Source organism: Prosopis cineraria, unplaced genomic scaffold, assembly GCF_029017545.1.
Source record: "Prosopis cineraria cultivar Desert tree isolate PC_DT_omini unplaced genomic scaffold, ASM2901754v1 PC3, whole genome shotgun sequence".
Lineage (NCBI taxonomy): Eukaryota > Viridiplantae > Streptophyta > Magnoliopsida > Fabales > Fabaceae > Prosopis > Prosopis cineraria.
This window is the reverse complement of record NW_026555334.1, coordinates 13,442,774-13,514,862: the sequence shown is the minus strand read 5'-3', so window position 1 is coordinate 13,514,862 and position 72,089 is coordinate 13,442,774. Positions and strand designations below refer to the sequence as shown.

The 72,089-nt window shown below is 34.0% G+C and overlaps 5 protein-coding genes and 1 long non-coding RNA gene across 6 annotated transcripts in view; 4 read left to right on the top strand and 2 right to left on the bottom strand.

Moving 5' to 3' along the window:
• Positions 1-18,068: 18,068 nt before the first annotated feature.
• Positions 18,069-31,991, top strand: LOC129306230 (protein FRIGIDA-ESSENTIAL 1). Its single transcript, XM_054946703.1, has 5 exons — positions 18,069-18,654; positions 29,398-29,887; positions 30,047-30,270; positions 30,361-31,736; positions 31,824-31,991. Exons 1-5 carry the CDS (start codon positions 18,261-18,263, stop codon positions 31,851-31,853), a joined length of 2,514 nt encoding a protein of 837 aa, XP_054802678.1. The 5' UTR covers positions 18,069-18,260; the 3' UTR covers positions 31,854-31,991.
• Positions 31,992-38,061: 6,070 nt separating this feature from the next.
• LOC129306231 (uncharacterized) lies at positions 38,062-38,572 on the top strand. The gene is made up of 2 exons (XR_008592177.1): positions 38,062-38,107; positions 38,322-38,572. It is a non-coding gene; the product is annotated as an uncharacterized LOC129306231 (long non-coding RNA).
• Positions 38,573-41,501: 2,929 nt separating this feature from the next.
• On the top strand, positions 41,502-43,023 carry LOC129306880 (dormancy-associated protein 1). Its single transcript, XM_054947658.1, has 3 exons — positions 41,502-41,758; positions 41,847-42,048; positions 42,742-43,023. The coding sequence occupies exons 1-3, from the start codon at positions 41,674-41,676 to the stop codon at positions 42,776-42,778; spliced, it is 324 nt and encodes a 107-aa protein (XP_054803633.1). The 5' UTR covers positions 41,502-41,673; the 3' UTR covers positions 42,779-43,023.
• Positions 43,024-43,179: 156 nt separating this feature from the next.
• Positions 43,180-44,187, bottom strand: LOC129306879 (uncharacterized). The gene has a single exon (XM_054947657.1). The coding sequence runs from the start codon at positions 44,077-44,079 to the stop codon at positions 43,303-43,305; it is 777 nt and encodes a 258-aa protein (XP_054803632.1). The 5' UTR covers positions 44,080-44,187; the 3' UTR covers positions 43,180-43,302.
• Positions 44,188-45,403: 1,216 nt separating this feature from the next.
• LOC129305021 (putative E3 ubiquitin-protein ligase RING1a) lies at positions 45,404-50,188 on the bottom strand. The gene is made up of 10 exons (XM_054944919.1): positions 49,879-50,188; positions 49,698-49,740; positions 48,235-48,293; positions 47,557-47,638; positions 47,312-47,432; positions 47,184-47,225; positions 46,417-46,896; positions 46,046-46,153; positions 45,792-45,974; positions 45,404-45,694 (listed from the first exon to the last, which is right to left on the bottom strand). The coding sequence occupies exons 1-10, from the start codon at positions 49,967-49,969 to the stop codon at positions 45,641-45,643; spliced, it is 1,263 nt and encodes a 420-aa protein (XP_054800894.1). The 5' UTR covers positions 49,970-50,188; the 3' UTR covers positions 45,404-45,640.
• Positions 50,189-69,917: 19,729 nt separating this feature from the next.
• The window catches only part of LOC129304955 (mitochondrial arginine transporter BAC1), a 6,107-nt gene continuing 3,935 nt past the window's right edge, over positions 69,918-72,089 (top strand). Inside the window, exon 1 of the mRNA XM_054944811.1 lies at positions 69,918-70,481. Coding sequence (XP_054800786.1) covers positions 70,383-70,481 — 99 coding nt within the window. The 5' untranslated portion in view covers positions 69,918-70,382. The remainder of the gene's footprint in view (positions 70,482-72,089) is intronic.

Genomic DNA, 72,089 nt, shown 5'->3' with positions numbered 1-72,089 from the left:
CTTGAATTGCTCAAATCGAATGTCGGATGGCAAAATGGTACACTCCGAAAGTTAATTGAAGGAGTTGTCATGACAGTAGAACTATCATGACAGTAGGAGTGAGTTGCAACACAAGACAGGTGCATGGCGACATACTGCACAAAGAGGGACATGGTCCCTTTATGCCATCCACTGTGATGGGTGATACCTGTGCTACGGCGGAGGGGCAATTTCTGAATTTTTCTAGAATGTTTTATTGTTGTCTTTAGGGGCAGTATTTGATTTCTATGCTTCCACTCCATTGTTTAATTTGTTTTAAATTATAATTTGAGCTCAAATGTTTTTTTTAAAAAGAGTTTCTCAGGATTTCAATCTTTTAAACTACATTTCTTAACCCTTGTGTTATAATAACATTATAGAAGGAATTTAATTAATTCTGGTTATCTTAACGGTGTCTTGTATCCTGTGTTCCGTGTGTTAGTAATGTCAAGGAAGACATTACAATTTGGTATCAGTTTCATGCATTCTGAGACTAATATACAATGACTGATGTGTTTGATTGTGTTGTGTATTGCATTCATGTCTAGAAGTTTGTATATATATATATATATATTTGTTAAGGCATGACTTTTGACCTTTCAAAGGTTTAAAGTAACCGAGAGAACCCTACTTTAAGTAGCTATCTAATGTGAAAATGGGTTTACTTGCATGGATGATTGAATTTGTAAATGTGAAAGCATGTCATAAACCATATGTTAGTATATTAATCTTAATTCTACATAAGTGTGAAATTAAATTCAAAATGAATTTTTGAACTATGAATGTGCATTGAAATGATAAATTTATGATGTGATATGTGATGTGATGATGATATGATTGTATTAGCATGTGATTATGACACATGAGGCTAAATGAGAATTTGAGTTGGGTATAAAATTGAGAATGGAAGTAGATAATATTGTGAAAATAATATTGATGCTCACTTAGGTAGTATAATGCTGTAAGCCCAATATGTTGATATTGAATTAATGAAGTTGTGAAATTAGTAAGTATCGTACATTGCATGATCAATTAGCGAGAGTTTGCCTAGAGAGAGGAGTATATAAATCCATATAGTATTTATGGCTACCTTCTTGTATACGAAGGCGTAGCCTTATCCTACTATTTATTAAGGGACCATCCTATAATTTTTTGAGGGACTAGAACCTACCTATCTTCACCTACTTATCGAGGAGATTAGCTTAAGATATATGACACCCTAGAGATTCAAAAGTGGGGGAAGTCGTGGTCTGAAAGTTAGTTTTGTGATTTTTGGTTGGGTCACATCTCACAATTGGTGAGTTTGGTAGTCCAGTCATATGGACGAAGCCCTGTTTAATATTATAGCATGTGGTTTTAGTCAGAATATATAAGGTGGCAAGTCATGATAGTAAATGTGTCATTGTTATGTGGTTGTTTGAATTATGACAATCAGCAAGGAACTAATAAATTAGGTCATTGTCATATATTTGTGTGTCATGTGGCAATGTATTTTTTGATTTTAGATGGGAAATATGAAAATGAATTAAATTGTGAAATTATAACTTTTGTCATATGTAATTTGATATCTTTGAGTAATTAACTTACTCTTGTGTGTTTATATCAATTGATATACAACTGCATATGGTACATATACCTTAGTTATTAAGTGGTTAGGCTCACCTATCTCTTTTAGTATTTTATAGTGCCACACCTTAAAAATAAGCTGTGATCAGCACAAGATATGCATATAAAATCCATATCCTTTAAGCCTTAATATGAGAAACTTCTAATTTAATACTTTAAACTCATTAATAATAGGATTAGAAATTCTTGCCATGGTTTTTCTCATTAAAAAAAATCATACACCCTCTTTTAAAATTCTATAGAACCTCCCAAAATTTTTATAACAACTTATTTTATTTTATTTTTTACAATTCCATAACAAGGAGCTCTACTCCTTAACAACAAACAATTAACATATAAAACAAATTAAGATTTTATTTGTAATCAATGAAGAGCACATGAAGTAGACTATAAAAATAATACTCAAGCTCACATTTAGATCAAATGAGATTTGTCCAAAGAAATTATTTCACTTTAGTTCAACAATAAAGCTTTTAGTGATCAACAACAGATACATATCCAGCTATTATTTGAGGCCAAAATATTTTTTAATGAATAACATCCCAATTATAAAAATAAAAAATAAAGGAAATATGTAAATTATTTAAAGAAGTAATTTAGTACAATGTAAACATTTTGTTTCAAAATAAAATAAAATAAAAATTTCCATAACAATTGGCCATAAGAATGATAATACTGTATATATGTATGTCCATCATTACTCATTTTCAATTTGCATAATCATAAACATAGAACCAACATTCAAATCATGAATCAATGGACTAGTAAAATGAAGATTGTAGTAACCTTGTCATTAAGAATTCAATGAAATGGAATACATAATAAATGAAATTATATTTTATTGGGACTTTACCAGAGCAAATAGCAAACGTGAACACATGATCTGTGAGGGTAAATAATTGAATGTGACTTACACCACGAAGATAAATGTGAATACATAATCCATGATGGTAACTAACTAGATGTGATTAAAGCCATGAAATAGATGTGGATACACAGTCTATGAAGGTAACTAATAAGACATGGACACATAGTCTATGGGGGTAAATAACTAGACGTGAAAACAAAGATCACCAAAATCAAACTAACTAGTCATTGATTAAGGCGCACTAAGGGCTAATGGAGCTACCGTTAGCAACTAGTGTTCTGTATATAGTTCTTTCGAAAACCATTTTCAAACATGCAAGAAAATAATCACTTTTCAAAATATAAATTTATCTTCTCATCATCAAACTTGCATGAAAAATTGAAATAATCAATCTTCTAAATACAAAAATTCATAACTAATATCTCATAAGCTTTTTCACCAATTTACATGATTGTCGATCTTTATAGGATAAAAAATTACTTGATCTTGTAAAAATATTTTCTTGAATCTAAAAAATATTCCTTTTGCAAAATAATGTACATACACATAATATGACTTCATGAGTTCAAGTGATTTAATTAAGAAAAATATTCAATATTTGAAGTAGTACACATGATCTATTTAAGAAAAATAATATTTTAGTAAAAAAATTTGTTAGTAAATTAATTGGGATGCTATCCACTTACCTAAGGCAATCCCAAGTCCCAATAATGTAATTTACTCTCAAAACTTTTAAGATAAGGTTTACTCCCGAAACATTTCAATATAATGATTATTGAACCTCTAAAATTTTGTCAAACTCATAATTGTTCATGCACTTAATTATTATAGTATATTCCTCTTTGCTCTTGAACATTAATCTTTTAGTTCTCAATCTAAATATGTTCATTTCCTCCACATTTCTTTCTAATCCACAAAGTTATAATAATTCACTAACACATACTTTAACTAAACAATACCCTTACTATATGCATCCTTTCAAAAACATCATAATTTGAAGCCATAACATTTTATTTAATATATTATTATATTTAAAGTTTTACATGAATAAAATAAGCTACAGGTCATAAATAAATAAATTAAATGAACTTCACAGATCCCATATTCCTTTCCAATACCTATATATAAGAAATCTTCTCAGTGCCTTATTGCAACATAAAAACTTCATTACCCACGCTTTGTTATTCAATTAAATAAAAAAGTTCCCTCTCCCATGTTTCATCAAACAGCACCTTACATGCATTCCAAAAATTAAGTCACACAAGTACTATAATTTATAAGTTGCAAACATATAACCTTCAAGCATCAACATGTTCTTTGTATGTTTTCCTAAATTCAGTTTCATATAAAAAAATGACTTAGTATAAGGGCAAATCTGAATATTAAATTTAAATTCTGGTCTTTAATATCTTAAACACTAATTACTCTACTTCAACTCTTGCACACATTTTAACAAACACCTTATGGGTACCAATCTTTAAATCTCATCTCAACCATTTTCTAGAAATTTTCTAATATCAATATTAAGTGATAGGGTTTCTCAAAAGAACAATTAAACCCAATTTCATAACACCAAACAATTTAAAGCATAAACATCTACTTAAAGATTTCAAGTCTTCAAATTAGCTTAATTGAATTTCTCTCTTACTATCTCCTATTTGTATAACAATCACAACCAAGGAAGAAAAATTAAAATCTCAATTCAATTTACACCCAGTACATGTGCATAGCCACAAAGAGGAAGGAGATGAATTTGACTTATCAAATCAATTGAGGAATGAAGAGTAGAACTTAAGACTCTGTTTGGTTGAGGGGGAGGGGAGGGGCTCCTCTTCCCTCCCCTCATTTGGTTAAGAGGAGGGGAGCCCCTCCCCTCCCCTCCCCTCCTTTGGTTAGAAGGAGGGGAGGGGAAATTTTTAAAATTTTCCCTCCCCTCCCCTCCAAAGCCTCCCCTCCAAATTGGGGGGGAGCTCCCCTCCCCTCCCCCTCCCCCTCCCTTCCTTCCTCTCCCCTCACCTCCCCTCCCCTTCCCTTCCCTCCTCTCGAACCAAACAGACCTTAAAGCTTCCTTACCCCAAATTGGCAACTATAAACAAGAGGAAGAAGAGGTGCTGTTGCATGAAGGAGGAGGAAAAGGACAAGCTCCACTTACCAATTACTATACAATGTTGAGGAAGGGAGAAGAAGAAGGGATTATCAATAAAGCTAAAATAGGGGAAACGAATTAGAGGACCTACAGTAACATCCTCCACAACAGTGCACAACAAAGGAGGAAGGGAAAATTCAAATACACCCTTGACAACCAACAATTGGAAGGAGAATGAATGATGCATTTAGCTCTCTCTCTCTCTCCCCCCTCCCTCTCTCCTTTTGGACTTCTGGAGAAATCAAAAATTGAAAAGGAGCAGGAAAGAAAAAAAAGCTCATGTAGACATTCTCTTGGGTTTTAGATTTTTCATCTATTTTTTTATTAGTATATTATTATTTTCAAGGCATTTTGGTAATTTTGTAACATTAAAACAAAATAAAATCTCTCTATTGGTATCAAGAGAATTGAACCTATAACCTGAAAACAAGCACTAATAGAAGTTGTCACAATGCTACTAGAATATTTTGATAATTCTATTCCAAAATTAATTAGGAATACACTTAAATTATCTAATTATAAATTTTAACTTACTTTAATTTTCTAAGTCATCACACATAAGCTCTAGCTCTAGTGCAGAAAAGGAAAAGACTCCAGAGGCTTAAGAATTCATGAAATTTCTATTGTAAAGCCCTCTAATTTCATTTATTTTATGCAATGCATTGGATATTGCCAATTAGGTTATATTTTACATGCACTTGTACTTGTTGATGTTTATGATTTTTGGAATGTATTTTAAGCCCTTGAATGTTAGTTGTAAGTTATTTAAGTTTTTAATAGTGCCAAATACTAGTGTAAGTATAGGGTTGTTGATTTGATTTTAATTGTGGATGTTGATTGTAAAATGCAATGCAAAGACCTTTCCCTTCTGTTTTATTGTTAAAGGGATTGAGGAGTGAAAGTTTGATATTGGGATGTTTATATGCATGTGGTGTACAGTATAGGTAGTCCTAAGTCCATTGAATATAGTCTAGGTGTTAGGAATAACTTTTGATATATGTGTAGGGTTTTGGACACACTTGAGTTGTGAAAATGGTTGAAAATGTGCTTAGGTGTCTAACTTCCTTGTGTGACTTAATTTGGAAGCAAAATTCATGCTATTAGCTAGTTTATGGATAGAGCTTCTTGTTAACACCTATATCATCTTATTCGAACATCGGACGGAGATATAGGACACACTAGAAGTTGCTTGAGTTTATTGTCAAATGATAGCATAGTTGCTATCGAAAATGTGTAACTGTGGAATATAGTGCCTAAATCACAACAAGTGGCATAGAGTAGGACAACCACGATGCATAGTTAAATGCTGTGGTGCACATGCTATTTCTCAATTCTTAATATTTTTAAAACTAGTTTTGAGTTTTTTTCACTCCTCTGAAGTATCTCATACTTTTGAAACATTATTTTACTCTAATTGAAAGTTTAATAAATGATTTTGATTCATTTTAGATTATAAACACTTAAGATCTCATTTTTACAAATTACAAACTTGGTAATTTAATTTGGATTAATCTAAAGATTACTTTAGATTTAAGTATTAAATGTGATTAGGTAAGGGAGATATTTCATTTAAGAGGTACTATGAATTATGGTATACTCTATAGTGGATTTCTTGTTGTGTTAGAAGGATACAGTGATTTTAATTGGATCTTGAATTTAAAAGAGACAAAATCTACTAGTAGATTTATATTCACTATCGGTAGTGGTGCAGTAACTTGGAGGTCTGCAAAATAGATGATCATTACAAAATCCTCGAGGGATTTTGAATTTATTGCCATGTAGTTGGTTGGAACTAAGGCTGAGTGATTGAAAAATTTCTTAGTAAGTATCCTAATAGGTGAAAAGCCCACACCATCAATATCCTTACATTGTGATAGCTAGTTTGCAGTAGTGATGGCTAAAAATAAGACATTTAATAGCAAGAGTAGACATATCAGATTGAAGCATAATATAATAAGGTAGCTACTTAAAAATGGGTTATCTCAATCGATTATGTAATATCAAAATTAAATCTAGCGAATATGTTAATTAAGGCCCTTGAGAAGAAATTTATCATTAAAATGTTGAGGGGAATGGGATTTAAGCCTATTTGAAATTAATGGTGATGGAAATCCAACCTTTGTAATTGGAGATCCTATAAAAAAGGTTTAGTGTGTAAAAACAAGTCACTTATTAGTTCTACTAGTACTAATTTTTTTTGTTCCTTCATATAACTTGAAAAGTGCTTGAATGTATTTATGGGATGCTAAACAAAATATCTTAATATTTTTATATTTTCTATGGATGGTATATTCATTGCAGATATACTTGATGAAATACCTATATGAATATGGAGTGGGGCCTCTTCTATGAGATTGTGTGAAATCTCTAGAGTATTTGTTAAAACCAGGCGAGCGCATGGCTAATAACTCGCAAAATCATCATTAACAATGAAAGTTTTAGGGGTATAATCTAACTAATTAGACCTTTAGTATAGACCAAGATCTGTTGGTTTAATAACTAAGTTACATTGACTTTTGTGTGTGTTAAGTTTTATTGGTCTAGATTTAGTTCAAGTCTAAAGACACCAAATTTGATATGGTTATATTAAAGTTGTAACTTAAATGATAATGTGTTATTTTGACACATGTGGAGGACTGTTGTAATGTTATCTATTTGTGTGTTAAAAGAAACATCACATTTCCCAAGATTGAGGAAGCCAAAGTATATAAATGCTAAGATTGGAATTTGAGTAAGTGAGATAAACTAAGAGGAGGGGTAAATGTCCTCATACATTATATGTGTGTGAGATGTAATGTTGGGCTCTTTTATTAAAATATTTTTAAAGGACTGAATTCAATGTTCAAACCTTTATAATTTTGCAATGCATGATGGTGATTAATTATTCAATGTATTAACCTTCAGAACTTGGTAAATTAATGATGACTTATTTAAAACTCTAACCTTTCAAAATCTACATTGTTTATTAATGAGTTTCTTAATCTAGATTCAACATTTAAGTGATTAGAAAGTCTAAAGGTTTTAATGGTGGTGTTTAATAGTGCCCAACATTCATGTACATCTATTGTCTATATAAGGCATGCTTGTGGAATGTTAAGAACAGATTGTTCCTAAGCTTTCGAGCATCCCTCTTCCATCTCTTAAGTTCTCTTTCTCGTGTGTGTATTTCTATTGTTCTGGCACCCTATTGTATACAAGAAGGGTTTGTTTTGTCTTGGGAGTTGCCACATTCAACTTGTGTGGCAGAATAACTCTTAAGGACAGTGTCTTCGGGCACCATTTGAATCAGATTATCTAACATAATTCCCAACACTCTAATGGGTTAATCGAAGTTACTTTTAACTTTGGAATGTATTGTTAAAGGTTCGGCGATTTGTAACCATGGGTTGCTTGACAAAGAAGGAGGAAGCAAATGAGAAATTACAAGCCTATAAAAGTTTAAGAAAGAATCTTACCAAGATACCAAGTATATGTGTGATGGAATTGACAATATGGAAAATACATAAAAGGCGTGCTTCTTAAGATTGGGAGTTGGAAGTTGTATGGTGCCACAAAGACTGAAATGTCATGCTGAAGCCTTAGTAAATGGAGTGGTTGTTTTTCTATAGGCTTTGCACTGGCTAGCTGACATTGTTATGCAAGATGGTACTTTGTAAGAGATAATTATATAGTATCTTTTTGTGCTTTTTCATTTATTAAAAAATATGGAATAAGATGTGACTTGCTAACAATAAGAAAAATATAGAAGAAGGGTACAAATTAGAAAATGATTGTGACTATCATTTATATAAATCTACTTGTATATTGAACAATAAGAAGTTGTTATTTTTTTTAATAATTGTTGTTACTAATACAAATCCCTTTGCTCTCATCTTGTATTGCATGCTTGCATCTTATTTAGTGATGTCAAGTTCTAATATAATTCTCAATTTTGCTAACTCTAACTTGTTAAAATAATATAGCACTATGCAAATAACATGATGAACTTTACAAGTTAAGTTAATAATTTAATAAGTTGTAATGTATTTAATATAGGTTAGATAATTAACAACTACTGCAATGGACTTATCCATTAAAGCAAGGAAATTAACAAGTAATAAAACATTTTTAACAAGTACAAGTTAAAGTAACAATTTAAGGGATTTAACAGGTAATATTATAAATTTAGCAAACAATGTAAGAGATTTAATAAGTGTGTTATGCTATTAACAAGTCATGTTAAACAATGATTCATAGGTTAGATAATTCACAAGTAACATAAGAAAATTAATAAGTAATGTTGTTGGTTTTACAAGTTAAGATAACAATTTAACAAGTTACAAATTTAATTGGGGGCCTGATAAATTTATAAGTAACATTACGGATTTTACAAGTAATGTTATGAATTTAATAAATCATGGTGGGGAGTTTTCCAATAAGAGAAAAAACTAAAAAAAATAATTTTCTATTTCATATTTTCTCCTAAAATATTCTGTCAATTGTCATCACTAAGCAACACAGGTGTATTAAACATTTCACTTGTAAAATTAGTCATTTAACAAGCTATGTTTAACTTTATATAGGTTAGATATATTGCACAAGTAACATTGCAAACTTAACAAGTAACATAAGAAAATTTACAAGTTATATTAGATGTTAATTAGGAAGTTAGTCAATTAACAAGTCATGCATGATTTTATATAAGTTAGATATTTGACAATTAACATTATAGACTTAATAAGCAATATAAGAAGATTTATAAATAGTTCTAGATATTTTACAAGTTATGTTAGTAATTTAACAAATCATATGTAAATTTATACAAGATATATATTATACAAGTAACAAGTGATGTTAGTAATTTAACAAGCCATATTTAACAAATAGTGTAAAATATAATTCATGTGGTCATTATTGCTATGGTAGTTGACAGTTTTGTAACTATTGCTTGTTAAACTCCTACCATTACTTATAGATTTTATAACATGACTTATCAATTATTTAACTTGATCTAAAGTTTTTATGGAGTATTGTAATAGAGTGGTTCAAGAAAAAAAATTATATAATTTAATTAATTTTGCATAATACTTTCTAGATCCACTAAAGCGTTGCTTTGATTTCACAATATAAAGAATATATTCTCTAAAGTTCACTGTAGGCAAGCTACATCATTCCAATGGCTATTTACATGTTTAAATTATAGTAGACACTTCAAAATAAACAATATCTCATCTTAAGTAGTGGCTACAATATATTTTAAACTTGACCTTGCTACTTGAATCTGATCTATTGAGATCCATAGTTGATGTATCTATTTGGTAGTGTCATGGCTTGCCATTACACCAATCCAAAAATCTTTTTTTGAGTTATTAATATCCAAGCACACCATTACATGATAATGTGAATAAAAAAATCAATTAATCTTCAAGAAGCTTTGCTGCTTCCATACAGCTCCAAACAATTGTTCCATATCCCACAAGCACCACTCTATTTCCCTCCTTCATTACCCTCAATTTCCAAACCTACATTCATTTGAATTCTTCATTAGCAATCATTTCAGGTCTCTCCATTAGTTAGTTTAGATTAATTAAGTACCTCTAATGGGTTGCCCTTGTTATTTGGTGGAAGAAGGGTCCTTATGCCATTTCCTCTTAGATACCTAAAATAGCTAAGGTGGTCATCTATGACAACACAATTTGTAGAAGAATAATTCTAAAAATTTCACAAATTTGTATTACCTAATAAAATCCTCTTTGCAAAAAAGAAGACTAAATTGTATAAAAAAGTTTGAGGCCTTTGGCAACAAGGCTAGCAAAAAGATAACAACATGCCACTTAGCTATTCCAAACATCAAAACATCTTTTAGGCAATCTTTATTGGAATAAGTTAAGTCCAATGTTACCTCACATTGTAGTATGGATGGCAAGAATTTAATCACCAACTAAATAAAGCAAGAATAAGGGCCCATTTATTTTAGCTCTTTTAAAAAAAGCACTATTTTTTAAAAAAATAATCACTTTAAATAATATTTAAGGTATTTGTTTAAGATTTTAAAAATAATCAGAATCTAAAAGAAATTAGCTATTTGATTATTTAAAGAAGCTAATCAAAGTAGCTTTTTAAAATGAGGCATGCGATAGATGAAAGAGAAATTAAAAGAAGACATGGTTATTTTTATGCTAATTTTCAAACAACAAAAGAAACCCTTTCACTGTGTGTCTTCTTCCTAGATGCGTCTTCTTCCTTGGTCGTCATTCATTTTCTCCCTCTCTCTAGTCTGCATCGACATAATTAGCCCCTCCTTCCAACTCTGTTAAAGGTTTAATTTGTTGTCTTTGCTACCTACTCAGTTTTATATTATTTCTTCTTCTTCTTCTTTGTGCTTTCCTTCTTATATGGAGATTTTATGAAATATCTAGGAGTCTCATATCTAAAAAACAAGAGGTGGTGATTATTTTGAATATCTTTCCTCCTTGATTCACAGGTTCTACAAGAAGTATTGAAGTATTACTCCATTCCTAAAAATTTATTTGGCAAGGTTTGCATCATCATAGACAAAGTGAGTTATGCCCACATGTTTTTTTTTAAATCTAAGTTGCTTTTTTATAATTTGAGAGTTATACGCACAATTTTTATTTTATTTAAATTTTTTTTCCATATTAAGAGTGCTTTACTCATCCTGGCCTTTGTTCGTTCTTGAGAAAATAGATAATGGACTATGATAGCCCCCTTTTTTCTTCCATTGGTTTCTAATAATCATAACAAGCATTACAGAGTGACATCTATACTTTTAGAACAAAACATCATGTTGCAGCATGAGTTCAAGAGCACAACTAAGGACCTATTGTACAGTCACTGAAGTAAATGTTAAAAAGAAAGCCAAGTGCCAGTGATTTCCCATGGCTAAATCCTATTTATATTGACTAGCCTAATTTATTAACATCCAAGGGATTTATATAAGTTAGGCATATCAACTTGCTGTTATGCTGGGAATCCAAAAAATGGAATACAATAATAAAGATCACAATTAACAGAACTTATTTTGAATTTATTTATCAATAATCAAAAGATTAACCATTTTATTCAATTATAACCTTATTTGTAGGTAATTAGATCCTAATTGGGAAGAAAATAGAAAATTACAAAGGATGACATCCCAGTCATTTATAAATAATGGCTATATTCTCTAATTGCCTCAATAATCTAATCACAAGCATCATAGTTCCCTAATGACACTTAAATTTTTAATAAAAATAAAACTACAATTCTTCTCTCCTGTCTTGCATTGCAAGGTCCTAGTAGGCAAAATGCTTACTAATATTCTATAGTTGAAAGTTTTCAACAGTAGGAATTTAGTTTTAGTTCTATGTTTCATAGAATAACTGACATAATGAAATGCAATGGAATTTGAGGGTATTATGCATGCGTATCATGATCAAATGGTAAGCCAAATTTAAATTTTTGTCAGATGATGGAACAATCACTTTTTGTTAGTTTCTCTTGCTAAATCAAGCTTAGTGCCTTAGTTTAGTGTTGATGGATCTTCTTGTCACTGTGATGTATTGTGGGCACAAGGCTAAAGCCCAAGCAATGGTCCTTAGTGCCATAGTTATTCTTTTATTCTATCATTGTGTAACATGCAAATGTAGAAAACTCTCTAGATTTTTTTAAGTTATAGGTTGAATATGTTTAATATTTCATCTCTCTTTCTTTTTTATCCCGACTAAATTTAATTGATGCATGATTATATTTTTTTAAAAAATATTAGAATGGCACCCAAAAAAGATATGAGAGGTTTCAAGGAGATGGAAGAGATAAGGCAAAATGGAATGATAAAAAAACTAAAATATTTTTAAAAATAAGTTGAAGAGATACTTGTAGGGAATAGGCCAACTGCACATCTTAATAACAAAAAAAAACCTTATTAACAAGTTTTATGAGAAAATAGAATGTGCTTATGATTGCACACAATTAAAAAATAGATGGGATGTCGTGAAAAGAGATTTTGGATCATTTACAAGGTTGGTTAGAAAGGAAACTGGTTTTGGATGGGATCATGAAAAATAGACCATACAAGCTCTTGAAGAATGGTGGGCTGATAAGAGCAAGGCATGATTATGTTTTGATTCAATATATAATTTTTTTCCTTACATAATTTATTTATTTAAAATTTTATTATAGGAGGGTTCAGAGATTTTGAAATGGAAGAACGGGGGACCTAAATTCTTGGAGTTGCAAGATAAGTGTTTTGATGGCACAGTAGCTATTAGATTAACTCTTTTAATTCCATATCAAAATCCACTGTCATAGGAAGGAACTAATCTTCATGACGAGGATGATCATGGTGAGGGCGTTGAACATAATGAATAAAATCTGGCTAGTGAGGATGATGTAGATAGGTGTGAAGATGGTTATAAAACCTGAACAAATGCAATTCCAAATTCTTCAAACAAAAAGAGGAAGAGGACAAGCAAAGGAGATAAAAAACTTGGAGTAGCTAAAAAACTTCAAAATTCTCTTGACCATATTCTTGATGGAATGGCTCAAGTGTCAACTACTATTATTGGAGGATCAAAACTAAATGATCCTTTTAGCTATGACAAGTGTTTATCAATGTTAAATGAGGTTCCAAACTTCATAAAAGGAACACATCAATATTTTTTGGTCATGAGAATTCTAGCCAAAAAAGAAAATAAGGTAGCATTTTGTCACTTCATAGACAATGATCAGTAGATGACTATCAATTGGCTAAACGCTTTCACAAATGAGGGCATCCCACATACCTATTGATTAGACCTATTTTATATGTTATTTTTTATGCGTTGAATTTATAATATTGCACATGCTTTACATTTTATTTGATTTACTTAACTTATGGAACAATTGGTAATATTTATTCAAAACTTATATATATATGTGTGTGTGTGTGTGTGTGTGTGTGTGTGTGTGTGTGTGTGTGTGTGTGTGTATTTTGAATTTGTATTGATTACATTTACTTTTCCAAGATAACTGATAATTCAAATGTAAGTGATGATGATCCTACGTGGAAATTGAAGTCCGCAATATTTATAAGTATAGACTTGAAATTGCAATGAATTTGGCTACCTTTTTAGATACAATATGTGTTGAAATATGCTGTGAAAGAAAAGAAAAACTACTTCAATTCTCTGTGGTCACAAGTGGCTAGTAGAGTTGATAGGGGAAATGAAAATAGGTTTTTGAGCATTTTCGAATGAGAAAACATGTATTTCAATATTTGGTTTCAAAGTTGACCAATAACTATGGACTAACACTTACCAAATACATTGGAGTGGATGAAAGTGTTGCATTATTCTTGTATCTCATAGGTCAAGGAGCCACATATAGACAAGTTCAAGAATGATTTCAACACTCTAGTCAACCTAATCACAATCATTTCAAAAGAGTTTTAGTAGCTACATACAAGTTAAGCAATCGTGTAATTAAGCCTACTGATCTATGCACATTGCTACTTCTCAATATATAAAAGATGATGATCAATATTGGCCTTACTTTAAAGACTGCATAAGGGCAATAGATAGTACTCATATTGGTATACATGTCCCAATAGATAAGTAGATACTTTTTTATAATAGAAAAGCATATACGAGAACAAATGTGATAGCTGTATGTGATTTTAATATGTGCTTTACATTTGCATCATGTGGCTGGGAAGGATTTGTTCATGATACATGAATTTTTATGGACACCCTTAGCAAACCACATTTACGATTCCCTTATCCTCCTGAAGGTTAGTATTATCTAACTTGGAGATATTTAGGTGATTTATAAAAAATTTTGTAATATTGTTTAATATTTTTTATTTATATATGGGTAAATATTATCTCGTTGACTTAGGATACTCATCATTCAAAGGTTTCTTAGGACCATATATGAATACAAGGTATCATCTTGCACATTTTAGGATGGCTCCTGGCTTCAGATCAAGTGATGAAATATTTAATTTTCATCATTCTAGTTTGGGAAGTGTTATTGAGATAACTTTTGGTATTTGCAAGGCAAGATGGAGAATATTGCAAAATATGACTAATTTCAACCTTGCTACTCTAATTTCTATCATATAGGCATGCTTTGCACTCCATAACTATGTTAGAAGGATGGACTGAAATGACTTAGATTTTTTCAAATTTTTGAGAATCTAAATGAATCATAGGATAGAGAACAACATTTTAATGATGGGGATGGTAATAATGTACTTGACCATGATGAATGGCAAGATCCCATACAAGCAGATGTTAGACACATATAAGAAATAAGAAATGCTATTAGAGATTAATTGCCAAGATGAATGTGTCACTAGATTTTTTGGATCTTTTTTTAATTGTTTTTTATGTTAGCAAAAACTTTGATATTTGCTTTGATGGATTGGAGTTTGGAATAATTTATTTTAAATAACATTACTTAAGTATCTACAAAATTATTAAAAGCACTTTTTTAATCGAAACATGTTTTAAAAAAAAGTACTTTTACATGTCCATTATTGTAATTTAACAAAACAAGCACTTGTACATTGTTTTAAAATATTTTTTGATTTTTTTAAATCTTTATAAAGTAAATTATTTTTTTTATAAAATCTCTAAACTATCTAAAAATCACTTATATTAATCTTAAACAAATAGGCACTAAACAACTAGGAGAACATTAGTAGCTTAACAAAGAAATGAAGCAAGAATTAGCACCGTGCATTAAATTCTTACAATGAATGAAACAAATGTAGAACCCTTAACCAAAAATGAAAAACTTAATCATGTGTCAATTTTACATACCCAACTTTTTCTTTATTTTTTTTCCAAAAAAAAACCCTAAATATGTCAATCACGGTAATTTTAATGGATGGAACTTAGATAAAAATAAATAAGTAAGTATCCCTCTCTTCTGAAAAAAATTTCCTCCTCCTCATCAAATTCAAAGGAGACAAATCATATTCTTCGTCCTCTAATCCCCCCAATTCAACTTCCTCAACAACATCTTTCCCAAAGAAGGCATATTGTAATACATTAAATATTGTATCTCCTATATAATATAAAAGTTTGAGACAATAATCACCCCACTTGATTTCTTCAGATGATTAGCATATGCACAGCTTCATATGCAAAACTTTTAGAGGCTAGGAAGCAAGCAAAACCATGCATCTTGACATGAATTAGAACAAGTCTCATGTTTGGCATGTCCTTGACCTTTTTCAGAACATAGCAGTATTATTTGTCAATATCCTAGATGAGACTTGTTAATTTCTTAGGGTTACTTGTTATTAAACTTCATACAAATTACAAACAAACACACATTTTATTCAACATCACTTGTTAATTTTCTAGATTTACTTGTTATTATACTTCATATAATTTACAAACCAAACCCAACATATACATTGTTAAATTACTATTAATAATTAGTAAATTTGTAATAGCACTTGTCATTCACCAACTTTAACTTACTCATTCTTTGAAAATCAGGTTAAAATTCCAAAACAAAAAAACACACAAGTAAAGTTGAAAAATGAACAAACCCAACAAAGCGGGAAAATCTCTACACTAAGTGGTTTACATCAATAAGGGAAAAATAACAATGCTTAACAACCTCACACTTTAATAAGAGATTAAGAGAAGGAAGTGACATGCTAGTGATTGAAGGTATTTGGATTAGAGACGAAGACTTGACTTTGTGAGATTGAGGAGTTCAAGCGATTCTCACCTTCATGCAAGTCCTCGATAGGAAAAGTTGAAATCAGTGAAGAGAGAAGCAAAAAGCAAAATTTGAATGAAGATGAAGATAATAAGTAGAGGAGTTTAGGACTCTGCTTTCTACACTAACACATGCAATTTGATTTCTTTCAAAGTTTAAATTGAGAGTATTTTTGTTTTTTGATCATTAAAATAAATTTCATTTTAGTCCTGTTGGATTGAAGTGAGAATTTCAATTTTAATAGGCTTCATTTGTGATTATGTCACATCTCTAGTCCAATATTAAAATTTTTCCTAAAAAAAATTATGTGTTAATTCATAATTTTTTGTTTGATTTAATATAACCTTGTGGAATTTTAAATACAAAAAGAAAAAAAGTAAGAAAAAGTAGTAATATTAGACAAAATATAATACATAAAATTCATTTATATTAAATGAAAAGTATTTTTTAAAAATTTTTATTTATATTTTAAAAAATTGTAAAATATATTTAACAAATTTTATTTATATGAGTAATTTTGTAAAAAAAAAAATTTATAAAGCTAAAGTATACATTTAGTCCTTTAACTTTGCACAATATTTATTTTAATTCCTCAACTTTATGAAGTATCTTTTTAGTTCTTTAATCCTAACATTGTTGGTTTTGTCTCAAAAATTTTTTACATTACACTTTTAAATATTGATAAAATATTCTCAAATGTTAATCTATTAAGTTTAATTTTTTTAAGATAACAATAATTAAAACAAAAAATAATTATTAAAAACTAATGATGTTAGAGTTAAAGGATTGAAAAAATACTTTAAAAAATTAAAAATAAAATTAAAATTTATATAAAATTAGAGGATTAAAAATATATTTTAACTAATTTATATCTAGGATAGATGAATTATTATATTACAAAAAATCTATGTATATTTATATATTTTACAAAATATTACAAATACACCACACTTGATTATTTATCTTTTTGCAAATGGGAAAATGACAATAAAAAATCATTAAAATATACAAATAATAATAAATTTTAGAATGCTATAATTCTTTTAAAATTTTATGTGCATTTTTGAGATTAATATTCTAAATTAAAGGATTAAATTACTCCTTATTTAAAAAAATTAATAGGTTCATATAAAAAGTTATAATTTTTTATTTAATTTTTATAATTCATTGAATAAAAGTTATAATTTTTTAAATAAAAATTGTAATTAGTTATTTTCAGAACTTATACTTTAATAAAAAAATTTTATATGACAAGTTATAATTTTTTTAAATTTTTATTATTTATAAAATAAAAATTATAATTGTTAAAATAAAAATTATAATTAATTATTTTTAAAACTCATATTCAATGATAAAAGAAACTTTTATTTGAAAAATTGTGAGTTTTTATTTAATTTTTATAATTTATAAAATTAAAATTATGATTATTTATATAAAAATTACAATTGAGATTGAATATTTTTAAAATTTATTTATCAATTATAAAAAAAATTTTACTTATAAAATTTTAACTTTTTAGTAAATTTTTATAAAATATAAAATAAAAATTGTGATTTAAAAAAATGAAATTAGGTATATTATTTTTATTGTAAATAAGAGATAATTTAATAATTTAAACTTCAGAAAAATGACAACATATCGAATGACCTCACTGTTATTTATAAATTGCTTAAAATTTCATTATCATTTCATAACAAAAATTGGGTCTTGGTTTAAAGGTTACTGTTCCAAATTTTTCGCCCGACCTGAAAACGATTCACGACGGGGAAGTCAGCGGCGGGATCTCTGTCCAGTTTCCAGCCGGCAATTTCCTGCCCACCTAAATCATTCTTGGCATCCTCTGCTTTGCGTGGAAGCAGCAAGACTGCCTGGTGGACGTGTGTGTAGGATCTTTAGCATCCGATGTCACTCTCAGAATCTCCGGTTGCTGCCGATGAGGACAGCGACCCATCGATTGACATGGAAGTAGAGGAAGATCCTGGGGAAGAAGAATATGAAGAAGAGGAAGATCCCGAAGAGGAAGAATATGAAGAGGTGGAAGTAGAGGAAGAAGTAGAGGAAGAGGAAGAAGAGGAGAAGGGGGAGGAAGATGAAGAAGAGGAGGAGGGAGAGGAAGAGGGAGAGGAAGAGGAAGAAGAGGAGGAGGGGCAGGAGGAGGTGGAGCAGGAGGAGGAGGAGGTGGAGGTGGAGGAAGAGGTGGAGGAGGAGGAGGTGGAGATGGAGGAAGTGGAGGTGGAGGTGAAGGACAATTTTAAGGTGTCGGAACTTCCAGCAGATGCTGCTAAGGACCCAGAAGGTTATTTAGTTCATAATTACTACGCATTTACGCAGTATTTACTTGTCTTCTAAATTTATCTTCACACATTTATGAGGCTTTATCGCAAACTTTTACTTCTTGATCGGGCTTGAGCTTGTTTGTGCGTAATGCTAGATGTGAATTCCGTGTTGTGCTTGTTATTTCTTTGTTTTTCAAAATAATGTTGTGCTCTTGTTTCTTCAATCTTGTTTGATCTTTCTTTGAGCTATGGAGGGAAAGTGTAATGGCGGGTACCAAGGCAGGAATATATAGGTTTGGTTTCTGGTAGGAGAAGCTGAAGGGCTTCTTCTTCTATGTCTGGGGATAATCAACAACTCAGTAAGACTGTTTCTTTTCTGTCCATATACGTTTCTGGATTGGAAATGGATATGAGAAAATGTGAACTCAAAGTGTTAAAACATAGTAGAGGGGCAGCCTATGGCATTTTTACGAGTGTCCTGTTGTGTTTTCAAGCATACCAAATTACGGGAATTAGCGCCTTTTAAGAAATCTGTTTCCCAAATTATGCATAGCCTCTTAAAAAATATTTAGGTGCCCCTTCTGCGGGTAATCTGTCCTTTGCTGTTCTCTAGGATATTTTGGCTGAGAGGATTTTCATGCTTTTGAACCAATGGATTTTTTTTTTTTTTTTATCAGTAAAGCATGTCCTGTGGATTAATGATTTCTTTTTTAATTTGACCAAGTTTGGTTTGATTTGAGGCCCAACCCTGAACTGATCCAACCATTATGGGTTCTTATAAATGAACAAAACCAAAAGAACATATGAAATTGAGTGAACCTTCCTTGGTTCATGGTCTAGTATGATTCTAATTTCTTCATTCCAAGCTTTTCTTTTGTTGACTGTATGATGTATAGATGAATTATAAGCACCATATGACATATGTAAGATAGAACAAAAAATTATAGTTTACGCAGACTGGTGTGGGGACTTTCATTTTTAGTGGACAGAAGGCATGGAGCTTAATTTGCAAAACCATGAGCTGAAGTTACTAAACTGATTGTATCTCTTTGAAACTGAATAGAGCAAATCCAAATCCTGTATGATACAAAAGAGATTGATGGCTTGCTTCAGTTGGATGACGACCTTGTTAGGTATAAGTAGTTAGTAACTAAATTCACCTAAGTCTATTGGTGCCGTTAGTGACAAACTTATTGTTGAGGAGCTTGGCTAGTTAGAGTTCTTAACTAAGAAACTTTTACATAGTTTTATAACAGAAGGAAGAAGGTGGCTATGAATTTGATGGTGGATGCAATTATGAAATTCTTTCTCTTGTTCTTTCTTCTCTCTTATAGTCTTATCTCTTGTCAAGTTGTATTTGAATCAACAATTCTTAGATTTATGGTAGATGTGATTGAATCACAAGCTTCCATGCATGACTAGGAAGATTGATTTTGTTTGTTAATGGAGTAGCAAGTTTATTCAATAAAAGGATGTGTTGGACCTGTAGCTAATGGAGCCTTATCTAATGGGTCAAGGCTAATCCATGTGGAGTGTGTGAGAGATGGAGGTAGGCTGTTTGCTTTATATATTTGGGAAGAAGGGTTCTGTGGAGGTTAGGCAATTCGTGAGTTGCATGTGGGGGAGATAAGGGCCTGTTAGCTATGGTTCCCACAGGATGTCAGCCCTGAAGCAATAGGTTGTGCATGACTTGGAAGATCCAGTTTGTCTGTCAGTGGAGTAGCAAGTGAAGAGTTTTGTCAATCACTGGATGTCTACCTTGGAGCATAGGTTATGGGCATTCAAGAAGTATTCGAAGGAGTGTCAGTACCAACAACTTGATGATGGGGAGGACCAATGACAAGAACGGAGGAGGATAAGAACAACAACAACAACAACAACAACAACAACAACAACAACAGCAGCAGCAGCAAGCCTTTATCCCACTAGGTGGGGTTGGTTACATGGATTGCAAGACGCCATTGTGCTCTATCATTTATCAAGCGTTTAGGAATATTATTAATTGAGAGATCTCGTTCAACAACTTCCAAGAGTGTTCTCTTAGGCCTTCCTCTATCCCTCTTAATCGGACTCAAAGTTATATGTTCCACTCTTCTCACTGGTGCCTCCTTTGGTCTTCTTTGTACATGCCCAAATCATCTCAACCGATTTTCTACCATTTTTTCCTCAATAGGTGCTACCCTCACTTTTTTGCGTACGTGCTTATTTCGAATTTTATTTTTACGTGTATGTCCGTACATCTATCGTAACATTCTCATCTCTGCTACTCCAACTTTATGCTCTTGCTGTCCCGTTAGAGCCCAGCATTCACTACTATATAACATTGCCGGTCTGATAGCAGTGCGATAAAACTTTCCTTTAAGTTTATTAGGCACCTTACGGTCGCAAATAACTCCTTTAGCTTTTCTCCAATTAAACCACCCAACTTGAATTCTATGTGAAATATCTCCACTGATTTCGCCATCATTTTGAATAATGGCTCCCAAATATCTAAACTTTTCCACCTGAGGTATAATTTGATCTCCCAATTTCACTTCCAAATTATTTTCGAATAGTTCTTTGCCAAATTTACAATATAAATATTCCGTCTTACTTCTACTCAGACGAAAACCTTTCGACTCCAATGTCCTCCTCCATAACTCAAGTTTGCAATTAACCTCTTCTCTTGTCTCTGCTATAAGAATTATATCATCCGCGAAGAGCATACATTTCGGGATTTCCTCTTGAATATGTTCCGTCAAAACATTTAAAATCAAGTTGAACAAATAAGGATTCAGAGATGATCTCTGATGTAGTCCAATCTTTATAGGAAAATCTTTTGTTTGACCACTAGGCGTTCTTATACTAGTTTTTACCCCCTCATACATATCTTGTATGGCTTTAATATAAGCAATCCGTACTCCTTTTTTTTCCAACGCTTTCCAAAGCACTTCTCTTGGTATACAGTCATAAGCTTTTTCCAAATCAATAAAAACCATGTGTAGATCTTTATCTTTACAACGATACTTTTCCATTAATCCCCTTAGTGGATAAATCGCCTCTGTAGTTGATCTACCTGGCATAAAACCAAATTGATTCTCAGAAATACTCGTCTTCAATCTCAACCTGTGCTCAATTACTTTCTCCCACAATTTCATTGTGTGGCTCATGAGTTTAATCCCTCTATAATTAGTACAATTCTGAATATCTCCTTTATTTTTATAAATAGGAATTAATGTACTTCTCTTCCACTCATCAGGCATTTTCTTGGACCGTAAAATCACATTAAATAACTTAACTAACCATCTCACCCCTTCTTCACCTAAACATTTCCACTCTTCGATAGATATACAATCAGGTCCGTTGGCTCTACCATTTGCCATTTTCTTAAGAGCTTCCTTTACCTCCTTATCACGTATTATTCGATAGAATGACAAATTTTGTTTTCCTTTACCAGTTATTAAATCCTCTAAGTTACTAGATGAATCCTCTCCATCATTGAAAAGTTTAGAAAAATAAGTCTCCCATCTATTTTTAATTTCATCATCTGTAACTAAAATTCTTCCCTCTTCATCCTTAATACACCTTACCTGTTCTAGATCTCTTGATTTTCTTTCCCTACTTTTGGCAATCTTATAAATATTTTGCTCTCCTTCCTTCGTCTCAAGGTTCTTATAAAATTCTTATAAACAGCTCTCTTAGTTTCCTTCTTAGCCATACGGTACCTCTCCCAATTTTCCTCATTGTTACACAAATGTATGGCTTTAAAATAGTTCTTCTTATACTTGATTTTGTCCTGTACACTATTATTCCACCACCAAGACTCCTTATCTCTCGGACCAGAACCTTTCGATTCTCCCAAAACTACTTTTGCAACCTCCCGTATCTTTTTCGCCATATCCTCCCATATGATGATAGCACTTCCCTGAGAATCCCAAATTCCTTTATCCAAAAGATTTCGCTTGAAAATATCTTGCTTCTCACCTTTTAATTGCCACCACTTAATCCTTGGTGTTACTACTTGTCGACGTTTTTGGATTTTACTCATAATACACACATCAAGGACTAGGACCTTATGTTGTGTCGTTACAGCATCTCCGGGGATCACCTTACAATTTTACAAAGTTTTCTATCTGTGTTTCTAACCAAAAGAAAATCAATCTGTGACCTTGAGGCTCCACTTTTGTAAGTGATGAGATGCTCATCTCTCTTCTTGAAACAAGTGTTGGCAATCTTAAAATCATACGCCAATGAGAAATTAAGAAGAGTTTGTCCTTCATTGTTTAGCTCTCCAAAACCAAAACCACCATGCACCCTCGCATACTGACCAGCTTCCCTCCCGACATGCCCATTAAAGTCTCCTCCAATAAAAATCTTTTCACTCTGTGGTATGTGTCGAATCAACCCCTCCAGATCCTCCCAAAATAATTCCTTAAGACTGGCTTCTGTCCCGACTTGCGGCGCATAAGTGCTAACAATATTAACAGTCTCACGTCCAATTATCATTTTTAAAGAAATAATTCTGTCTCCAATTCTGCTAACTTCTACAACGTTCTTCTTCCACTCCTTATCTATAATGATGCCTACTCCATTGCGTGCACTTACTTTTCCTGTATACCAAAGTTTGAAACCTTGAATATCCTTAGCTTCTTCTCCACGCCATTTTGTTTCTTGCAAGCAAAGGATATTGATTTTCCTTTGAATCATAACCCCTACAACCTCTACAGATTTACAATTTAATGTCCCAACATTCCAAGTACCAAATCTAATTTTGCTCTTATGGACTAACTTCTTTAGCCGCGTGCGTCTAGAATGACGCGGTAGCCCTTGCTCATTTAACACTACATCCGGGCGCCGATGCAGCGGCTCCAACTCACTTATCACTGTACTCGAGCCATGCAGCGCGTTACTTACGGGCAACGACCTAGCATTACATTATAACGTCTATTGTCCATGTTCATGATAGATTCAACAAATTTTTACATTGGCTATTGATGGTCTAACACAACCCTCCTCCTTTACTCGAGGATTGCAAAGTTACATGAGCTTAATTGTAGTTCTTCAAACAAGAATGAATGAAGAAAAGGGGTGTCAGGAACTGGATCAAGGGAAGGCAACGCTATGTTAGTGAAGCAAAGTCATGCTAAAAAAGCCATGACCACAGGTTTTGGGATTTTTAATAATCAAGAGAAGCATGAGTGGTAAGTGATTATTTTATAATTAAATAGGTATAGGTTTTGGTTAGATTTGATTATATTTATTAAGATTTCATATCTATTTAATTAATATTTATATATTCTTCCCTCATCACTTAATTATAAGATAAAAAGAAATTTTAATACAAAATCTACTCATATCTTTTTATTGTTATATTTTGTAGAGAAAAATAAAAAACCGAATAGAAGGAAAGAAGGAAAAGAGAAATATATATATATATATATATATAAGAAGAAGGAAGTAATTCGAATCTCAAATATATTATATATATATATAAAAGAAGAAGGAAGTAATTCGAATCTCATAGATATTATATATACACAAATTGATGAAGAAATCCTGGAGGAGATTGTATTGTGCTATTCCAAGGAGAATAAAGAGAGATACGTATGTGAAATGAAATATACATACATACATATATATATATATATTAGAGTTTCATATTGACAATGAATAAGAGGAAGAGCTTTCACTTTAACTATAAATATGCCTCTCAATCAAAAGGCAAGGAAGCCAATCATTTATTTGAGTACCTCAAGAATTTTTTATGAGATATTTGGAGCTCGTAGAAGCATTCTGAAGGCTGAAAGTAAGATCATTAAGGAGTTTTACAAATCATAATTATTTCTTTTCTACTCCTTAATTTTCTCTGTGATCATTTTTCATGATTGAGGATTTTAGAATGGTGTTATTTGATTTTACTATGTGTTTCTAAATTACCCAGTTAGAGTAGGGATGTAGCCTAATTGTGGAGCTAGTTTTTTACTTTTTTTGTTTTGACTCTTTGCATTTATATGTATATTTTTTTTCGATTATATTTATTTCTCTTGCTCTTCATGTTAATTTAATAACTGGCCATCATTTAATTAAATTTATGGGTAATCTTGATGGTGTCGGAGGTGAAGAGAGAACCTAGATCTAGAGAAATAGACATAAATAACTAGGCTAGGAATAGTTCTAAAAATTTGTGGTGACTTAAACTATAGTTTCACGGTTTAATTAGTTATTTGGATATCGTGGGAATGAATTCGACGTTAATTAAAAAGAGAGTAATAATTTAGGAGAATATTATGACACTTTAGGAATAGTTGTCACTATAACTGATAAGAGTCAACTTTAAAGGGTAGAAACTAGCAACTTATAGGGTGAATTTTAATTCCTAACGCTTCAAGTGATTGTGTTTTCATCATCATTATTTTCTTGATTTATTTTTATTATTTATATTCTCATCAAATATTCTATTTTATCTATTTTTTTCAAACTATTAATTATTTAAATTAGTAAAAGTGCAGCTTCCTAGTAGGTTCAACACTTAAAATACTCTGGGTAATTTATTATTGTGATCTCATATATTTGTAAGAGCAATCAATGAGGAAATTGAAGAAAGTTACTGATCAGAAGAAGAAGAAATCATGGAAGATGGTGCAGGGAAAGAAGTATTGTAACCAGTTTTAAAAGTCTGATTGCATGCCATTGATGGTATTGATGTCAATCCAACAATGGGGTTGCAAAGGAGTATGTGAATGAAAGCTTTAAAAATTCTTATAGATTGTGACAACCATGATTTTTCTAAACTCTCTAGTAGTTGAGAGGTTGACTATAGGGAAATTGGAGGAGAAAGAGGTGATAGTAGTTGGTGGAAGAAAAGTGACCTTTCTAGGATTTTAGAAGAGGTTCAAAGGGAAGATGTAAGGAAAGGAATTCAATCCAAATGCCTATTTGGGTTGGCAATTTAGGGATTGGAGGTGGAAGAGGTGATACTAGTTGGTGGAAGTAAATTGACTATTCTAGGAGTTTACAAGAGGTTCAAAGGGAATATGTAAGGAAAGGAGTTTAATCCATATGCCTATGGTTTTCCTTTAAATGGGTTTGACATAAAATTTGAAATACAATGCCTAAAAGTAATATTTATTTTAGAAAACTCAACATTTTCACTAAACAAATTAAACAAATGTCATGTTATTCATTATAAAATTATTAGATTAAGTTTATGTATAATCTCATATGCCTAGATGACTTTATTTTACTTCACTAATAGAATTAGAATATTGAGAACAAAGATAATTTTTTAGTTACGTTCATAATGACAAGAGATATGAAAATATGATGAGGTGAAAAGTGGAAATACGAGAATATGATTAGGGCAAGTAAGTCATAGATGGGCTGGCAGCCTCCCCCACAAATCCCCATTCATTTTTTTATGAACCAAACAAGGGAAGGGGAGCACAAATTCCTTCATTCCCCGCTAGATCCCTCTGACCAAATAGGGGGTAATAGGGAATGTGCGGAGTGGTATAGGGGAGACCATCTGCTCTATAGTTAGGAAGTTAATTAAAAAATAGATTGTAATCCACTTCCCATGATTTGGAAGTTAGAGGTCATCAATGGATGGGTGGATTCAAAAGGCGAAATTTCTAATATTACCTTTGTGTAAATGCCAAAGAAAGATTGAAGAAAATCAAAGTGAAGGGGGTTAGATGAGGAAATGAAAAACTATGAGGAACCTAAGACACCCTAAAATCCAATTTGAAGGGTTTGGAAAAATGGAGCGTGGGTTAGGAAAACCTATCCTAATCCACCTAACACAATCAAACATCCAAATTGTAGTTAGAACACATAACCCATCTAAGCTTATGCTATCCCACTTCTGAGCCATGCTCACAATCAAGCTCTAAACCTTCTTCTTAAAGCACTATCATAATAAATAAATCATTCAAATTTGACTTTACATGGATGGGTTGAGTGAATCTACAATGGCAACCTTGGGAAAATCACTTAAATTAAGGCCATTGTTTCTCTATTTATCTGTTGTGCACTTAAGAGCTATAGCCACACAAAAGAAGCTCTTTTAGTGTGGTTATAGCAGAGCTTTGTAAAAGTTGCAATGCTGCAGAAACAATTTAGAACCAAGGGTCATAGCATAGCACTACAAACTATATCATGAGCTATATATGCTGTTAGTGACTGATCAAATTAAATTTTAGCACATGGCATTGGTGGGCTTGTGTCTAACCATGCTTCAAGCCAACATGGTTATCAATAGAAAGGGAGTGTTTTGTATTAAATAAAACTCATTTTTTGTTGTGTGGTTATCATTCAAGCTAAAGTTTAAGTCATTGTGATTTGTTAGAAAGAGAAGAAGGGAAGAAACAGAATAGAAAACAGAGGGAAAGTAGAAAAGAAGGTAAGAGACGAGAGAAGAGGGAAACAGAGGTAAAGAGATAACGTGAATATATTTCTGGGTTTTTCACATTAAGCTTCATTTGACTTACGCTTAGGATCTTATATAGATCCTTATAGCAAATCCTAACAAGCTAACTCCCTAACTAACTAAAACTATTTATTTTCTACCATATCAATACCCTCCCCTAGAAAAACCCTTGACCTGAAGGACCTAACAATCTAACCCTTCAAACTGAAAGAACAACTGAAAAAACTAGTACAACCAGCAACTTGCTTATGGAGAAGACTCCTCACCTACACCAAAAGATCCCTATTTTTATGATCATTGCTCAGTATTTGTGATTTCTTCCGCAACATCCGGTTGAAGGTCAATAAGTTGCATTTCCATCTGCTGATTCTGTGAACATCTATGACCTCTGAAAAAGGGCTTGTGGCAATAAAAATGGAGGTTCTTTGATCGAAGATCATCTACTTCCTCTAGGTTCAATTTCTTTATGATTTTTGAATTAGGGTTTGAAGATGACTTTGCCATCGAAGAATCAGAAGGATCAGACCCCTTTGCTGACAGAAAAGAGTTAGATTTGGGTGAATGATCAGCCGTACTTGTGAACAATTAAGACCTATTTCCTCCAACAGTCATCTTCGCAGTCCTCCCTTTGCTTGACAAGTGTGACACGCTAGGAGAAGAGCCGAGAAGACTGTATCAGTGCAATTTCCCTCCTACTATCATCGAGCATGTTAAATTTTCACCTGACTTTTGAACATGAATTTCATGTAAATGAGCCAGGCTTATAGCATTTTGTAATGTAGTGGGCTTTATGAGTCGGACAGGCCCTACGTGCTCCTCCCTTAAGCCTTCAAGATAGGATTGGACTAGGTAATCTTTTGCTAGGTCCATTTTACGAGTGATATGATCAAACGCATTGTTATAGTCCCTAAGACTTCTTGCTTGCCAAAGATGCATGAGGTCGGCCATTGGTGCCTCGTATGTTGGATCAAACCTTGCTCAATGGCCTCCACATACTCTTCCCATGAAGATGTTTGCCTATGCATGTGTGCTTAAATGCTTGATGCCGCTCAAAAGCCTTTTCATCACGATGCATACTAGCCATCATAGTCTTTCAAGCATCTGGAGTTTCATTGATTTGGAAATATCATTTGCATTTCAAAACCAACCAAGAACATCCCCTCACTGAAATCTTGGGAATTCCATCTTGGTAAATCTTGTAGATGGTTGGTACTCCCTCTTTGGCCTTGGTTGATGGTGTCCTCCCCCACCATTGGAGGCTGCCTTGTGAGTATTATGAGACTCATTGAAGGTGCAAACAAGATGAGCAATCTGTGCTGTGAGAGCTTGCATCTAGGTTTCGAAGGTCCAAATTCTTTCATCTGATTGTTCTGCCATCTGCTTGAGTATGGCCTAGGAGCGTGTTTCAGGCATAAAAGGTAGAAAGAGAAGAAGGGAAGAAACATAATAGAAAACAGAGGGAAATTAGAAGAAGAGAGAAAAGGGAAACAGAGGTAGAGAGAGAACTTGAATATATTTCTAGGTTTTCCACATTATGCACCATCTTATATAGACCCTTGTAGCAAATCCTGACAAATGAACTCCCTAACTAACTAAAACTATTTATTCTTTATTTCTTTATTTTCTACCATATCACGTTGGCAATCCTTGAAAGCTGCAAATTGGTGTTTTTTTTTTATTGGCTTGTATGAAAATTGAGCCTCTGTACAGACTTGAATTTGGATTGTGCTTTGGAGTTGAGTCAAGGTCCTATCAAATATCTGATCAAGCTTGATCAAATCCCAAACAAATTTCCGGGTCTAGCAAGCCACCTGTGAGTTGTTGATTGGGCTGGTGGTGCAATTATGAGAAATGTGATGTTAGTGCCTGAACTTTGGTTGCCCCAAATCTGACAATAGCCAAGAATTCAGTCAGTGACACCTTGGTTTTCATATGACTAAGATTGAAGTATTTCTTCATATAAAATATAAATAAGTGATCAATCTTGAACTTTGGCGACTGCAGGCTACAGCCAAGTTACAACCAATGAGACAGTTCACCATTTTCCCCTTCAGAGTTCAGAACGCTGGTGTTTTTATTTCGTCCAGCAATTTCATGCCCCAGTCTTCATTTCTAGTCACTTAATGATTGTAATGATGAAAGACATTGGTAGATTCATTTTGTGTTCTGATCATTGATCAATCGCTTTGTTCAAAATTCACTTGGTTTTTCAACTACTCGTGGAGTGTTTTGCTATAGTCAAGTCTTTCATATTTCATTCTGTTGGACGTAATTTTATTGGCTGTCTGGTGTAATTTAAGGAATCAGGCTCTTCTTTTTTTTTTTCATTTAGTTTTTTTTTTTAATCCCGTTGTAGATTTGAGCCAACATATGGAGTCTGAGGGGCAAGAGAGGAACTTGAGGCTAGTTTCTTCTGTAGCAGCAAAACTTGATACAGTTTCTGCAGAAAATAATGACTCATGTAAGGCTCTTTCGATGCAAAAGGAAGATTTTCAGCTGGAACATGTGACTCCAAGTAGTCCAAATTCAAGAAATAATGTGGTTACTGCTGAAGATGATAGACATCAAGGGATAGATGTTGATAATAAAAGTAATGGATCCCCTCTACAATGTAAAACCTTTGGAGCATACAATGAACTGAGTTGTGATGGCAAAGCTTACTTATGCGGTGTTAAAGAGTCTGGGACAGTCAAGTCATCTAGTGATGCCGTAAAAGACGTGGCTGTTGACATCCATCAGAGAGGCTGCTCTCTTGAGGATGCTTATGTTGGCACTCAGAATTCTATAAACCAAGTAAAGCAGTTGGACATGCATTCAGGGGATGAAATGAAGCAAATGACATCAAGGTCTGGTCATTGTAGTTCACCATGCTCTTTTGCATTTACTTATCATATTACCAAAGTGTAATTTACATGGCATAATTCCTTTTATGGAAGTAACTTGTTCAACTTCAACAATGCTTGTAAATTACGTTACTCCTAGGTTTTAACCCATAGATTTTCCAGATTTACTTCCGCTGATATGAGGACTCAAAGTCTTTCTCCCAGTGCTGAGATGAAAGATGGAAACAAACGACCAGCAATTTTATGCAGCTTTTTTGCTAAAGGATGGTGTATCAGAGGTAGTTCATGTAGGTTTCTTCATATAAAAGATCATGCAAGTAATACTGGCCAGCAGGCTGAAGGAGACTTGGTTTCTACAAATTGCAAGAGAGGACAGTTGGACGGAGGTATATCATATAAAATAACTTTGTAACCCCCATCTCTCCAAGAATCTTCTCTGCAAAGATATTTCTAATAAAAGTGCTCTCCTTTAACAGGTCTGAGAGGTAATGCTGAGACATCAGGAATGCCTAATGCTCCAGTGCCATTGGCTGCTTCATTAGTGAGCTCTTCTTTGCATTCTTCTGAATTTTCTGTAAAAGAGACCATCCAGAATGAACAAGAAGCAAGCCTGAGTCAGCATCCATCCCAAGATAAACAGAAGTTCCCATTACTTCCGAAACAAGATTTACATTCTAAGAACCATGTCTTACCAATTGGTAGAGATAGTTCTACATCACGGGACTGCTTGATTCCTGAAAATAGATCTATATTTAATGCATCAAACGACTATTGCAGTAGGAATCTCTCTTCTTATCCATCCTGTCCGGAGCAATTGGCTCCCATTCAAAACCAACAGGTGTATAACAAATATTCTTCCCAAGTTTCAGCCCCATCAGGTTACCTGATGTCTTCAAATTTATCTACTGGGGCAAGTACTTTGGATGCTCAAAAGCCGTTGAAAAGTGGCAAAGAATATCATGCCCCCAGATCCACTTTCTTGGGTTCAGAATGGGAAGAGTTGCCTCTAACTAGTTCATCTGGAGTTCGGCCACATGCTGCTGGATCTAAAAGAAAAATACCTTCTTATGATTGGGAGCCATCTGTACCTTTTCGACCATCATTTTTTATTACTTCAGCCAGTATATCATCTTCTGGAGATATGTATGACCCATTTCATCCTTGTGTTGAGATAACCAATATAGGAGATGGGTCCCTAAAAGCTTCCTTTTTCATTCACGGGCCTCCCATTCAGGCTTCGTCTCTGGTTCGGGCATATGGTGATTGTGCTGTAGCTGGGGACAAGGTGGCAGATCTTGATGATGACAAGAGTTCTGTATCTTCTCATCACAGATTTTGTGAGGATGAGGCAATGAAGAATTCTTTTCCTTCGGAAAAAGATGGCCGTGCACATGAAACAGACACAACAGCAAGAACCTATCTAAACTCCCACAATGGTAAGGCAAGCATTGGGGAAAACACCCTTGCTGTTGAAGATAATGCAAAAGTTGAAGTTGAACAAACAGAGCATGATGCCAAATATCGAGGTGAAGGATTGGGAACCAAAAAGAGAAGAGTAGATAAGGCTAAGAGAAGCCATGAAATTAATGTTGACTTTCATATGGATGGCAATATGCGGAATGATTTGAAGGCTCTAAAAAGTTTTCGTGCAGCTCTTGTAGATTTAGCGAAAGAGTTGTTAAAACCATCTTGGCAAGAGGGTCGTCTCAGCAAGGATGCACATAATACAATAGTTAAGAAATCAGTTGATAAGGTTATTAGCACCCTACAACCCCACCAGATTCCAACCACCATAGATGCAGTTAACCACTTTGTTTCTTCATCTCGGTTGAAAATTGCAAAGCTCGTTGATGTAAGTGTTGTCTTTTGTTTTTGTAGATAGTGATGATACTTCAATGTCATCTGTTCTCCATTTGACGGAAATATCTCTAATTTGCAGGGATATGTCAATAAATACAGCAAGTGTTGAAATTCTACCACCTAACACCTCTGTTGTACAGTTTTGGATCAGTTTGTGAGATCCAGACTCATGAACAATTTGGTTGAGTGTTGAATATTCAAGATTGATGAGGAATTTTTTGAATTCTCTTTCAAATTATCTGCTTCATATCCTGTGTTTTTGCTTGCTTGTTCTATTTCCAGTGATTGCATGCTTTTGACAGGGTATGATATTTAAATCAGTTAATTTAGTATTGGTTAGAGAAAGAGCTTTTCATTAAAAGAACCTCATTGAGATAATACATTTACCTTGTTTACGTTTAATTTGGTGTGCAACTAATATATTTCTTTGTAGCATTTTCACTTTTTTTTTTTTTTTTTGGTGTGTTTCCAGTATCATAGGTTTTTCCCATTCAGAGTTCATAAATAGAAAAGGTGAGCTCTATCTTGATGAAATAATGAAACAGAAAAGAAAAAAGAGGAAGGAAGAGGGTCAACATAGATAAAGTCATGATAGGAGGAAAGAAACAGAAATAATCATGAAAAAAATTCAGGAAGCTAAAAGAATGATAGATAAGAGAAAAACTAAAACGAATCATCCTTTGCCCATGTAGTCATGTGGCGCATGCAGTATTATAGCTTCTGAATTTTGCAATGACATGTGGTGCCCCACCTTATGCCACAGCACAACGTTAAGAACTAAGTGCATAAATATGAAAGTGCTTATGCTAGATAGTAGAACAGTCAGGGTTGGAAAATCACTTGGTAGACAATGGGATGGACAGCTTTGTACAGTTTGCAAATCTTTGTATTATTACTATCATATCAAGTACTTTACTCTTACGAACAACTTAGAAGAGGGACTTGAACCCTTTTTTTACTACCTGGTACAATCATATAGTATTCGATACTACTAGTTCAATTTAAGCACTATTAGGCCAAACTAAGAGTAGCTCTTACATCATTTTTTTTCCGTCCACAAGATTCAAATTCTCAACCCCAAGGGGTATTGGTCTCTTTCACTTAATCCAATCACCATTAGCATTAAAGGGTTGAAGGAAGAGAAAGAAAGGAAGAGAATACTTAGACTTTCCTTAGCATTAGGACTGGCTTACAATATGGGGTACTAGTGAAGCATGAATGAAGCGTTTGCCCCTTTGACTTTTCCAATTGAACTAGTGAAGCACCCATTTGGCCAAAAAAAACTATTGAAGCACCCAACCATTCAAGAACCTCATGGGCACCAGGTCCCTTACTAGATACGCAGCCCTTCCTCTCAACACTGAGGCCATTGGACATACAGCTAGACAATGTTGGTGACACTAAAAAGCAAACGATGACAGAGAAAAAGAAAGAACTTGACTACACTTTTCAACTTGTGATATCTCATAAGCCAGGGTCCGAGGACAAAGATATCAATGATGGCCAAACAAAGACTAGTAGCAAGAAGAATGCTGAGACTGATGGTGATGGCGGCTTTGTAAATCAAAGGGGCCATTATGTTGGCACCTGTTGAACAACCATCTTAAAGTCGTGTTGAACATAATTAGAGGTGCTAGTTGCAACAAAATCTTGAGGCTTCTTGGGATTTTTCTCTTCATTTTCCATGTCATTTCTCATGTTTTGGATTGATATCCTTACCAAACCCAGTGGCGTTCTTGAAATTCTTTGATGCATCTTGTGCACTAGCTTCCTAACTGCAATTGTTCAAATTACTGGAGCTGTTAATTTGCATTGGTAGTTTGTTCTTGTACTTTCACAATAGGACAATTCTTTAGTAAAAGTTGAAAGAACATTTTGCTCTGTGCTCACCACATGACTCCTTCATGATAGGACAATTCTTGGGGCTGAGTAATTCTTTTGGCTTGCATGGTGGTGGGGGTGAATAGCTGCACGAGATCCTGAAGTTCTTCCTTTAGCCTAGCCATATAGGTGAGAATAAGATACTGAGGAAATATAGATGCTGGATAAAATCTTAGCATTATTCTGATGGAAGGAAATGCATATGTAGAGATTATGCTGACTCTAGAACAGACTAGGATCTGGCCGAGATACTAAAAACAGAGAGAATCAGCAAAATAAACTCCTAAAAAATCAGGGACAGATGCGATACACAAAAACATAATATTAAAACATAGTAAATGATAAATATTAAATAGGAATTAGGGCACAGGGCCCACTGGGCTTTGTTCGGCGCCAACACTCTCCCTCAAGCTGGTGAATAGATATCAGTCATTCCTAGCTTGCTTCTAAATTCTTCAAGCAATGCTCTAGCTAATGGCTTGGTGAATACATCATCAACTTGCAGTTGTGCTGGTATATGAGCTAAATCAATAATTCCCATGTCTATCTTCTCTTTAATGAAGTGCTTGTCTATTTCAACATGCTTCGTTCTTTCATGATATATAGGGTTTTCAACCATAGCTATAGCAGACTTGCTATTGCCCTTAATCTTAATTGGTGAATCTGTTGCAAGTTTTAGTTCTTTTAGCATTCTTTGTAGCCACATTCTTTCACACACTCCATGAGCCAAGGCCCTTAGTTCTGATTTTGCACTACTTCTGGAAACAACAGATTGCTTGCTACTCCTCCATGCCACTAGATTTCCCCAAACAAAAGTGCAATACCCAGAAGTGGACCTCTTATTATGATGTGAGCCTCCATAGTCAGCATTTGTATAAAATTTATTCCTTTAAAATCACTTTTAGCAAAGAAAATTCCTCTACCGGGAGTCATCTTAAGGTACTTCAAAATTCTGTAAACGGCCTGCATATGCTTCTCTCTTGGATCATTGGTAAACCTACTTACCATCCCAACAACAAAGCTAATATTGGGTTGAGTGTGGGATAGGTAGATAAGTTTACCTACAATTCTTTTGTATCTGTCAGCATCAACGGGAAGTAAATCTTCCTTATTATTTGAGGTTGATTCTTCTTCATCCTCCTTTTCTTTAATATCTAATCTACATGAAGATTCCATAGGTGTTTCTGCTTGCACCTAGCATCCCTGTTTCTTTTAACAGATCAAGAGTATACTTCCTTTGTGACACCACAATCCTTTGGTTAGATCTAGCTACCTCTATTCCAAGAAAGTATCTTAGACCTTCCAAGTCTATTCAAATTCTTTTTCCAATGACTTCTTCAATCTCTGTATTTCAACTAAATCATCACCGGTTAGCACTATATCATCAGCATAAACGATAAGTATTGTCATTTTTCATTTTGAGTGTCTCACAAACATTGTGTGATCCGTTTGACATTAATCATATCCCAAGTTCTTAACACCTTTGGTGAATCTTTCAAACCAAGCTCTAGGTGATTGTTTGAGTCCGTATATAAAATTTTTAACAAGACTAATAATTACTAATGAAGAAACTTAAGATGTTATAGCAAGACTAGTTGAGAAGCCCCGTTCAACTTGCTGTATAGCCAAGCAATAGAGCCCCTCTATCATCTCAGCAGTACCAATTATCTTCCCCAACTCCAAGTCCTGGAAAGTACACAATTTAGGGAGAAAGTTAACCCCACAAAATTGATGCAAAGTCACTTTGCTCACAGAAAGAAGGCTGCAGTTCAATTCTGGAGCATATAAAACATTTTCAAGTTTTAATCCATTGAATAGATAGGCTGTACCAATTTCCTGAACTCTAAGGGATTTTCCATCTGCAACTTTAATGAACATAATAACTTTACATGGTTGTAAATTCTGAAGCAAACCAAGGTTACCTCTCATAATTTAAGGCAAGAATTGCATTACCCGTGTAGGCAATATTGCTAGAAGCTATACGCTTTTTGTGTGAATCATGTTTGTTTAAAATCTTCCGTAAGAGGTCAACTTCCTCCTTACTTGGTGTCATAATTAGATTTGTCCTCTATAGTGGCAGTAAAGGCTTTATTTTCTAACTTTCCTCTCCCTTTCTGATTAGGTGGCTTATCATGAATTATCCAGCATACATCCTTGGTATGGCCAGCATTTTTGACAGTAATCACACCATTTGTTGCTTTTCTTTCCCTTGCCATCACCATTCTGAGTTCCCTTGGATCCAAGGGCACTTGAAGTAAGATTTTCAGCATTAGGTTGCTTATATTTGCGATCAGTTTCTTTCTGCTTTCTTCATGTTTTACAGTAAAGAAAACCTCTTAGTGATGGTAGAGGTTCAAGGCTCATGATCTGCCCACGAACATCATCAAAGGCATCATCTAGCCCCAATAAAAATTTATTTATTCTCTGCTCCTCTTTAATCTTGACATTTTGGGCAGCATCTTGAGGACACGACCACTTGTGTGTATTGTAGGTGTCTAATTGCTGCCAGTACATAACAAGATTAGTATAATATTGTGTAATGGATGAAGTACCTTTCCTTAGACCATGAAGAGCTCCTTCAATTTCCAGAATTGCCGCTCTATTTTTAACAGAGGCAAACATATCCTTGGCAGCCTCCAATACTTCATAGGCTGATCCAAACAAAGCAAAACTGGCATTGATTTCTTGGGTCATTGAATTCACTAGGCATGTTTGAACAAGTGAGTCCTCAGCCTCCCAGGTGGAAAACTTACTATTGGTCAAAGCTGGTCTTGGAGTTGCTCTAGTAAGGTGCCTGAACTTTCCTTTGCCCCTAACATATAGGTGCACGCCTGCAGCCCATTGAATATAGTTCTGACCATTCAATCTGTGAATGGTGATTGCAGCAGCATCATTTGGCGCTTGGTGGGTTGCAATGGTAGATGGGGAATTTTTGTTCCCAGTTGATTCATCGCTATCATCATGGCCTTCATTGTGCAGCCCAAATCCGAATTTGATCATAGCTGCTATGATACAATGAGGAAATATAGATGTTGGATAAAAGCTTAGCATTATTTTGATGGAAGGAAATACATATGTAGAGATGACACAAACCCTAGAACAGATTAGGATCTGGCTGAGATACTAAAAACAGAAATAATCATTAAAATAAACTCCTAAAAATCAGGGACAGATGCGATACATAAAAACATAATATTAAAACACAGTAAATGATAAATATTAAATAGGAATTAGGGCACAGGGCCCATTGGGTTTTGTTCAGCACCAACAGATACTTTTTTGGCATTCTTAATTTACTGGTAGTGTCATTGTGGGAGTCATTGAACTCCTTTATGCTACCATGCTGCCAAAGCCACGTCCTATCTTCCTCTAATTTTCCTATTGACAATGGCTCCTTTAGAGTTAATTGAGAATTGTGGGCTCTTTTGAACATAAATCTTAATTTGGCTGTGTGATACTGATAAGTATGCTCCTATCGTATTAGCAAAGCTATTTACCTAATAGAGAAACCTTCAAGCGTCAAGTACTCACACAACTCAGCTCATGGTCTGATCACGATTTCCCTCTTTCAAATCAAGTGGAATACCTAATCATTCCAAATTGATGGCCAATCAATGAGGAAGCATGAAGCAAATGATTGCATGAGAATAACATAAACAGGCTGTAATGAAATATTTCAAAATAACTTCAGATACAAAGGCTTAGCTCATTACAGAATCAAACACCATCCTAATCATTAATACAAGGGCTAGGAATTGAAAAAAAGATAGAGAAAACTAGTGCGGATGCTTGTCTTTTTAGGCCACCCACACCTTCCTCAGTTCCTTGGCCCTCCTCCATGCTTTTCTGCAACCACTAGAACCTGAAAAAGCATGCTCCTTGAAGCCTCTTGCATGCCTAAACATTATTCAACTAGAAAAGCTAATTTTTATTGGACATTCTGGTCTTGAGAGAAGCAAAAGCATAATAAACCTTTTTATGATTGTATTTTTGCATTTTATCCTTGGACAGTTTGTGCTTTAGCCATGCCTGGTATAAATGACATGGCATTTTAGGCATGGGAATATTTACAAGTTAAAGAATAAAGAATTTCCTTCTGGAATTTGTCCTAATGCTTTCCTTCTCTAGTTTTTTTTGCTTGCATTGTGAAGTTCATTATATTTGCTTGTGTTGTCTATTTGCCCACTTGATTTCTGACTGCTGCAATGAGTTGCTTGCAATGAGCATCTGAAACTGGGAGGATTTGTGACGAAAGACTGGTTTGATCGAAATGCGAGTTCTTGTGTTTGAAGTTGACCATTGGAAACCAACAGATCAGCAGGTGTGATCATTGGATTTGCAGCAGAACTGGAGTTTGGTCCAGTGCCAGCAAATTCGAATTCTTGGCTTGTCTTGCTTTCTTGGTCAGGAGGGTAGTTTGATTTTTGGTCCCGAATGTGGGACTCAAGTGAAATGGTATCAGCTTCAGCTGCAACAACTGAGGTGAGTTTGGTTCTTTGACGGGCTTCCATTGCAACGAGGCCAAACAAGTCATATGCCTATTCGGGTTGAGAGCACCTTCTTGTGTTGGTTGGCATGTGTTTTGCTGGCTAGAAATAGTTGGTTTTCATTTTTATCCTCTTTCTGCTAATGGTTCATTATGTTTACGCACATACTCAATTGCATAGTTAACCGATGAGAAACACTAATCATGCAGATATTTGCACTCTACATGTACTATTGTTGCCAGTTGTCTGTATGTTTTACAGTCATCCCAGCAAACATGAGTTACCACAATCAAACTCTTCTAAGAGAGATTTCTTGGAAGTCAAAACTTGAGGGGATCTACGCTGGCCTTTTCGTAGGCTCTATTTCTGCATTAATCTCTGTTAATTTGTTGGACATGAATGTGATGGGATTCGAACTAGTTTCAAGATCAATATTATCAGTGCGGTCAATTTGCTGTTATTAATCCGCAGATTAGGGGCCATCATATCTACCTTTTGGACTGTTCATTCGTAAGGTGCGCATTGGTCTGGTGGTCGATAGATATTATGAATGCGACGATATATGATGAACGCTTTCTTAATTTCAATGGACCCAATCAACCTAAAATGATGCGGATGCGTCCTTTTTTTGGCCTTTTTTTCCCTTTTCTTTTCTTTTTAAAATTGTGTCATGTCTTCTCTTGTGTGTGTGTGTCTCTCTCTCTCTCTCTCACACACACACACTCCGTCCCGTACTTAAAGACACTTTCTAGAATGTCCTGTATACAGGACATTTTGCCCAAATAATAAAAAAAAAAAGATTCTCTTTTTATTTTTTCATGAATACTCTTTATGTTGTAGAGAGGTGATATAGGGGGGGAAAAATTTTAAACCATTAATAGAGGTTGATTTCTTGGCAATTAAAATAGGTTTTTTAATTATCATGTACAGGACAATCAAAATAAGTTGATTTTAGGGAGAATCTCAACTAGAACATAAAAATTTAGATTTAAAGTCCAATAGAATTTAAAAATGCACCATATGCCTGACGGTCTTTTTTTATAAATTTTGTTGTGAATGAAAAGACTCATTTGCTCATCTCAATAAAATGTTTATGTATACATAACACGATATTCATGAATTTTAAATTTAATATTACAAATGCACAATACATTCGGTGAACATTAACTTGAAGTATGTTGTTTTAATGAAAGTATGTTATTTATTATAAACTTTATGTTGTACAAATATCATAGGTCTACATATGTTTACTTATATTGATAATTGATGGACATGGTGTTATGTATTCATAGGCATCGTGTTGTTCATCCTTTGTTTTTCTTGTATATTTCACTTTAAATTAAACCATATCTGCTAGATATATTGTGCATTCAACAATATTATATTGAAAATTTGTAAATATTATGTTTTGCATGCATAGACATTTTGTTGAAAAAAGGGCAAATATGGTTTTTTGTCCACAACAAAATTTGCAAGAAGAGTCCTGGAGCTTACAATGCATTTTCAAATTTTATTGGGCCATAAATGAAAGTTTTTGTGTTTTTGGGGCCTTAAGTCAGATTACCCCAAGTAAATAATGAAAATAAACTTAAAATCTAGGGAGAACGACAAGTAAGAATCTTGTAAGGATATTAATATTAAATTAAAATTTTTCAACGTTAACGTTTTTAAATTTCAGTATTTGTTCTATCATATTTTAATACTAAAGTTCATAATTTAGTATTAATGTTTTACAAGGTTCTTACTTCTCATTCTCCCTAAAATGCAACCTTCATTCACACTAACATTCTTTGTATCATTCTATTTTTAAAATGTATAAATGCATAAAGACAGTTATTATTATTATTATTATTATTATTATTATTATGGCATTCCATTGCACTAACACTCAGCACTGCATGTACTTTTCTTAAGTGATCATTTTAATATTCATAAGTGACACACTCATGTCAATGTATAGCTTAAACATGGGACCTTTCGCACACAAGAAAAAGGCATTGACAACTTTTCATTAACTATACTGCATTGCATTGAGTGTACCTAAGCACACTAAAATATTAGGTCTCTATTTCAATATATATATATATATATATTGAAATCGTCTCCCTGAAAAAAATTATCACTCCTCAAGAAGGATTATGTTGACGGTCTCATGTTAAGGACTGTAGAAGAAATAGCCACTTGATCTCTTTCCCACAAATAACATTGATCATCATCAAAGGATAAGCTACCTCTACACACTATTAATTATACAAGACTAGATTTCAAAATATTTTTTAACTTTAAATTACTCTATTTGGATTTTAAAAAATAGTTAAAAATTATTCATTTTATTAAAATTGTAAAAAAAAAAAATCAACAGTTTTCAAGATTACTCTTCCATTAAAATGAAGGGAGAATCTCACTTAGGGTCCCTAAAATACAAAAATTTGCATTTAGGCCAATAGAATATGAAAACGCATTATGTGCCTAAAAACATTTCTTGCAAATTTTATTGTGGATGGAAAAATGCATTTGTTCTTATCTTAACAGAATGTTTATATATACACAACACGAATTATCAATAGAATGTTCCTGAATGTACAACATATCTAATAGATATGATTTAACTTGAAGTGAAATGTACAAACAAGCAAATGATAAATAACATAATATTCATGAATATACAATATCATGTTTATCAATTCTCAACATAGTAAACATACGTAGACTTACAATATTTGTACAACATAAAGTCTATAATAAATAATTTACTTTTATTGAAATAACATACTTCAAGTTAATATTATTGTACACTCATGAACATTGTATTGAGAATTTATAAACATCGTGTTGTGTATACACGAGCATTTTATTGAGATTAGGGCAAATGAGTCTTTTCAAAATTTGCAAAAATGACTATTCTATTGAGCCATAAATACAAATTTTTGTACTTGAGGAGCCTAAGTAAAATTCTATCTATTTATTTGTCCTCTATTTTTCTTTGCGTGTATGTTGATTCATTTCTTAAATATAAAAGATCCCAACATTTTTTTAATGTTTATCCATATATTTTACCAGACTCATGATATGACAAATTAATTTTTAAATTTTTTTAATTAAAAAAATATTCATATTTAATATTCTACCTCTGTTGTGTCTCAAATGATATTGCGGTTACTAGGAAGCCAAAACGTAACAAGTGACACGTTTGAGAGCATGGGGCATGAAGGAAGTGGGGAGGATCGTCCACGTGTCAAGTGCTGGTCTATAAGAACACTGTTCCTGAAGAATAGCACAAAGACACAAAAGTCAAACAACTGTTTAATTTGTGTCTCACTCTCATGTCATCCATCCTTATCCATTGCTGCTTCTCGCACTCTCCATAGTTTCCGCAGTGCAAGACAAGCAGAACCTTCCACTTGGAACCTCCACAAAGCTTCTTCCCCCACTCTCTCTCCCTCTCTGTCTATTACACACACACACACAAAAACAGAAACAAACACAATGCTGATATAACTCATCAGATCAGCGTTTAAGTTTGAGAGAGAAGGTACGTACACACGTAAGAGATATTTGAAGATGCTGAAGAAGCTGTGGGACGACGTTGTGGCCGGTCCTCAACCTGAGCGTGGACTTGGGAGGCTGAGGAAGCTCAACACCAAAGGTATTGCTCGTAGCACTTGCAAGTAACTAGTTAGCGATTGATATTTGTATGTGTATCAATATTTAATTTGTAGTGTTTGTATGATCAGATGGTGAAGGAGAAGGAAGCATGATGACGTCGCCGACATCACAGGCATCGACGCCGAAAACACCGTCAACGCCGACGTCGGCGAGGAAAGAGGACAACGTGTGGAGGAGCGTGTTCAATCCGGGGAGTAACTCTGCCACCAAGAGCATTGGTGCTGAGATGTTTGACAAGCCTCTCCCAAATTCTCCCACTGTTTATGATTGGTAATATAATGCAAATCATCTCATCCCATCTTTATTCTTATAAACCAAAATAAATGTTCATGTACTTTTGAAAGATTTTGCATTTATGGAATCAAAAAAGTAGGAGAAGAATTAATCTCTTGATGATTAAATTGAAAGTAAGTATTTTGAAAATTAAATCATGATGAGAGTATAATTAACTTGTTGTTGGATTGGATAATTGAAAAAATTATGAACAATGCTGCTTGTTGACTAGAGATAATTACTTAAATTAAATTAATTGTAAAAAAGTATCCAAATACATCATACCACTTTGAAATTATATCTAGCATATTTTTTAAGTTTTGTTAATTTTTTAAATTATTTTTTTTAAAAGTAGTGTCAAATAAGAAAAACTCTCCGGCAAAATTGTGTCACTTTTTGTCAATAATTTTAATTATAATTCAAATTCAAATTTTTAATGAAAGTTAGTAGTTATTTATATTTCTCCCTATTAAATTCACAGATATAGATTATAAATAAATCTCAAAAATGTCACGGCAGCAGTGCATGTTGATGGATGATCATAAAATTCAATTTTTAAATTCCCTTGCTAGTTGAAGAAAGTAAATATAGTCCTTCTTTTTTTTAAAAAAAATTTGGTTAAAGTAAATATGTTCCTCTGTTATTTGGTTAATATTAAAAATACTTTGTGTGTGTTTTATGACGTGGCAGGCTCTACAGCGGAGACACCAGGAGCAAGCATCGCTAACTTGACGGAGGGTCTAATGCAGATGCTGTCTTTTCTCCTTGAATGTCTGCCACGTGTACTCCATTTGACGCGTCCGACTTTGATTCTGGTCCGTGTCGTTTACTGAGTGTCGTTTTTATATTTTTGCCTGTGCTTTTGCTCCAGCAGATTAACCGGTAATCTGCGTGTTCAATATTTCTGTAAGAGGAACGCTCCGTTCCTATCACTTTTTGGATCTCTCATTTCTGCATCTCATTCTCAAGGTATCAACTTGACTAAACATAAAATCACCGTGAAGTTAATCGTAAGTGAATAACACGAATGGATTGGAACAACCAGACTTCGTTCTGGTCTCTTAATATCAGCGTAATAAAATTCATAACAAGAAAAGTACAGATCAATGAAAACCCTCGAGGCATTACTTGCATAAATTTTTATATATATATATATATATATAGAGAGAGAGAGAGAGAGAGAGAGAGTAATGAATCCATGATTATTGGTAAATCAGAAAGTTAAACCTTGAGAGCATACCGTGTATGATTCTAGTGAAAAACTGGTTTCATAATACAATACTCGTTTCTAGAGCAGCATCCATTCTTGTTCCTCCTGATCGTACTACCACCATTACCCTGCATTTCCATGGCCAGTCTTCTCTCTAAGTCATGTCTCTCAAATCTCCTTCTCAGATTCTGTCTTCTCATGATACCATTCAACTTCTCCTTCCTGCTATCTGGTCTTCTGCTGTTCACAGGCACTGGCATGGCTTCCAGACCCATTAGCTTAGCCACCACGCCAGGCTCACACCACACCACACTTTCCCCTGCTAGAGTTGCAGGCAAAGACAGAGTCTTTTTAAACCTATTCCTTAACCCATACTTCTCTTCGTCTTCCTCTTCTTCGTCTTCTTCCAGCGGAAACCTTCGTCCTAAGCCTGTGTCACAGCAAACTGAGTTTTTTCCTTCTTGGATTCCAAACGAAGATCGGTGAATGGCGTCCCTACCGTCAAGCGAGAATCTTGGGTACTGATTCAAGGCGTTTCTTGCAGATCTTAAGATGTCAGAATTGTTCACACATGACATCCTGCCCCTCATGATTCCATCGTTGTAATGGCTTTTAAGCTTTGACTTTCTAGCGATCTCTTCCTCTAGTTCTAACTGTAGTATCAGATCCTCCAGAGTTGGTGAGCTTTGCCTTGGATTTTCGTCAACAGTACTGCTTTGTTGGTTGAGGGTGGAGGTTGAGCCATCGGTGTTGCAGAAAGTTCTGATACCTTTCTTCATCTTCGAGCCCAGAGGGTTCCTGAGGAAGAAGAAGGGCATGTCCTTAATGTTGTATTATGATTTTGAAGAAGGAGAAGAAGTAATGCATGATTTTGAAAATGGGGTTCCGAGTTTTTCTTTAGTATAGAGGAGAGGTTGCTAGAGGAATTCATTGGAACGTGAATGGATTGAATGGGAGCGGTGTGATGGTACTTAGTGAAGCATCTAGTGGAGTGATATTAGATGAGTCTTAATAGCTTTCACATGATGCAGAAGGAGAAGGCTTTCACGGCCTCACAGGTTTTACGTTTCTCTTGTCTGCAAGTTTTAAGACAGAATGTGAGTAAGTTTGAAAAGTCACCTCTTAACCTCGTAGTTATAATTTTCACTTGGTATTAGCTGAGAGATATTATTATCATTTATTATAGTTGCGGTGGTAGAATGGATGAAAACAATGAACCTTTCGGTCTTAACACATTATTACGTGGTTTGAAAATTATGGCATCTCAGTCTGCTTAATCGAAACCTTTACTCTTAGCGGTTAGAATTTAATTTTTCTTTCCTTTGCTCCGTGAAATAACGAACGTAACATAGCCGCCATCAAAGCTGTGAGAAATTAAGAACCTTCAACCAAATGATTTATTTTAATACCAATAGGTGGCTCAATGAATGAATCACCGAGAACAATAAAAGCGTTGTAGATACGGATGAAATGAAACGACGCGAACATTCAACCCCAAATGGTAAGTGCAGTTTTTTTTTCCTAAAACGTTAAGGCTAGTGTTGAAGAAACAGTAAGGTGTAGTCGAGTGTCAACATTATCACAGGTTAAAATATTTGCTCATAAAATTAGGGATAATATTTGCAAAGTTCGTTGTATGAAAAAAAAAAAAAACAACATTAGCAAACTATGCAACCATAATTCAGACGTTGTAAAAGCGAACGAATAGGAACTTTATCACGAGGCATATATAAGACGAGGCCCCAAGTCCGCAGTAGCTTGCAAACATCTGTTCAGCACCATGCAATTCTTAGCACTATATATATATATATATATATATTTACATACATACATACATACTCCCTTCATTAAAAAATATGAAACATTTATTAAAGAATTAAACGTTAAAATATATAAAATATTTTTAATCTTTTAAAGTAATCATTATTTTTTTTTAAAAGTGCCGCTATTAATAATGATTTTATATTTATTATAGGTTGTTTAATAAGGATAAATATAAAAAGATAACATTAGTTTAAAAATAGATAACTATTTTATTCGGGAGTGAGATTCGATTAAAAATGTCTTACATTTTTTAACGGAGGGAGTATTTCATATCTGTATAATGATAAAGAAAAAATCACACCAAAGCTTTCACACAGATTGTAAGCAAACCTGAAGTGTGTCAAATTAACGTAGGAACATTTGAGATTCTCATTTTCTGTGCACTATACAAACTAATTTCAGCTCTTCTACAGTATGAGGGAAATTTTAAAGGAACGAGAAAAGAAGGGGGGGGGGGAAGACGAACAATGAAACTGCCTGAGACTAATTACTGTTTACTATTAGTAAAATTATGCATGGAGCCGAGAATTGGTCTGGGTGATGATTGCACGTCATTCACCTCAAGTCAGCCGCAGTTGAATTCAACAGCCTCCTCTTATATGCCATAAGCTGGAAAACGCGAGGAAGAAAGCGGTGATTAATAAAGGCAAACTAGCTGTTCTTCACGTATATGCCATATATAGTTAAGTCCACGTATAAGATTTACCAGATGGCCAAAGCTAAAATTATCAGGTTTAAGTTCGGCCAAAGTTTCCTGCTCTCTCAACAGTTGCAAATTATCTTTGGGTATATCTACTGAGCCTGCAGCTCTAATAAAGTTGGCTTGCTGCTCTTTTACCAAGCATATCTCAACCTCATCAGCCTGTACAGCTGTTTGAAGGGCAACATACTGTAGGAAGTAAAACAAATTAGAACACATTACACACTGAATAGAAATCTAATTTCTGCAAAGAGTATAACCTGGCACAGGTGCCTGACAGACAATGTAGGTCTGCAGTAGAGGTATGGCTGCTGCAAACTTGGTATTCTTTTCTCATCAAAAGGCACAAGCATGAGGGAGACACCCAACTGAAACAATATAAATCAACATCAACAATCCTATTATTGTGGTGGTGCAAGTGCTCAAGCAGAAACGAGATTCAGAAAAATAATGATGATGGTAAATGATAAGGACATGAACTATGCAACCCCCGTGATAAATCTCCCGCACCAGTTTAAAAGTTAACATGAGATCTCAAACCATTTGCACCAGCTTGAAAGCTACAGCATTTTAATTTAATATTTTATATTCCAGCAGAACCCAAACCAAAGCTGGAAAAAAAGCTAATTACCTCATCATCATTTTCTTCTAAGCTACGGAGATTATCAATCAATTTGGCAAGGCGACTATTTCTGGCATTCTTGCCATTGACTCGGGTGTGACTCCGGTGGCCATTTTTTCCCCAGGCAAATGTACTAGAAGGACTCAAGAATTCTCTACTCACTTCAGGAACATTTTCATCACCGGCACCATCTGCAACAGTGGTTGCAGAGTGCAGAGGAAATTGTGCTTCCGCCCCTTTTTTACATCTTTTTGACTTGATTTCTATCAACTCATCACCAGAAGAAGAACCCTTGGCCCCATCATCATCATTCATGTCCTCAGTGTCATCAGATCCCTGAAGTTCAATCGTACTTCTACAATTTCTTCTTACCCTCAATTGCAAAGTTCTATAGTTACCTTGTGACCTCCTTGTAATCGCTTTGGCATTGCGTTTCTTACCCAGCGCTTCTGTTTGTCGTTGAAGAGTCTGAGCAATAGATTCTTGGATCTGATCACAAAAGATGAAACCCTTTAAATATATATTATGAACAGAAGTAATATCTTGCGAAAAAAAAAAAAAACATAATCAGTGATCAATTATCAAGCATTGAAAAAAAAAAAAACATTTGATCATTTGATATTATGACAGTGTTTTACAGTTTACAGCACACCAAAGCTCTTTCCAGTTCCCGCTAAATGAAATGAAAAAAGCATTTAATCCTTTTGAAAAGTAAACTCTCTTAAGTCTCATCAAATATTTAAGAATTTGTGCGTGAAGTAATAAGATTTCCTCACCTGCTTATTGCGAGCTTTTTCATCGTCATGCAGAGCCAATTCCTATCCAGAGCCTTGTTAATAAGATTTCTTACCAGGCAGATGAAATAGTAAATTTTTCAAAATAAGATGAAGAAAATCCAGGTTACCTCCTGCTCGTACTTGTCTATGTCTGGATAGAGTGCAGCAATTAAGGCATCATAGTTTGGGTCATCTCTCAGTGAGCGTCGGCTAGCACAATGTGTGCGGCAGGCAGGGCATTCATTGTTGCTGCAACAAAACAAGTCCAGATTACGCAGTGGAGGGGGGAAATTTCTGCACCCAAAATAAAAAAAAAAAAATCCCAATTGCAAAAAATTGATCTCTGAGATGATGTACAGAAGGGGGCACAAACCCGAGGCGCATGGATTTGTCTATACACTCTCTGCAAAAGCGGTGCAGGCATTCCATTACGGTTCTTGTTTTTCGAATAATGCCTGCAGTACAAGTAATCAATGATTTCTACATAGTTTGATACTTTGGTAAACAAACTAAAATAAAGATTAAAATGCTTCCTCCTGCACAATTTGCCCAAAAGTACTCAAAACTTCATGCATCCACAAACATAAAAACAGCAACACAAATACAATCCCTGATGGGAAAACATAACCACATGAGATTTATTTGTTTCTTACCAGTTTGTTGCTGTTTTGATTGAATCACAATTTGAATTCTCAATAGTCCATTAACTCTCAAACTGGAAAATAGTTCACTGGTTACAAGTTTTACTGCAGTTTTTCTTCCTTGAATATTCCAAAGACCGAAAATAAATTCCTTATAGAGTCACAGTTTACAAATGCAACAGAGTGTTCAGCTCAAAATTCAACAGAGTCATATCCATGCCGAACATGAATTGTGTACCCAGATGCACAACACTTCAAATAGCAGTAGACACTTAAAATTTTTTTTCATCCTTGTGTTCACGCTGTGCCCCTTCACTATTTAGTTTTCATGCTTTTTTTTTTTTAAAGAAATTATGTTAAGCATGATTTTTAACCAAAAAAATAAACAAAGAAAGAAAGAAAATGCACACCTAGGCAGATAGGGCACTGAACTTCCTTGCGTACATCTGACAATTTTATAACAACAAACCTGCAAGCAAACACCAATGTATAGAGGTATTAGCAAATTGTACAATTTAATATCAATATATAACATAAAATCTATGACCAACTGCATTATTCATAAGTAATTCGTGAATAATATTATTCATTATTTAGACTTATGCAATGCACAAGGATACGTGGCTAATAATAACTTTGAAGGGGATGAATCATTGCCAAAGGCCATATTCTCAATTTTCGTCCAAGTGCATGTACTACCCCCATAGAGATGATGGCAGCCATACAGACAGAGAAACTTCACCAATGGTTACTTGACTGATAAGAAATAATTAACCTTGGAATTAAAAGAAGATGCTGAGAAAGACACAGTGGAAATGTCTTTTGGAGAGTGTATCACTGTAATCAGTAAAACATGTATACCTTGTTCTCAAAAAATCATATGAATGAAAAAAGCCAATGGTAAATAAGAAACCTGATAACTAATTCTATTCTAAAAGCCCATTAATAATAGTTTTCAGTTTTCCACCATGAATACTGTGCGACATTTTTTCCTGAGAAAATATGGCTAGCTTATGCATGCATGCATGCATGCACTCACGCGTTTCAAATTATTTGCTTGAGCAGAGTAGCATGCTCTTGCTATAAAAATTCAGAAGTAAAGACCAATGGGTCGTCCGGAGAAACTAAGTGCCAAAGATGACGTGACTTTAACACCAGATAAAAATGCTTCTCACAGAATAAGTTCTTGCTCATGGTTAACATAACATTCAAATCAACGCAGGCTTTTGGTAAGGCTAATCATGAGTAAATAAGGTCCTAAGAAGATGGCATTTCATCAACCTAAAGCTTACAATGCTCCACCCACACCGTTGAATCTCTCCTAAGTGTTCTACGTTTCTCTCCGTGGAAATTTGAATTCAAAAGAGAAACCACAACCAAGGCAGATTTGATCCTTCTAAGCAACCGCAAACAAGAATTTTTGCCTCGTAAGATGAGTAAATAAAACAACAATCCAACCCACAGCGCAGAACAACGTTCAGTTATCCATACGCAGATATGAACTCATGTTGAAGTCATGAAAGTCACAACCCTGCTTCGGAGAATTTAACACCGAACTCCACCAACAATCAGAACTACAGATCTTCCTTCATCCACGACCACAAAAGCCAAAGAGAACCCATCACTGATGAATAACCAAAACCACCCCAATAATCTCGAATGCTCCTAAAACCACACGTTTTATACTGAAGAAACCGCCGTAAAACGAGATGAGAAAATAGTGAAATAGAACAGAACATGTCGATTCAGAATTAAGTCCGCATTGAAAAACAAAGAGCAGCATATATAATCGATGGAAGAGGAGAAGGAGGAGAAGAAGAATATATATAGTAAACAACGAAAGCAAATCAGAGTAACGGATCAGCTAACATACTCTTCTTTGTCGCCAGTGCTCTCCGAAGGGCTTCGATCAGATTCTGAGGAATACATAGCGACGGGAAAAAAGATCACGAAACAACACAATCAGCCAAAATTCAGATAAATTGCATGAAGTAACAAGTTCCCGTCGTGAAAATTTTAGGTTGGTCGAGGGTTTTGGGCACAGTAACACGTACCCAATCCATCTTCTGGCTTCTCATGGCGATTCCTCTCGCCGTGTAAAGCATCCTCTTCTTGTGCGTCGAACAAGCGCTTCTGTGCTGGCATTGCTTTTCTTGGAAGCAAAAAATCTGCCAAGGAAAAAAATGAACGCCCGCAAAGTTATGCAATCTGCGGAGGCCGCTGGTTGTGGCTATTGAGACTACGGTGGCCACGCGTGACTGGACGCCTTGACCGTCGCAGAGAGAGAGAGACAGGGCGACGGAGAAAAAGAAAAAGAAAAAGAAATGAATAGAGAGAGAGAGAGAGAAGCGACAGAGCCGACTCGTGGCTCTACTGAATTTCCTTTATGATATAAATTTACATCGCTACAAAACACGAAACATGGTAACGGGCGTGAACTCGAGTTAGAGGACCAATAACATATTGCCACGTCATAGAGAGCTGAAATATTTCCCGGCCTCATCTATTACGCTTGTTTGGATTTGTGCTCTGCGAAGCACTTGAATTTTACCCTATCGTGGATCTGGGAGGCCGGACGGTCTTCATGACCAAAGCCTTTTCAGCGCGAAATAGGATGGTTGGCATATTCCATCTTTCAGTGATAAATTTCATGATTCTCACATTTTAGGAAAATAAGAAATCAAAATTAACGCTTGCGGCTTGAGCACCAATATAATTTTTTTAAAAATGTAATCTCTAGAAAATCTTGGTTGGAAAGTAGAATTTTGTAGCATGTAGAACTGACACAAACGCAAAGAATATAATTACATGATGGTTAATATATTACTGTGTAAAGTATCTCAAAACCATTGTCCTTCATTCTTTATTCAATAACATTTGTCATGCTAGCTATGGTTACATATGGAGCAATTTAGTTTACATTTCTAACAGGTAGGAACATGTCGGATTAAAATTAAACTTCGTTGTTGAGCACGATACATATGCATGTGTATGTATCAACATGTATGTATATATATATATATATTTTTTTTTTTACACTAATACATTCAGGAAATTGAGCTGATTAGCATTAACTCAAAGTTACGGAAAACATAATTAATTCACACTGTTCGAGAACATTGATTAAATATAACAATTATATATTAAATTAAAATTTTAGACTAAAATACATTTGTAATTAATTAAATAAATTCATCTCATAAAAATAAACTTTAATTTTATGAAAGACAATTTAAAAATATAATAAATGTTTCTTGAATTTTATAATTTTATTTATGAAAAACAAGAAAACATATATGATAGTTTCTTGTATAATAAATAGGATTTTATGTTAATGATTGACTTAAATTAACTCATTCAATGAATGTCTCGATTATATTATTAGACATAGGATTTTATTAACACTTAAAAATTATAAAAAATATACATATATATATATATATACATATTAGAAATTCAAAATAACCATCACAATCAAAACACTCCTCAAGTATGTTATCCTCTCCATAAATTTGAGAATTGATGTTTTTTTGGATAAAATCTCCAATAGCTGATTAATTAAATCAAACAGTATATCATACTATGTATAATATTCATTGAGTGAGTAAATTTATGTTACTTACTAAATCCAAATCCCTATAAAAAGAAAGAATATATGTATGATATAGTGTCCGCCTTATTATCTCAACACTTAGTCAAAATCTCCAAGATAATTATGGATTGCCTATAAGATTACCCAACCATGGTTAAAATGTTTTAAACAAGTATTAGAGCCCAACTCCAAATTCTCAAATCAAGCCTTACTCAAATTCTTTTTAAAGAATTGAAATCTCAAGTTTTATAAATTAAAAAAAAACAATTCTAAAAATATCAATAATAAATATAGATTAAAGTCAAAATAAGTACAGAAACATGTGATACTGTTTTACAATCAAAATATTTGAAATTAGATGGGAAAACAACCACGTAGCACAAAATAGGGAGATACATAGTGGCATTTGCACTAGAAGCCACAAACTCCCAATTATGGGTCACACCCCGCAACGTAGGCAATCATATAATTCATAATTCTAGTTTCAACTCTTAATTCCTAGATTGGAAAAAAAGAAAAAAAAGGAAAGGCAATTTAACATTAAAAGTGAATATCATACTTTACGTCTAATCAAAAGACCAATATCTTACTTGAACTAGTTTTTTGACTTTTTTAGATATTATCAAACTTAACTCATACAATGTAGGGCCCAAAATGCACATATTCAATATCAACCATGGATATTGCAAGCAAATCACCAAAGTATGAGTTCCTAGTTGGCATTATCATATTTAAATACACATAAACTAAAATAAGTGAGGACTACAATTAGGAATATAAATCCCTAAACCTCTGACACTTTCCCTTTGTCCTGAACTAAGCTAGGTCTTGTAAAATATTGAAAAAAAATGTTAGTACAACCACTCAATAATCAAAATACATCTAACCTATACAAATATAAGTTAACCAATTATAGATATGCACATGACATATATTCAAAATTCACATAACCACATTGATCATCAATCATCCATAGTCATAATACTAACAACTATATGACTATGGTTAATTACAAGCAATTGTCAAAAAAATAACATCGATGTGACGACAACACACACACACACACAAACCATGCAACGGTGACAATACTAATAATCATGCAACCATAGATAATATGCACTTATTATAATAATGACAATCATGTGACAACATTGATGCTATGCATGATCAATACCTCCTTTATATCATTCTTATTTCCTTTAATTAAAATCGTGAGCTATAAATAATCAATAAGTTTGTCCATGTGAATAGATTATCCTAGCTCTTCAATTGTGAGGAACCACCTAACTAAGGCTATTACACTCACCCTTAGACCACAATTTTTCCCAATACCATGGGGTGTTGTAACCCTAAGCTAGTCTCCTTAATGAACAAGTAGAGACAAGTTAGGTTAAAGTCCCTCGACAAATAGTGGGATGGTTTTTTGACAAATAGTGGGATAAGTGGCTAGCCTTAGATTCCAACGACATGTGGCCGTTATCACGTGAATTTTATATTACTACTCTTCTCTCTAAGCCAACTCCCACTAATCATGCAATGAAAACCTGTTTAACACATATAGCATGCTAAAACTAAAATCATCATACTCATCAATTTTCATATTTTAAACTCAATTTGCTCATCATCATATCACATTAATTTTACAGTAATAACAATGAATTATTCATAAATCATCACATTTCATTTCTCAAATCATTCATATTTATCATCTTATACCCTCACGCTCAATGACATGTATTCAATTTACACAATCACTTTCATGGCAACGTACACATGCCTAAAGAGATGCATTGCATCACATTTCACACTTTCTCAAAATATTATAATCATACTCAACAAAAATCTAATCATACTTTTTCACATAATCAAGATCAGGTGCATCGAATCCACATAAATCATCAATCTCAAGCCACACTTTCCTTTTGCACATTTTCAAGGCATACTCATTTTCAAAAATACATTATAAACAACTATAATCAATTAAACTAACAAATGCTAAATTAAATTCTTTTGATTACTTTAAACTTTTGAGAGGTCAAATATTTACTCCTCAATACCAAACCAAACACTTTCAAAGCTTTTCCAAGATTGCTAACAATTATTAATCTACAATTAATCATATCAACATTATCAATGTCATCATTTTCACACCTAACCCCCTATCTCAACACTTTAAGTACTCAATATTCTAAACTTCTTGCATCTCATTATATCTGATGAGTTTATTAACTCTCTTTAGTTCCAACAACCTTTTTAGACCCATTTAACATCATTTATTACAGATTAAAATCCTCAACCATCATCATTAGTGGTATTTAGGGCATAAATTTATCCATAATGGTGAGCCCAAGCTCAAGGATGCTTAAAATCACTAAGGGTGGGTTTAAACAACCTAAATAACTCTTATATTAACTCCATTTAAGTCAATTGATTTGAACCCATAACTTTAAAGTCCAAAAATCACTCCCAAACAACAAACCTTAACTTTAAAATTCTATTAAAAGAGAGAGAAATGTAGAGAAGAGCATAGGAAACTTACCCTAGGTGATTGCAAGCTAAAAAATGCTCCTAAGTTTTCACAAAATCATGCCCTAGTAGAGCCTTGGGTGTTCTTTATTGCCTCTCTCTCAATCTCATTCCTCTCCCTCTGTTTTTGTGTTTTTTAGGTATGAAATGCAATGTTTGCCTTGACATTACCAAAACAACACTCTAACACACCATTGTGATAATCAAGATTAATTAAAATCCTAAAGTAAAGTCATCACAACCTAAGAATTTAGAAATAGATAGTTTAAAATATTAGGATCCCAAGAAAATTCCTTTTGAAAGATATTTGAGCTCAAACCATAGTTTAAAATAAATCAAATAAGGTAATGGAAGCAAAGAAAGTCAAATAACTTGTCAAAAAAGCACTAAAAGAGGCAATTATGATTGCCCACAAAATGCTCTACTCGTTATGGTGCATAGCATATGCACCACATAGGATGGCACAAAGAACCCATATTCTCGATGTGCAATACATAGTAGTGTGCATGGTCTTATACCATGACATGTTGTTGCCGTCATGATAGTAAATCATTTTAAACTTAACATGGCCATCTGTCGCCTAAATACTTCCAATCAGCTCCCAATGTAAAGCCCCTAGTAGCCCTTAATGTCTCCTCTATCACCTCTCTCTCATGTCTTTCTTTTCTTCTTCTAAGCAGAGGTGATTTCGTGTTTAATTTAACCTAGATTTTGGTTGTGCATCATGGCACATGGCAAAGCAAGTACACATGCCATTCTGGACACCTCTTATGCTCGATTAACCTGTACACCATCTTAGATCATTTTCAAGGCTATTCAAAGGTCAAATAACTTTGTTAGTGTCCTAAAAAACACCATTAATTATAGATCACATATTTGACCATTTACATAAAATGCTTTTATGATGTTTAATTAGTGGACAGTCATGTATGTTATAAATTACAACCATTTATGGTTGTCTCCACTTAACAGGGCCTATCCTCATTGTTCAAAACCATAAAGAGTTGTCTTCAGTTTAAATCAAAGCCATGGATGATTTTGATCTGAGAGCATACCTACTTCTAGGGGTGCTTAACCACAACTAGTTATCTTTAGTGAATAATAAACAACAGACGATTTTGTATAAAAACCCTGCTTCTTTCTCAAACTCAATCTTAAAATCCAAGATCCTAATTGTACTCAAATTCACTTAATTACCCTCTTATCAACTTAATTAAGCCAAGAGTAAATTTTTAGGTATGTTTAAGATGTTACATATGACAAAGTCATAGTCACTAGTACATAAAGGCTATCTAAACTGATTGTAAAAAGTTATTTAATTGGTTCTAAAAATGGTTTAGATATGGGCGGTTTAAAAAGTTTGGGACTTTTAAAACTAGTTAAATGACTAGTTTAGAAAATAATTTTCTATCTTGATTATTTCATCAATTTAGAAAGTTGATCCAGAATAAAAAAATAAAATCATCTTCTAAATCAATTATATATTGATAACTAATTTAGAAAGTACATCTTTTAAATCAGTTAATGTCATAACCACTTTAGAGAGTAGTCATTTTTTTTTAAAAAAAAATTCATTTGTTTTATTTACAACCCCTTGTTTTCTAAGGAAAAATTTCATATAACTTGTAAATAAAACCTAGCCAGCCCAGTTTGGTGCAATTTAATATAACCAAATAACTAAATATAAATGAATCAGTTGAAATAATATTCAATTCAAATATCTAATTCGTATAAACCCTAAACTATGTACAATTGAACACTGCAACAAACTAATCAAACTAATATTTCTTTACCTTAAAAAAACTTCATCCAACATTGCTTGAAAATGTGCCTCATCAATATCCTCCTCAGGGAATGGTTTTTTTTGTAAGCTCAAACATCTAAAAAGTAAAAATTAAAGTATTAGTAAATTCCAAAGGAAAGGAAAAAATAAAAGTAGAAAACCAAAGTAATACATTTACCTTTTGGGTGAATGAAGTCATGCCATACTTGATAGTGTTGAAAATGTGCCACATGACATATAAGCCACATAAATGAGATTTTTTTTGTTGTCACAACTACGTAAAAGAATAGCAAAATAAGTATTTTTAAAAATTAAGCAAGCTTATGTAACATCCGAAAAAATTTAACCCTGATTTATTAACCAATTAGGGTAGTTAGTGAGTTAATGTGAGAGAACTTGAATAATTGATGTGATTTTAGTGCCATGCGTCGCGTCGCGTGGTTGGTCTACTACGGCACACGAAGACAATTCAAATGTAACAGCTCCTCTGTGCCATGCACTGCAGCGAAGGGCAGCGTGTGCCGTGATGTATAGCCAAAAATCAGATAAATTAGCTCATGAGCTACGTGAAAATAGAAGAGAGAAAGAGAAGGGAAACGAAAGAGCTTAGTTTTGGCTCTGCTAGGGGCACGATATTTGGTCCCATTATTGATAGATTGGAGCTCCTAAACACCCAAGGTAAGATCATGGTACCTTCTTCATCATTTCTCTCCCTCATTTATGATTGTTTATAGTAAGGTTTGAGTTGGGAGATGAATTTTCAATTATAAGATTATGGGTCTGATTTCATTGGTTAAAATGAGATTAATGGGAGTGATTTAATGTATTGGAACACCACATTGATAATTTTGCAAGTGGTTGATCCATGGGAGCATTAAATGTCCGAAAATGGGTATTTATAAGGTAGTTAGGAGAGGTTAATATGCATTAATGATGGTTTAAGATGTTATTAATGATAATGTGCATTCATGGAATCTAATGAGGCCTTGGGTAAGAATGGGTATTGATTATGAGTTGGTAAAATAGTGTATAAGGAGTTTTATGTTGATAAAGCTTAAAGAGCTAGATGATGATGATATCCTTGTGATTTGATTATAGAGAGGTTCATCTTGGCACCTTTCGAGCTTGTTAAAGCTTTAGAAAGTTGATATAGTGAGGGGTAAATTTTTGACCTCTCAAAGGGTTGAGGTAATTGGGAGAAACTTAATTTTTATAGTTGAATGTTAATTGTGTTGTAAAATGTGATTTGTGAGTTAAATTGATGATGCATATTGGTAAATACTTGTTTGTGAAATGGTTTTAGAGAAGAGAAAACATTGATTCTACCACCCTTGATGTTTTATGAAATTATTTGTGATTTATTACTATAAGTGGAGAATTGTGATGAAATATGAGTTAATTATGAGCATATGTGTTATGTGAGTTCATTGTGTTGAGAAATGATTGTTAAAATGCATATTATGTGTGAAATGTGCATAACATGATCATTGATAGGAGTTCACCTAGGGAGAAGAGTAGATTGGTTGAAATCCACGTGGTATTGGTAGTGACCATTGGAATCGAGAACTAGCCTTGGCACCAACTATTAGAATTGGGAGGTAGCCCTTAGCCTATGGTTGTTCCGAGACTGTCTCACTTGTTCTACGAGAGACTTGAACCTAACTAGTCTCCACCATTTTATGAGGAGGCTAAACTAGAGGTACGATACCTCATGGTTGTTAGTATTGGGAAAAACTAGATTACATAAGTGAGTGAGTTAACCCTGGCTTGGTAGCTCCTCACAAGTAGAAGGTTGAGTTAGTTTATGAAGGACATAGCCACGTGATAGCCACCGACTTTGTGTCGGAGGTAACAGGAGGATATAAGGTTGGCATATGATCATGCATATAAGTCCGGCCATATGGTTGTTAGTTTTGTGGTCCGGCACGTGTTAAGGGTGCATGGTTATGTTTTTGTGACCCTGAGTTATGTTTTTAAAAATAACATAATATGGTGTTTTGTGGCAAGCCCGGTCACATGATTATTAGTTTTCTGAACCGTGGCTTAATGCTATGTGATATATGTATTTATGTGCCTAATTACATTTATTTATGATTAATATGTAACTGTAAGGGTTAAGTGAAACTTGGCTACTGAGGGATTGTACTCACCCCTCAATTCTGACTATTTTCAGGACCTAGCTCATCGGATCCAAGTCGGGGAAAACATACAAAGGCTTAGGATTAGTGGAGTAAATCCTCTATATGCCTTTCTTTTCTCTTTACACGTGTATTTATTAATGCCTTTGCCAACTAGGATTAATTGTCATGATTGGTATACTACTTACATAATTTTTTTATTTAACTAGTGTATTTTGTGCCCTGGGTTAGTAATTTTTTATTGTGAACCTGTGGATAAGGTTAAAATATTTGTGCAAGTATGAACATATGTATGTTTGAGAAATATGAATGAAATGATTGATTTTGTGCAACTTTCCTCCCCTTTTCTATTTAGTGAAAAATTGGGGTTGAGTAGTGATTTTGTGAAATAAGTGTGTTTGATTGCATGTAGTGTGTTACATGAGTCCGCAAGAGTCTCATTGAGTGTGGTCAGAGGGTTAGTGTAGGCTATTGGCATGTGTGGTTGAATTGAGACACCCTATTTGAGAAATTTTGTGAAAATGTGTCAAAATAGATTTTAGTGTCTAACTTTTGATAGAAAATGAACTTGAGTATGAAACTAATGCCATTAGCAAGATCTAGGAGAAAGCTTCATATAGACACCGAAACTACCTCAATCGGACATCAGACGAAGATTTAAGACGCGTCGGAAGTTTACTTCCTGTGCTGTCAAATGATAGCACTGATTTGTCAAATTTCGTGCAATGTGCTGCGGTGCATAGCACAGAGGAGACATGCCGCAATGCACGAGCCATAAGCTACGGTCCATGTGTCATTTTCTGTACAAAAATGGTTTTTGAGTTCTAACACTCATTATTTGGGTCCCAATTGATTTTCAAACTTCCACTTTGTTTTTTTAAAACTCTAATTTGGAGTCCTTAAATTTATGTATGGGATTTGAAATGGCAAATTGGGATTCTTGTGAAATAATTTTTGTGAAATTCTCTTTAACATCTTGGATAATTATGTAATTAGAGTTAATTTGTGGTTTAACCTCAAGGAGGTTACAATTTGGTATCAGTTTCTCTGGTTTTGAGAACTGGATTGTGGATTTATGAATTTGGTGAGCATTTATTTTGTAAATGGTGCATTTGCATGTAGAAAGTTGGCAGTTGAGTTGACATTATACACATGCTTTCCCCTTTGAGCTAGTGTTTAACTATTTCCTTTTATGGGATAACTTCCATCCTTAGGAGGGGAGAATGGTGCAAACAAGAAATACTACCGGCAACATTTCGATAAATGTATCAAGATAAGTGTAGGAAGTCTTGGTACAAGAGGAGAATATTGTCCCCAGTGAGCATGCTAAGATGGGACAAGACTCAAGTCAAGCTAGAGAGCAATCGAGACCTACAACGAGTAATGAGAATATGCCTATAACAGGCAATGAGAATATATTGTTTGAGTTGAGAAGCATGATGGAAAGAATTGAATAGAGAATAGATGAGCATGATGAGATTCTAAAGGAAAGTCCGGAAGAGTCAAGCAAGATTGTAGAGAGAGTTGGCAGTCTGGGTGAAGTGAGATTAGAAAGGGAAATTCTTGATCAACAAGAAAGGATTATTATAAAGAGAGTGGATCGAGGAGGCCTGAACCAATGAGGCTTGGAGGAAGAGAGCAAGAGAGCTTTATTGATTTAGCCTTAAAGAAGTTCATAAGGTTGAATCCTCCATCATTTGAAGGTTCCATGGAGAATAGTACAGCTAAGAGGTGGATAGATAGATTGGAGATGATCTTTTCTGTTATGACTTGCACATCTGAGCAGCGAGTATTACTTGCTACATTCCTGCTTGAAGATGTTGCCAAGTAGTGGTGAGAGAGTGTGAGACCGGTGGATGGGTCTCCATTAACATGAAATGAGTTCAAGAGGAGATTTTTCTCTAACTATTTTCTTATCTCCTTCAGAGTTAAGAAAGAGGCTGAGTTTTACATTGTAGCAAGGGAACATGAATGAAGAAGATTTCACAGCTAAGTTCAACGAGTTGTCCAAATACTTGACCTACTTGAGGAACCATGATAATGAGTATTGGAAGGCTGAGCAATTATTTTAGAAGATGTAGCCTGATTACAGAAAGCAGCTGGCACCCTTTGATATTATCTCATACAGCGACATGTGCAGTAAGTTGAGAGTAGTGGCCAGACAAGGTCATAAGATTGAGGACGGCCGAAGGAGAGATGGTAAGGGCCGTTTCTCTACATATAGGGGTCCTATTGGAGTTGTTGGCAAGAAAGCTGGTTATAGCTCTGGATTATCTAGAATGGGTAGTAGTGGTAGTAAGAAGCACAGGGGTTCACATTTTAGAGGTTCCCAGATGACGAGTAATGCCCCCAAGAGTATAGGTGGGTGGAGTTAAGCTTCAAGATAGGATTTTACTCCTACAGTAGCTAGACCGATTAGAGCCCTGTAGTGCAGTAAGTGTGGAAGACACCATGTTAGGGAGTGCTGGACATGTTTCAAGTGCCACAAGGTTAGGCACATCACATGGTATTGCACCAAAAACGCTCCTCACACTGATCAGAGGTCTGCTATTCCTGTTATGTATTTGCTATGATGAGGAAAGAGGTTGAAGCTTCCTTAAAGCTTATCCGAGGTATGATTTCTTTAAGCAATCAATAAATTTCTACTTTATTTAATTCTGGTGCCACTCACTCGTTTATCTCCGATGAGTGTACACAAAGACTGAAATTGCATGTGGTTGAAATGCCTTCATAATGAATGTGTCTACACCGGCTGGAGCTTCAATGAGAACTAGTTGGGCTTGCTTGAAAGTAGAGTTGAAATTTGGTGAAATAGTTACAAGTATTGATTTGATTTGTTTGCCCATGTTGGGAATTGATGTGATAATTGGCATGGATTGGTTGTCTGCTAATGAAGCAACATTAGACTATAATAGAAAGACAGTTTCATTACCAGTATACATGGTGACTACAATGAATGATGAGACTACATAATCTGTACTTGTTACTACTTCGGAGACTCCTAAGTTCCTATCAACAGTGTAATTAGAGAAATCAATAAAGGAAGGATGTCAAGCTTTCATGGTGTTTTACTTAGTATATAGAGTATACGATGGAGCAATAGACAAGATTAGAGTTGTCAATAAGTTTCTTGAGGTGTTGTAGACGAAGTGTCTAGATTGCCATCAGAGAGAGAGAGATTGAGTTCTCAATCAACTTGGTACCTGGTACTGAGCTAATCTCTAAGGCTCCATATCGGATGGCTCTAATAGAATTGAATGAGCTTAAGAAGCAGCTAGAGGAGTTATTAGAGAAAGGGTTGATTAGACATAGTGTCTCACCTTTGGGTTTTCCTGTTCTGTTTGTCAAGAAGAAAGATGGTAGCTTGAGGTTGTGCATAAACTACCGGTAACTGAAAAAGGTGACAATTAAGAATAAGTACCCATTACCCCAAATTAATGAATTGTTGGATTAGTTGGCTGGAGTAGTGGTATTCTTTAAGATTGACTTGAGATCTGACTATTACCAGTTAAGAGTAAAAATGGATGATGTGTCGAAGACTGCTATCGGAACTAGATACGGGCATTATGAGTTTCTTGTTATGCCTTTCAGGTTGACAAATGCACCCACAATCTTTCTGGATTATATGAATCAAACCTTTAGGCCCTACTTGGACAAGTTCGTAGTGGTCTTCATTGATGATATTTTAATATATTCAGTTGATGAGGAAGAACATGCTAAGCACTTGTGGATCATGTTGCAAATTTTGAAAGAGAAGAAGCTTTATGTGAAGTTGAGCAAATGTGAGTTCTGGTTGCATGAATTGAAGTTTTTAGGCCATGTAATATCAGCCAGTGGTATTGTAGTTGATCCTCATAAGGTGGATACGGTGCTACAATAGGAAAGATCGACTTCTGTGACCGAGATCTAAAGTTTCTTGGGTCTAGTAGAGTATTATAGGAGGTTTATTCAGGGATTTTCCCAAATTGTATCTGCTTTGACTAAATTGATAGACATAGGAGCAAATATCTCGGTAGCAAAAGCAAATATATTATCAGATGAATTATAGAAAAAGAAAAATAAAATATTAAGAATTCAAGGAGTAGGAAAATAAATTAATTGTATAGAATTAGAAGTAAGAGATATTCTGGTACAAATTCAGCAAGTTTAATGAGGCGTATCGTGGCAAGTATACAACCTAGGGAAATGATTTGAAAAAACTCAACACAAAAGCAGTTGCAGTATGAAAAAAGTTGTTATTAAAAGAACAAGATCACCATAAGCATCTGACTAAGGAGGAAAATGCTGGTGTCAAAGCTTATGAGGTATGCTGTTTTTAACCTCAAGCATGAAAAATGTAATGAATTCAAGTAATGGTGCTGACTTGTTTTTCTTGGATAGATTCTATTCAAGACAAGATGTTCTCTGACAAAGATAAAGGAAGTTTTTGATTATATCAAAAAGTAAAAATCTTTAAGGGATAGGGTTAATAGAATAGGATTTGGTAAGCTTTTAAATATTAAATGTCACAAGTTGCCCAGAGATTTATGTGATGAAGTGATAAAAGCATTTGATCCTCCTACATCATCTCTTTTCATTAGAGGTTAAAGGAAAGTCATTAATGGCAAAGCAGTTCATGCCTTACTTGGCTTGCCTAATGATGGGGAGATGGTTGATATGAATGGGGATAAGAATAAATTAAAGTCCTTAAACAAGGACTTTAAAAAAGCATCTTATAATGTAATAAAGGACAAGATACTCTCGGGGAAATAAAATGACAAATTTGAGTTTCTCTTCATTCTCTATTGCTTATGGAATTTCTTTTATCCAAGTTTGAGTTCCAAAATAAGTGATAAACTATTGAAGGTCTTGTTCAGATTAAATTTGGGAGCTGTACGTTAAGACTGGTCATCCTTTATCCTATCTGAGCTTGGAAAGGAGGTAGCTGAATATAAAGCATGGGAGAAGAAGGATGGGCACAAAAAAACTATTAGAGGATGCTTATTTTTTTCTTATGGAATGTGGATGAATTAAGATATAATTTGTTATAAGTTAATTATTTTATAAAATTTTATGGGTTATATGATATAGATGTAAATATGTAGATTTTCTACTTTCAAATGTTTCCATTAGAGCCAATTGAGGTGTGATTGCAAGAAGATGCTCTGGAATATTGGATAGGGGAGAGAGTGATAGCATGAGTTCAACTAGAGAAGGCAATTGATTATGGCATTTTGTATCACCTTTCTTGAGGACATGACAGCTTCTCAATAGAGCTTCCAGAAATGAATTCATTTTATGATCCAGTAAGGGCAAAATGATGGTTGTTAATTAGCATAGTTATTTTTTATGTAATTTTAAATATGATATTTTATATGGTGTAGGACATAAAGGAGGTATACAGAAATGTTGTGACCTTTACACGTGGAATTGCACAAAGACTCCTTAAGTTCCAAGGTAAAAGAAGAGGAAAGGAAGTTGCTCAAAAGCATGATGGTGAAGAGGAAAAGGAGGAAGAGTTGGAACATGACAACAAAGAAGATAAAGGAGAAGAGACAGGAGATGAAAATGAAGAGGAGGGAGAATCCAGAGAAGATGAGAAGGAGGAAGAGGAAAGACAAGCAGAAGGATATGAAAATGAAAAGGAAGGAGAATCCAGAGAAGATGAAAAAGAAGAAGAGGAAGGACAAGCAGAAGGAGATAAAAATGAAGAGGAAGGGGGATTTAGAGAAGATGAAAAAGAAGAAAAGGAAGGACAAGCAGAAGGAGATAAAAATGAAAAGGAGGAAGAATCAGGTGCACAAGAAGAAGAAGTAGAAAAGCCAATTAGAAAACAAGAATCTAAAGGTGAAATGATACTAAAAAGGTCACAACGACAAATAGTCAGCACCATTCATTCACTCTTTTTGGATGATAGAGGGAAGGCAAAAAGAGGACGTGAAGAAAGAGGACAATGTACAGAGAAAGAAATTTACCAATACTGTACAAAGTCTATTCTACCTATGATATTCAACCTTACTAGTTGATATGTTTATAATCGATTGATTGATATAATTTTGCTTTTTCTAACAAGAAAATTGTAGAGATTGAGCAGTATTATCTGACAAGATATGAATGCAAGTGTCTAGGTCCTAGACAATGGATCAATAGTTCAGTGAGCAAGTATGCTAGTTAAAATAGATCAAGTTATAGTAAAATTTTAATGTAATTGTTATTTTTTATGTAGGTTGTTATATTAATTTGAAGACTTTTGGTCAATGAGAAAAAGAAAAGGATCAAGTTGTATGATGAAACATTTATTATATAGATTTTACAGTTTGTTTTACGATTTAATTCCTTTGTTTTATTAGGTACTTATAAGTTACAAGTGTTATATTTTTAATTTTAAGGAACCATAATCCACCAACAAAAATGATGAGACTTGGATAGCCATTTGAAGGACTTTATGCCAACTAACATCGAGTATAACATAAGAGATTGCAATTTCATTTTTTTCCCTATAGTGTTTGCATTACACTGGTTTTGCTATGTTGTGAAGCCAAAAACAGCCACAATGTATGTGTTGGACTTAATGCTACCATCTAATAAAGAATCAAAGAAAAAAAAGAAGAATATAAAGAAAGTGAAGGAAGCTCTGTTACCAAAAGAGAAGGAAAAATGGCATATTTTGTGGTATGTCTTTTCTCATATAATGATATATAAAATTTTGGTGAAAGCTTCTCATTCACTTTGTTATTATTCTCAGAAAAATAAGTTTGTTGAAATATTAATGAAATTAAAACCTGAACTTGTTGATGACAATTATGACCTAGAGTTGAAAGTGGTGCCTATGGAACAGTAACTGACGACATGAGTAAAAAAGCTGAAATTGTGTATATGTAATTAAGTGCATGTTTCCCAACTATGTGCTGACAGATTTTATATTTTTTGTAGATCTGATTGTGGAATGTATGTCATCTTTTGCCTTAAACAGTGGAATAATATTGCACGAGAGGAATGGGGCGGCCTTACTATGCCTTCTCTAACAATAGTAGGAACAAATGTTAAAGTTAAGATATAATTTCTATGTGTGATAATTTTGTATCTTGTGAGTTGACTTTATTTGATTATATAGGAACAATTGAGTGAAATGAGGAGTGAGGTATTATATTAGCTAGTGACTCATCCACACAACAGAGTGGGCTCTCAAGTCATGATGTCCATTTCAAATGTTGGGCATGCAAGATCCAAAAGATTGAAATCATAATGTAGATATTTGTGATATGTAAATTATACCTTTATGTAATTAAGTATTTTTTGTGGCTTCTTGTTTATGATACGGCAATTAATTTAGAAAAAAACTTTGGCTACATGTACAAGAAATTTGACAAACCGTTCTTGATTTTCATTGACTCACGTTACTTTCAAAATCGATGTTCAATTTTTTCACAACATATGTTATGAAATTTCCAAGTAAGGTTGGTGGAACACAAATTGTGCCTAATGGCTTATCCTTACACAATTAATTTCCAATTGCTCTTTCAAAACACATGTTTAGCTTTTTTCCAAATTAGGTTAAGACATTCGCAAGAGACTTTACTGGAACCCAACTTATGCCACATCAGTTTTCATCAAATAATAAATTCCCAAGTCACATTAGGAAATTTGACAACATATGTTAGTTACTTTCCCAACTTATGTTGCAAATTCTCAAGTAAGGTTGCTGGAACAAAACTTGTGCCAAATGGCTTATCCTTATGTAGTAAACTTGTGCCAAATGGCTTATCCTTACGCAGTGAATTCCCAAGTCACGTTAGGCTCTTTCAAAACATACGTTCACCTTTTTTCTAAGTTAGGTTAGGACATTCCCAAGTGACTTTATTGGAACCTAACTTGTGGCAAGACTTATCCTTAAACAATGAATTCTCAAATCACTTTAGGCACGTTCACAACATACGCTAGTTACGTTTCCAAGGTAGGTTAGGGAATTCCCAAATGAGGTTTCTAGAACCCAATCTGTGGCATGACTTGCCCTTAAAAAAAAGAGTTCCCAAGTTATGTTAGGACACTTCACATTATACGTTAGCTACTTTTCCAACTCAGGTTAGGGAATTCTCAAGTAAGGTCACCGAATCTCGATTTCTAACAGATATCTTCTAATAAACAATGATATCCAAGTGGGGTTATTCATTTCACAAAATATGGTAGGAATTTCTCTTGCTTTGGATGTGAAATTCTCAACTAATATTATTGAATCCTATTATCTAAAAAGTCTCTTAAATGTTTGAAATACTATGAAAACATTTAATCCCAAGTGAGGTTCTATATTATCAGTAGTTATATTAGCAATATCCCTATGCTATGTTGGTGAATTTAGTAGTTTTATGTCATGACAGATTTTCACTCGCATAAATTTAGACTTAAAAATTTTCATTAACATTATATTACACTGATTTCAACACATGTACACCATATTTGCATCCCTTTTTACACAAAAAATATCTATCTACCTAAATGATACTTATGCAGTCTGCTTATCAAAAAACAACATAGACTACAATCTCATTTACAAAACCTATCACCTCTACAAGTATAAAAAACATATGAGGTGGGTGCCTGTACAAACTAACTAATATGCATATAGTTTTCACCCCCTTTCAATCCCTATATTGTATTGGAATTCCTACATCTATTCTTGGTATGTCCAGCTTGGTTACATCTTGAGCAATGATACACTTTTTTATTCTAAAATCATGACTCTCTTCGCTTGGTAGTGGGGGGCATGTAATCAATGGTGAATCCAAAAAGGTATTCTTTTCATAATCTTTATAATGTAGCTCAGTCAATTGAGGCATGTCAATGGTTTCTATCAAAATCATTGTGGAGCTATAAATTTTTTTTATGCATGGATAGTGTAGCATTCTTCAACATATGAATACACATTACCATGAACTAATTTTATTGTTACATATGCATGTGCACAAGGAATTCCTACCATTTGCCATTCTTGACAAGAGCATTCTTGCAATGTTAGATTCACTCTCAAGTTATTGTTTCCTACCTTCACTAGTATCATATTCACACTATAATGTTCAGCCACTATAATTTCAGCTCTCAATACATTCTCCCTCAACTTCGCTTTAACATGTGGTCTAACCCCGTTTAACCAATTCACCATTTCTATCTTGCTATTTTATAGCTTCCTCACTAATTTTGCTCGGTGCTTATTTATCAATGCACATATATGATGTTTTTTTTTCTTTCACTAGCCAAGCATTAAAGATTCAGAATGGTTTGTTATTATGTTGTCCCGTCTTTTGTATGAAAATTTTGCTAGGACCCAACGATCCATATCCCCATTTATTTCTAACCATCTTGCCAACTGTGGGGAGAAAACTATCAAATGACCCATAGCAATATGAAATTCTATTTCCAACCTTACATATGCAATATTATCTAACAACTTAAGTGCATCTTCGTTGGTCATCCCATCAATCCTTCGCATGCCTTTATTAATTTTTGTCAATTCAGAGATGTAATTTTTTTTGACATGACGATAACAAAAAGAATGTCGATTGCCATCAAATATTGCATGTGCTGCACCAATAATAGCATTATGCCTATCTGATACTATGGTCAATTGAACTTGGTGTGTGATCTCTCTCACATTTTTAAGAAACCAAGCCTAATTATTATATGTTTCTCCACCCACTAATGCATAAGCTAAAGGAAATAAGTCATTATTTGCATCAATTGCAGAAGCTGCTAGCAAAGTCCCCTTATATGGAACCACTAATGACTTCTATTAATAAACAAAATTGGATGAGCACCTTGGAGAAACTCTTTGATGCAACATTCATATGTAATAAAAAGTCTATCAAATCTGTAATTTGTTAAGGTAACCCACTTTGCAATTGTGTCTGGATCCGTCTCCTTTAATTTCTCATAAAGCCATAGGATCAACATGTATGATTGTTATGGAAGTCCATGTATTTCCTCCAATGCTCTATCTTTTCCCCTCAAAGCTTGCCAATATGTGAGATTTAACCCATACTCTTTGTAGAGGTCTTGTCTAATCTCATTTAAAGTTTTCTCCACATTCTCCCTCATAGCATCAATGATGATTGATGATGTCAATTTTGAGTTAGCCTTTTGCTTTAATAGGAGGTTGTTTTGAACAAAATACATGTATTCATTGTGGAATTTTTTTACACACAATATAAAGGTTGTCTTCCAAAAGCATAAGCTAATATCTTCCATTTACAACAATCAATATTGCATTTGACAATCATATTCTTAGGGTTGTTTCTCACAAATATGTGACCAAACCTATCAGCAAAGTTGTATTTATATAGTGGCTTTTTAAATTCAACTGCATCATCAAATATCTGGCCAACACCCATAAATAAATCCTTCCATTTTATCAAATTAACCTCAGGCAGTGGTGCAAGAGAATTTTGTGTTGAACATGACAAAGAGGGTGATATACTTTCAAGCTCTTACCTACAAGGAGATCCTGACAGTGACCATGGTAACAAATCCTCCATCCTACATTCACAATTATTCACAGGTCAATATAAATGGTGATTAAATTAATTAAACACAAATAACTAAGAACAACAACTTACTCCATCAAATTATCCATTGCTTCATGTATTTCATTATCATTTGTCTCAACATATATATGTGCTGACTTATCATTATACTTTATCAAATATTGTACTCTCTCATCGTCTAACAGATCTATGTATGTGTTTTCACTAAACTTCATGATAAATTTCAAGTTAGCTGCACCTCTTTCAACTCCTGTCATTGATGACACCATCCTCAACAACTCTTCATGATTTATGTCTTTTCTAATCAATTTAAAAATTAATCTCCCACCTTCATAGGTCATCTTCTCTTATGAATTTTTTACAAAATGTCCATCAACATAAAGATAATAAAATACTTCTTTTGCTAGAGTACTTGCCATATGGAAAATAAACCTGAAATAACTACAAGTAACAAATAAATTTAGTATTTCACAACTATCCATTCCATAATCCTAACCTTAACTACATAAATTCAGCATCCATGTTACGTTTTTCAACATTCATGTACTTTTCAACACAAATTAGAAAAATTCAACATCCATATTATATCTTTCTTGTTTTTCACTCCTCAACTTTTTCAACTATGTCGTTCTCAAAAATCATTTCTTGCGCATGTCTATATATATATATATATATATATCTATTTATCATAAAAAAATTACTTTTTTCCCTACATATAAAACAAAGAGAAATGGTGCAAGATAGCATTTGCAAAGACTAAAACATTTTTTGTGTGCGTGCACGACAGAGGACGTGTGTAAAAGAAGAAAACAGAGTAATGGAAGAAGAAGATGCAGATTTCTCTTACATGCATGGCAGAGGACGAAATGTAAAAGAAGCTATGCATATAATTACCTATTAGAAGACGATTATGCACTCCACGAATTTTTCCCTAACATTTTCAGCGGACGAGAGCACATCCCATCAGAATTTTTCCTGCTGAAATATAAGAAAATAGAGCACACAAGATGAGCTTCTTTCTTGTTAACTTTCAGTGTTTAGTGAGGGGGCAATTTTGTAAATTCAGGTTTGTTTTTTATCCCAATTTTGGGATTTCTATTTTTTAGGGTCCCTTATTAGAATTAATGTCCTTAGGAGGTCCTTAATTATCATTCTTTCTAATTATAAATTATTTGATTGATATAATATATTTTTAATAAGGGTATAATGATATTCATATCTTAATTTTAAATTACACTTAGATTCAAAAAAATTTGGTTATGATTTCCAAATTTTTTTTTTAAATTTTACTTCTAACCTACATCTTTCTCATAAAAAATTTTTTACTTCTAACCTAATTCTTTCTCGTAAAAAAGGAGACACACATACCCATACAAATATATTAATATGGGATTCGAATTAAGGATCTCTGTTAAGAGAGGAAGGTATTATTGTTATTAAACAACTGACCATTGACAAATATCTGAATTTTACTAAGCTTATGTATAGATAAGTTTGTTCCACTATACCAATATGCAATGTTCCCATAATAATAATAATTTGGCAACATTACGCGGCTGCCTACGTAACGCGAGCCTTCCGTCCGTCCCTGCGGAAGAGAGTCGGCTGGGGAAGAAAAGATGGTTTGGGGAGAGGCCAAGGGGCCAAACTCTCTGAACTAATGACAGGGAAGAGGTTCTCTGTGCTTCCGTCAATTTAATCATTTTCCTTGATGTGAATTTACCTATAGGCTATAATATACCGAGACAAATACTACACACACACACACACTTAAAAAAAAAAAAAAAAAAAAGACCTTGCGCTGGCCACTGTTGCTGCTTGGAAGCATTGACCGCTGAAAGTGAAGCTAGCGTGGGACTCCACCTTTCCACCGGAGGAGCTTGACGCTGACAAGTGGATATTGAGAGGCAGATTCGAATCGGATATGGTGAATGTTGGTGGAGATGACGATAGCCAAATAGTTGCAAGTAGCTGAGGGAAGTCTAATTGGAGAAACTAGGCAGAGATGGGGGATAGTTCAAGTTCGGGATTCAAGGAATATGTGGCCGGTTTGCTCGCTGGGGTTGCGACTGTAGCTACGGGTCATCCCTTTGACACTGTGAAGGTTCTCTTTTGACCCACGCATGTTGTGTTATGTATTCTAGTCTAATTGCTCTAGTGGTTGTAATGATCGAATGGGTTTACTTTACTTGTTATATCTTTAATATATTCTTAATTAAATGTCCCTTCTACTCAATTCCTGGGGGTGTTTATGCTCTCCAGCTTCTAGTAATTCATGGCTAGCTTCATAGGGAAGTCGGATAATAGGGGAATGAAAGGAGGAATTCATTGTTTACATTTCGTTTCATTCCGATTTCTATTATTCCTAGACCAAGCAGGCGTAAGACGACATTTTCATATAGCTTTCCACTGTCATAATTGTTTAATCATAATTTTACAGACTATTACCCAATGAAGATTGAAGAATTTGGCTGTTGTACTGAATATTTAAGTCTTAATGATGTGGATTAGATGTGAAATTTGTTGTGAATACGGGGAAATTTTTAACATAATTGACATGTTTAACGGCCGTTACTTTGTCTAATGGTGAAGTTTACAAAAGAAATGGGTTATTGTCACTTCCAAATAGTTTGGAGTAGTGTGATAATTTATTCGGTACTTGGAAAATTTTGAAATTAATAATAAAAGAATAATTTCAAATGAACAAAAATGATTGTATTGTCTCTGATATTTGAGCAACAATAGCATGCCACACGGCACGGAGGAGCATGTTAATCTCAATATGTAGAAGAATGGTAAATCTTGAATTGATATTGGAAAGCGTATACATGTGAAGTGGTTGACGTTTGTAAGGACTCTAGAAAACAAAATGTTCAAGCAACCCTAATGTAAAACCTGAGATAGATAGCAATTCTCTAATGATCACAGCCTTTGCCATCAATTTTTACAGCCCGAGGATTCTTCTGCACCTGACTAACAAATTTTCCATGCACTCTAGAACTCTGCTGTGCAAGCTTCTTTCTGCATTCATACTCAACCTATTATACATATAACAGTAAGTTTACCATTCAGGGAAAATCTTCATCAGAGAATTATTCTCATTCTAATGAAAGGTGATGCTGACAGTAAAAATAAACATCTCTCCTCCTATTTCAAGGAAAACTTGTTTAGAGCTTCTTCTCTTTGAATATGTTCATGATGATTCCTGTTATTTGTGAGGTCGTCATTCTTGCTTTCTGTAGCTTCCTTGATAATAGCAATCCAGTCAACATCGCTGTTGCTGCATGCACTTTGAACTATTTTCTTTGGTATTTCACTGATAAAAAGCCCTCACTTGAGAGCTTGTAGATTCTAGGTGCTGAACCAAGTTGGGACCTGGTGTTGATAGAGGACCTAACTGTGTACAAAATGTAGGGGTGAGTTCAAAACCATAGGTTGTGTATAGATCATTGTACCTCACAACTTTTTATTGGGGCTGGAGGAGAAAGCCTATGCTAGGAGGCTGGTATTGTTGTGGGTTCAGTAAAATGGGAGAAGATTGAAGGCACCTCCAAGTCTGAATTTCTGCATCTGACCAAAAGAAGGTTGAAGTAGAATCTTGAACGTGTCACAGTATTGGACGCTCTGTTAGATATATGGCTAAGCTTGATATGAATTCAGCAAATCAATTTGAAGGAGAATTGACTGAATCCGCTCCCCTCTGTTGAATCAG

Bases quoted from the DNA above. Each gene is read 5' to 3' on its own strand.
- LOC129306880 (XM_054947658.1), top strand. From the start codon at position 41,674: ATGCTGAAGAAGCTGTGGGACGACGTTGTGGCCGGTCCTCAACCTGAG. The intron at 41,759-41,846 runs GTATTGCTCGTA...TTGTATGATCAG, and splicing joins GAGGAAGCTCAACACCAAAG to ATGGTGAAGGAGAAGGAAGC. The intron at 42,049-42,741 runs GTAATATAATGC...ATGACGTGGCAG, and splicing joins TCTCCCACTGTTTATGATTG to GCTCTACAGCGGAGACACCA.
- LOC129306230 (XM_054946703.1), top strand. From the start codon at position 18,261: ATGTCACTCTCAGAATCTCCGGTTGCTGCCGATGAGGACAGCGACCCA. The intron at 30,271-30,360 runs GTATATCATATA...CTCCTTTAACAG, and splicing joins GAGAGGACAGTTGGACGGAG to GTCTGAGAGGTAATGCTGAG. The intron at 31,737-31,823 runs GTAAGTGTTGTC...TCTAATTTGCAG, and splicing joins AAATTGCAAAGCTCGTTGAT to GGATATGTCAATAAATACAG.
- LOC129306879 (XM_054947657.1), bottom strand. From the start codon at position 44,079: ATGCCCTTCTTCTTCCTCAGGAACCCTCTGGGCTCGAAGATGAAGAAA.
- LOC129305021 (XM_054944919.1), bottom strand. From the start codon at position 49,969: ATGCCAGCACAGAAGCGCTTGTTCGACGCACAAGAAGAGGATGCTTTA. The intron at 47,639-48,234 runs GTGTGCATTTTC...CTTGTACTGCAG, and splicing joins TCAGTGCCCTATCTGCCTAG to GCATTATTCGAAAAACAAGA. The intron at 46,154-46,416 runs GTAATTAGCTTT...ATATTGTTTCAG, and splicing joins TAGAAGAAAATGATGATGAG to TTGGGTGTCTCCCTCATGCT.